At 45.7% G+C, this 71772-nt stretch overlaps 2 protein-coding genes across 2 annotated transcripts in view; one reads left to right on the forward strand and one right to left on the reverse strand.

Moving 5' to 3' along the window:
• Positions 1–4741: 4741 nt before the first annotated feature.
• On the reverse strand, positions 4742–46078 carry pdgfc (platelet derived growth factor c). The gene is made up of 6 exons (XM_076048154.1): positions 45228–46078; positions 19127–19319; positions 14247–14427; positions 6345–6549; positions 6042–6262; positions 4742–5904 (listed from the first exon to the last, which is right to left on the reverse strand). Exons 1-6 carry the CDS (start codon positions 45337–45339, stop codon positions 5791–5793), a joined length of 1026 nt encoding a protein of 341 aa, XP_075904269.1. The 5' UTR covers positions 45340–46078; the 3' UTR covers positions 4742–5790.
• Positions 46079–53329: 7251 nt separating this feature from the next.
• Positions 53330–71772, forward strand: part of glrbb (glycine receptor, beta b) — a 24448-nt gene continuing 6005 nt past the window's right edge. The window contains exons 1-8 of the mRNA XM_076048189.1: positions 53330–53736; positions 58381–58522; positions 61990–62096; positions 63352–63419; positions 66773–66999; positions 67341–67423; positions 68163–68303; positions 70658–70810. Of these exons, the coding sequence (XP_075904304.1) occupies positions 58401–58522; positions 61990–62096; positions 63352–63419; positions 66773–66999; positions 67341–67423; positions 68163–68303; positions 70658–70810 (901 nt within the window). The 5' untranslated portion in view covers positions 53330–53736; positions 58381–58400. The remainder of the gene's footprint in view (positions 53737–58380; positions 58523–61989; positions 62097–63351; positions 63420–66772; positions 67000–67340; positions 67424–68162; positions 68304–70657; positions 70811–71772) is intronic.

A 71772-nucleotide genomic window follows, 5' to 3' on the forward strand; every position in this document is an offset into this window, starting at 1 on the left:
GGTGGAAAAAAAAAAAAGAGGAAGCTTAATTTATAAGGCGCCATTCATGCGCAGCAGCTTAAGAGTGCAGAAAGAGAGACAAACATAATAAAAAAGATAAAATAAATGAAATAGTGAAAAAACAACACATACATACATACCAAGATATGTGGATTAATGTGGCAAAAGGAAAAAAACAAAAGTTAAATACCTAAATATGTTATGTTGTATATATTTTATATAAAGGGTGGCTATTCTAGATTGTCTAAAATATAAAATTTGCTTGAGTTATTTCACACTTTTTTGTTTGATACATTCCATATGTGTTCATTCATAGTTTTGATGCCTTGAGTGACAATCTACAATGTAAATAGTCATGAAAATAAAAGATATATACATATATACATACGTCTGGAAGCAAAAATAAATGACATCTGTCTTTGTGACTCAGCTGTCCCAGACGAACATTAAACTGTCAGCGCGACTTGTTTGTGGACAAACTCATGTTTTACTTGCTTCAAAGCCGCACTTTGACACAAACGCTGCTGTCACGTTGCTCCTTTTTGTATAAACGATGGCGGGCAGCTGAAAATACAACAGGAAAGATTCACAGAAACAAACAAATTCCTGCCTCTGACCAATTAAAGTCACAGGATAAACTGAAAATAATGATATTTTGCTCATCAACTTATTATCTTTTAAAAATGTATTTTACATATTTTCATTCCAGCACAGCCTCGGAAATAATAAACTATTTGCTGCTGTTGTTTGCAACAATAAATCAATTGCTGGATTTCATAAAACCTTTTGATAAAGGTAAAACTTCTCTTTTGTATTCCCTGACACTCCAAAGAAGAATTTGAGGATAATTTTAGCCTCGGTGACTCACTTGTTTGGCTTCTTTGTATCTTTTGACCTAAACAAGAAAAACAGGGGGGGTTAATTTTAAAAACCTTAGTTTTCCCCTTTTCAGAATACCATCACTACACCACAGAGTAAATAAAGAATTGGAGCTGGATCTGTCGCCACAATGTCTTCCTCCGGGCTCAGCAAAACACACAGCCAATTAGCCGGATGACACAGGAATCCGCGACTTTCGACCCCGCTCTCGATTGCGGATGAATTTCCTCCACAGCCGTCGGCGGGGGAGTCGGATGCTTGTGAGCAACGGCGTCAGCTGTGTGAGTAACTTGTCAGAACTCATCAGCTCAACGCCGCTGGTGTATTTTGCGTCGCTGCCACATGTTGGCTGCGCCGCTGCCGGAGGAGATACGGAGACACGGACGACACTGAGCAGTCCTGGAGCTGAAGGAGATAAAGGGAGGAGCTCGATCAGACAGGCATTGGAAGTGACGTCTGGTTGGCCGGACACAATAAGCAGCTGCAGAAGTGAAACCTTTCTGTAGCACTGATGAACCTTTCGGGTTCAGGGGGACACAGTCACTTAGAGTTGCATATTACGGGACTATTCTGGTCAGTGACAGCTGCTGCAGCGAGGTGCTGGCTACACCCTTCTCAAACTTCCAAATACAGAGTCAGCCAAAATAACGTCTACACACATCGGGAAAAGAGAAACGCATATAAATATTTAAATGTGGCATAAATATTTAATTAGTATAAGCGCTTCTATACATAGATACCCTCGTGTATGTAGCAGCAACAAGTGTTATAAGTGTAACAAACGTTACCTAAGCAGTACTTTGCCGTACACATTGATGTCTGGAAGCCAATGGCCACCACTTTTAGCGTCTCTTTTAATTGCAGAGGCCAAATGTGACAAAGGTTATGTTTTGTTATGGAGGACAATAGAAGCTGTTATTTTTGTTTGTTTGTTTGTTTGCATGATTTAATGCGGAAGAATGAAAATTAAATCTGTCCTGTTGATGAACTCTGCAAAAATGTTTACATATGAAAAAGCAAAAGCCCAATGTTGGAAATTTGGCTGGTGGCTTTAAACACAGGGCTATATGTACTTTTGTCTTAATTAAGTCAGTGAGGCTGCTCCACTAGAGGGCGCAGGAAGGGACCTGTTGGGCTTTTTTATTTTTTATTTTTTTAGGTGCTGTTCTACTTTTGTGGGTGTATTTGCACGGACAGAAGTAAAAAAGTGTTTGATTTATAGCAGGAGGTTTAATGTATAACCTGTTATTGAGCTCGGGGTAAAAGTACAAACCTTTCATCTTGGTGTGGTAACATGCAGCGGTTAAACATTGGATGGAAGAGGAGATGAGGGCTGAAACATCTGTCAAATGACTCAACCTACAGTATATTTAACGCAGGGTTTCTTCTGCTCCGCCGCCTGCTGATGATTTCCGGGCTCGTGATTAATACGACGCTAAAAGTCGCGGCTCTTTACGTTCCCGGGAACGACAGCCGGCTGCGGTAGCGCCGCCACTCCAGCACCTGGTAATTATCGAAACATAACATGCATAGGGGAAGTTTGGCCTCTCTGTCCGTTTGCCGTCAACCAATCAGGGTCGCTGGAGGTGGTTTGATCCGGTTTGGGACTGAGATAGTTTTCCCATCAGATGCGTGATCATGATTTGCAGTGGGTGTGTTTTAATTTATAGGCTCTTAAGCGCTCTGCTGTGCAGAGGCTGCAGTCAATCCTCCCGGTATCCCTTATGAGGATATAATACAGGAAATGACACCCAACCAGTAATGTCTCCCAAATCTGTTAGCTTCAATTCCTCATTTGGCCACTAGGCCGATTTACAAAGTCTGGACAGGAGAGGTCCCGTCAATCAAAGCCTGGCAGGGGATTGGTTGAACCTTCAGTCCATTAATTGAAAATAAACATCTCTTTAATTTTCTGCTCTTCTCTAAGTATAATGCAAATAACTTGCCTGTTTTAAATGAATGTAGCATTTTCTTCACATTTCGATAAAATCTTTATTTATCTGTCTTATGCAATTTTCCCCAATGTGGGATTAATAAAGGCTTCTTCTTCTTCTGATATATATTACACACACACACACACACAGTTATCACTTTTTTCCTTTGAATGCTGTGGTAATTAGGCACATTTCCCCAGTGTGAAATTAATAAAGTATTCTTATTATTATTTTTTTAAACTGCAAGTTCAGTGAGTTGGCAGTAGCAAAATGAATGAAAAAAAGTTTTCAAGGGAAAGTGTATCAGACATCATCTAAGTAAAAGCGTAGAAAAAAAAAACACTCTTCATATAAATGAATATATACAGAAACACAATGTGGCAATAGTCATTCTGTGATGTCACAAAGGGCACTAATTAAAAACAGCTGCCCAGCCAGGTGATGGCTCCGTCCGCGATCCTGAAGTTTTGGAACTGGGAAGGCCCAGCTTTTCCCAACGTTTCAACAGGAGATTGTAAACAGAGGGCTAAGTATGCTGTATTGTTTCATTTTGTTTTGTTTGACTAACCACGCAAAGTTGCCCCACTGAATGAAAAATAAGAATGTGAAAACGGGTAAAAGACAGGATCTTGAAACGATCCGTCACAAGTTCCTCCGCAAACTCCACAGAGAAGTGAGTTAAATAAGCAAGTTCATAATTTTGCAGGAGTGTTTGTTTTGACTTGACCTGATGTTTGGTCAGAGCTAATGCTGAATTCCAAAGACATTAAGGGATTTCCCATTTACTTTGTATGCATTTTGCAATTCCCTTTGCAATAACTGCGGTGAGTCGCGTCCATCAGCGTGTCGCAGCTTATCACAAGCTTGTTTTTTCAACAGCGTCTTTTGCAATTCATACCAACCTCTCCATGTTTGTGCCGGGGTTAGTTTGGTTTTCCAGATGACATAAATTGACATTTTTGGTCTCGGACACTTCAGCTCCACCATGATGCCGCTGCGGCTTGCCAGCTTGCCAGGCTTTGGTTTCGCAGCTAAGGAGGCAATTCGCAGAGGGACGTGTGGCCAAAGGGTGGAAAAGTCAAACAAAGTTGCACACAAACATCCACAAACACACTCGCATATACTGCGCACACAAACCGGACCGAGTGCCAACGCTGTTTTCCGACCGTATGCCAGAGCAGCAAGTCTTTTATTTTCTCTCTCCCTCTTCGTTCCATACCAAGTGGAGAAGGCAGTCTGTTTAATCTTATAAAGACCACACTGGGACACGGCGGGCTTATGCAGTAGCATCTGGAGTCACTGCTGATGCCTGCCAGTGCTCAATTTAGATGGGAATAATTTAGTGGAACAGCAGCGTGAGGTGGACAAATGAGAAAATCCTCCTGGGTGACCTGATGGCCGTGCGGAGGAATTAATTATCACAATTGAAAAAATAAAAAATGAACAGTGGATGTTTTTAGTGAGTGCGCAACAAAAAAAAGAGACACTCAAAACTTAATTCAAAATCAAGAATAGAAATAGAAGTTTTTTTCTTTAACTTTCCGTGTAAAAGTAGTTTTCAGAATGTTTTCCAACACAAGACGGTTTTCCCAGAAATGAGTCTTGTGCTCTGCGCCACTTCTTATAAAGTCGGTGCTAAGGCAAAAACGCACTTAGTTCTGACAAAAACAACCAGCTTTGTGATGCCACAAAGGGCATTAAGCTCTTAGTGGCTCCCAAAATAAGAGAAAAAGCACATCCCTTCCTTCACTTTTGTGTGCTTGAGTTCCATCTAAAAAAAAAATAAAACATTTTAAATGGGAATTTTTCAAACTGGACGTGGACTTTAAATCTCAGCAATATTGTGGCGCTGCAATGTCAAAGATAAAGACTGAGCAGAATATTCAACAATTAAAATCCCCCGTCTCGCCTCGAAGCGCTGGACTCACTTAGAAATCAAAGAGTTTATTTTGATGTACAGTACAAAGAAATACACGGGGCAATTACTGCAAAAGAGGAGATAAATAACTTGCATACAGAAAATAACATCACAACCAAAAAAAAAAAAAAAAAAACACTGACAGAATGGCCTTGCAGTTGTACTATAAGGTTGAAAATGTAACCCGCCAAAAAAAACAAGATCAGGATCTTTTGAACCTAAACGTTCCCTTTCCTGGAACAAATAAATATGTAACACCAACAATCTCACATGTGGCCGCAGTTGCTTGATGCTTTGGGCTCTCCTGACACTTTAGCGTCTTCTACGGAATCTTTGGTAGGAAATGAAGAAAAGTTAACGGACATAAATGCAAAAAAAAATGACATATTTACACGTACTACAGTCCTCATTGGGATCGGGGCACTTAGCGGTGTAGTAGCTAAGAGGAGGAGGAGGAGGAGGAAGGAGGAGTGGAAGCACCCTTATTTTGCCTTTGATGGCCTTAATGACGGGGTAGAAGGGAGAATTAGTCAGCTGGAGTCGGCTCACTTGGAAGCATAAAAAGCAGTGGAACAACGAAGGTCCCGTTTTCCACGACAGCATCAGATAATTCCGCTAGAACTTTGGAAAGGGAGAAGATGAGGCAGCGTTCTTTACTCTCAGGAGCAGAAGAATCAAGTCTTCAGAGCCTCATAATAGTCAAGATCTGCTCCAGTGTGTGTTTCTTTTCTCATTTTCTTTTATTTGTTTTTTATTTTGCCTCTCTACGATGCACTCTGAGCAGGCGCTTGGTATTCCACAGCAGTCACGTCCATTCAGAAGATTTATTAGATTCCAGTCTAGTAATCCAATTAGCCAAAGGACAGCAGGATGAAAGGAGAATCTTGTTAGCTTCCAGTGGAAGTGGATGAGATGCTGAACGCTGGAGCGGCGGGCGAGGTTCATTATCCCACGTCCCAGCTGTTGCAAGTGTGTGTGTGCATGTGTGTGTGTGTGTGTGTGCGTGGTCATGTGTGTGTGTGTGAGGTGAGGTGAGGTGAGGTGGGGTGGGGTGGAGCCTCAGTCCCGGTCGTCCTGACACACACAGGCACACTCCTCATGGTGGTCCAGGGCCACGTCAGTCAGCGACTTCTGCAGACCTCTGCCGCCGCTTCGGTATTTCAGCAGCAGCACCTGCAGCAGAGGAAGTGTTTCAGCTGAGAGTTTGCCTCAAAGGATGCAACAACTTCACCATCTTACTCATCATTTTGTGACAAAGCAAAGAATTGCTGTCGTAGGTGTTAGAAGAGTTATCAGAGGTGCTCCTTCACCTCGTGGTATTTCTTGGTGACCCTGGCGGGGACGCACTGACAGTTGTAGCAGCGGTGGGAGCAGCAGGCGCAGTTTCCGCCGCAGCGCTTCACCAGGAGGCAGCTGGGCCAGAAGATGGCGTCCGTCCTCGCCAGCTCCTCACGCAGCGACACGGAGAAGTTGCGCGGCGTGCAGCTGTACAGCCGGACGTCCTCCCTCAGCAGATTGAGGTCGACTCCCCCTTGAAGGACAGCAGAGGCGGGCGGGTAAGTTGGGAAACCATCCGAGGCTTCTTTCACTCCCGGGTATGTAAAATGTCGTACCTTTGGCTTTTTTATTCAGGATGAATGATTTTCCCAGGACGTGCCAGGTTGGCCTGTACAGCTCATCCATGTCCACTTGCCATCTGTCCGGCTCCAGGTACTTCATCACGTCCTCCACGGTCCCCAGCCCGCCAACGGCCTCCGACAGCTCCTCCATGCCCTGCTGCGACGGAGGCAGAACTGCAGCGAGTTCGGCTTCGGCAGGCTGCTGGATCACAAGGAAAAAAAACAAATCAAAAGCCAAACATTGCAGGGTTAAGAAAGCAAAAACAGATGAGCTGTTTAAAACGCTGCTCAGATTTGAGACCTGTTGAGATTTGAGCTGAAACTGAATGTTCTAAAGATAAAACGAAAGCATTTCTGCTCTGCGTCTCTCTTTGCCATTTTTCCTATTTTCCCTTTTCCCAAATTTTGTTTTTCTTCTTCCCTTCAAATTTCCAAGATGTGTGTGTTTTTGGTCGTTAATAAACATTCTTTGACAATAATTGTTCTTTTGTCAGTGTGGCCTCACCCCAAGTCCTTTTTTTAAGACCTTTTTATTTGCTATTAACAGCCGTGCGCACACGGCACCGCTTTCAAATCCTTTACAGATGTTGAAGTGGAGTTGCATCACACGCACAAGTGGAAACAGATTTCCTCCTGCGCTATCGCGCACATCCTCGCAGGACTTGGAAATAGGCGTCCGCGCTGATGTAATCGAGACGATTTTACACAGCAAATACCAGACATGTCTTAACGTCTGTAGCTGCGACGTGACATTCATGTTTAATCCTGAAATGCTTATTGGATTGCACTGAGATATAAACATGCATGGTTTTGGTGACCAGATGGGTGGAATTGTGAATATTTTGGGGCTTATCTCAGGCATCCATCCATCAAAGAGCCCACTGAAGGCGTTTTTGGAGGAAGGACATGGCAAACATGTTTTCCTGTCACTGTGAGGAGCCTTCACCTCCACCTCCAGCTGCAAGATGTAGCAAGTTTAGTTAAACTTGCCACATCTAGACGGCCTTTCGGGTTCCGATAAAACTCCAGCTGGAGTTGCTTCCTTCCTTCTGGGGCTTTTAATAGCAGCTCGCAGCTGTTGCTTCCGAGTTTCATCACCACTAAAAAGGCATTTCACAATTCATTTACATGCCCCTATATGCTGCACACATGACAAGCAAACTCAATTTGAATGTGCTTCAAGCGCACTCACGACAGAATTGCTAAATTTAAAATGAGGATGAAGAGCATAAAAAAAAGACAAGGATGAGACAGGGTGGCGGTGGCGATGCTGCCATTACTGACCAAAGCAATAATAATGCAAGAAAGACAGAGATGTTAAGTCAGATTGTTGCAAGGAGCCTTCAGCGGTTCCACAATGAGTGGAAGCACCGTGAGCTGAATGCTAGTGGATCCACAGTGAGAAGACCTTTGTCTGAAGATCTGAGGGGGAGCTGATCAGTGACGCAACGCAATTCCCAGGCTGACTTATAACACTTCCTGCCTCATGCGAGCTTCACCTCCTCTTCCCCCTTCGCATTTGCCCTGAGTCGTTACTACAGTATTTGTTTGCGTATCGGCTCGCTCCAGTGCTGCAGAGAGGCAGCCGCTTGATTGATACCTGGAGTGTCGGCCCTCCCGGGGGAGGAGAAGCTAATCTGTTCAACCTTTCAGTGCTTGCGACGCCACGTTTGTCCAACATGTCAGTCGGCTCGCTCTCTCTAATCTTGCGTGACTGACAGGTAAAAGGCAAAGTTGTGACATTTACTGGAGGTAAAAAAAAAAATTTAAAAAAAGTGTGAGTGCAGCTGGTGGGATGTTGGAAACATGGGTGGCTGCTGGCAGCTGCATCTTACATATTTTTTTGTTTGGTTTTTGGAAAGAGCAGAAATGTTTGAAAGGAAAACGTGGAAGTTTTTCCCCCTGTTGACTAACGGGAGGCTAACGTGCTGGAATCCAGAGAGAAATAGCTCCTGGAGGTAGAAAAGGTTCAGCTTTCAGCAGGACGTGGCCACTCTGGGGATCTGTGGCTTCGTATTCTCCAGCGTTCTCCTTTTTATAAGTTGCTTTCTGGAAGTCTACCCATATGGATGCTGACGTGAACTGCGCAAAGCGTTTTGAATGGCTGATTATTCTTCTGACATGCGAGTTCTATTGAAAACAGCTGATGGGGAGTGAGCAAATCCACACTGAACGCAAACGTCACACAGAGCGAAAATAAAAAACCTCCTGTTTTTTTTTCCCGTTCAAAGGGATCTTTTTCAAAAGTTTGGCGATGTCACAAATGCACCAATCAGACGCAGCGGTTGTGCCACATTAGCCGTGTGGGGTTTGCCTCCCACAGCAGCGACAGCAGTGGCTCGACGAGCCGAGCATGTCTCTGACAACCGCCAAATGAGACGCAAACCACAATGGTTTTGAGGGACCATCCTTAAAACAACGTGCGCTGCTGATCAGTTGGGAGGTGCTACCGACTGCTAATCAGCCTCACACTCTCCCACTGACATCCACCCAAAAATCCCATCCAACCTTTTTTTAAATATAGTTTTTGCAATCATCTCTGTGTTTTTCAGTTGGACATTTGTGTCAATGCTGCAGTTTAGCTCTAAACATTTCCAACTTTGCAATCTGTGTGTGTGTTTAGGTCTCCAAAGCCAACGGCCCATTGGTGGCGTTTTTTTTCCTCCTTCTTCTCCCTTTTAAATGGACGTGCCAGCGGTTTGACATTGTCGCACCGCAAGCTGCAACAACACAGCTGACACGCAGCTGCGCTGATGCCACGCGTTTGACTCATTCTAATGAGGCCGCCTTCCATGGCGCTGAGGAATTTCTCCTTTGGCACCGTTTGAAATAAATACACACAAAGAGGTTGGAAGGAAGAAAAAAAAAAACACAGTGGTAAAAAGCAGGTTTCGAAGTATCACGGCAAGAAAAATGAGAGTTAAATTGAGCCGTCCTTTCTCAGTCACGCTGGCTGCGGCTCTCGTTAGCGGTGCCTTGGCACCGGCCGGCGCCGTGCCCTGGAAGCCATTAACAGCTTGTGATTGCCCACGGTGCAGCACTCGCCCAATTAGCGGCGCTCTGCGAGCCTCAGCTTTTAGGAAGAAAAGGGAGGGCGGGCGATTCTTCAGGGACACGTTGAGAGGAGCGCGAGTGAAGCGAGAAGCTGACAATATTGCAGATTTGAAATTAAAAACGCTACAAAAAAAGTTTCAGAAGCATTACGCTGTCGTGACTTTTTTATTGTAGCTGTACGATTATGATGGCAGTAAAAGAGCTGTTCGAATGTAGACGACAAGGACACAGCATGAAGATATACAGCAGGAGGCGCCAAACCGGGTCAGCGCAGGTCTTGTTGCATGCTGACGCTAACAAAGCACACACACGCGCACACACACGCACACGCACACGCTGAAAAAAGGAAGGCCACTCTGCAGTTCTTAGCCTGCAATTATCTCATATTTTTATTTTATTCAAGCATCGGGACATCTTGTTCTCAGTTCATCCATCTCCTGTCTGAGCCTCTTCGCCGTTTATAAGAAATTTGAACTTTTGCGTCCAGGCTGTGATTACCTCATTCCCCAGCGCTCTTTGTTCTGCGCAGGACGACCGCACAGTTTTATTCTCGCGACTGAAATGACAGGTTGAGCGGGCTATGTTGAGATGAAAACTCCTAAATAGCATCTTGGGAGAGCTTGGCATAACAATACGGCCTCTGTTTTACATGCAGTAGCAAACCACTTCCTTGCACAAGACAAGGTCCGACCAAGCAACATGAGCCACATTGCGTGAATAAAGTAGTTTCTTTCCCGCCATCACTGTCTCACACACTGCAATTGAGGTCAATGGTAAAATAAAAATACAAAAAATGGCTTGAAAGCTTATTCTACCGTGCTAAGAGCGAGGCTGTGGTGGATCCGCCATTTAACCCTGCGAGGTGGCTGCGCCGCTGGGATTCAAGGGAGTCAAATACACATTAAGCAAAAAAAAAAAAAAGAAAAACAAATTCTGTAAGGTTGTAAATGAATGGTTGTGGCAGTGTGGATGTTGTGGTCAGTTCGATCAGAACTAGATGAACAAGAACAGCACAAAAACTTCTCTCCACTCTACCCTTCAACCAATTGGAAGCCTTTATTTGCTATCAACTCACTCAACTGGATGTGTGATTGGCCTAATTCTGGTTCGTCCGGACGTCTCTGGGCTGTTCACGGGTGGGCATGTGCAACAAATTCCACAGATTTGTGAAACACTCCATCAGTTTTGTCGGGTCAAGATTTATGAGCCTCCTCAAGCATGGATGCTGCACTGCAGTAAGTATTATTTTCTCTTTTTTGGTAATATGTCTTCATTAAATGAAGGGGTAGGAATGACACCAAGGGCTTTTTCGTTACACCTGACCTGCTTTGGACCTCTGTCCATCCATCCATTAGTTTTTCTGTCACCGCTTGTCCGGCGCTCAGGGTCACGGGGCTGCTGTAGCTTGTACCCAGCCAACTTAGTGAGACGGCAGGGTTACATCCTGGACATAAAACCATCCACACTCACATGTGTGCCTCCCGACAATTTGCCTATTGCAGGTGTGTTAGGACTGTGAGAGGTAGAACTTGTAAACCAGGCACAGCGAGGCCTTCAGTGTGAGTGGAAACCAGTGCTAACCACTGCATTCTGCCTTTGGATGTTGGGCAAACCGCACGGTCAGTGAAGGCAACATGAGGAAGCCTTGTGTTGTTCCTGGCAATAACATGTGTCTGTAGACCAGGAAACCCGACATTCAGAGGCCTTGTTCTGATCCGGCATTTCTCCGGATTTCTGCCACAGTGCCACCTGCTGCTCCCCTGTAAAACTGCAACTCCATCAGCGTCCCACTCAAGTACCACTTTAGGTCAAAACAAGTTGCATTTTTAAAGCTATATTACAAATTACAATTTGTTTATGGTTAGGACAGGGGTCAAGGTTAGGGTTAGAGTAGGGTTGAAGTAGGGTTAGGGTTAGGCATAGATTCAGGTTCAGTGTAAAGTATGGTTAGAGAAGGTTTAGGGTTAAAGTAGGGTTAGGGTTAGCATAGGACTAGGGTTAGAGTTCGCGGGGTGTCACTATCGAAAAAAAGCAAGGGGTCTACAAAATGCGGGACCAAATTGGGGCACTTAATATGTCGTCTCTGCACACATAAGCTTCTTGTTCCCAGCGAGGAAACCTGACCAACACTTTTCCGATGCAACATGCAGGTTTATCCAGTCAGAGCCAAATTGTTTTTGACGGCCCGTTTCCAGCGGATATGTGAAATATCTCCGTGTGAAACGTTTCCTTCTGGGGCATCTGGTCATGTGCCAAGCCACAGCTACTTCAAGTGAGATTTTACTACTTATTTATTGCCCTCTTCTCTCCTCCTCGCCGGTCTCCAAGCTGTGCAAAGTCGCTAAGCCATTCATTAAGATAAACAGCGGTGCCGGGGTGAGCTTTACGTGCCGGCAGGCGGAGGGGATCAACCCCCGGGATCAGGACCTCGTCGAGAAAATGATGTATGTTTTGTTTGCTCCTCCAGTTCAACCGTTCAACACCCCACACGCTCCATTCAACAGGCCCCTTCTCCTCAGTGTTTTAACAACCTCGTAGCCATCACCGCCCCCTCCCTCCCCCTGACCCTTTTACTTTTTCTCCAATCTCTTCCTGTGAATTACAGACCGGGTTTTATTTTCCTCCCCCATCCTCCTCCGTCCCTCTTTTCCTCCCAAATCCGTGGAAGTGGCGGGGGAGGAATTATTGCTTGTTTAAATATAAACTAAAGTGCCGGCCCCTGCGTGGCACGGGGTTCCAGTAGCTGCTGGTTGACCGCAGAGGAAACACAGCGCCGCTGTTCCTCCTCCTCCCGCTGCCGAAAGGTTCAAAGGGAAGCCAGACTGTGCACGCAGAGGCCGACGCCTCCTCTCCCTCCTCGTGATTTCCTCACCTTCCAGAGCGGGGGTGTGAGAGACAGGCCCGCTCTCTTGTCCGGCTGGCTGATAGCGGAACCTCACATCATCAATCACTGTCTCATTCCACTGGATGATAAATTTAAAAAATAATAATCCAAACCAAACCGTCAGCCGATTTCCCCCTTTCTCAACCCTCATGAATCCAAATCTGTGTCGCCTCCTCAGGAAAGAACCATGAATGCTCTGAACAGTTTTTTTGGGATCATTGTTGGATCACTAGATAAATTCATGTTAGGCTAAATCAGATTTTTCTTTAGTTGATTCATTCACGCATTGAGGGTAAAACCCTTTCCAAGTTTAAGTGCATATGAACTGTGCAATAAAAATAGAAAAAAAATCAGCATTGAATCCACTTTGGTATTTTTTGGATGTTGTTACTGCATGCTTTGACTATCGCATCCATATATGTGGCACTCTGTGCGTTTGTTTACTGAACGTCACTTCGTCGTCGTCTGATGGCGTCTGTGGTTATCAGGAGTCGAGGGCAAATATCTGGGCTGCCGTCGCCCTGGGGATACACTCTGAATTATGAATCACACACTTAAAAACTCAAAAAAACAGGGATAAGGGGAATGAAAAAAATGTTAACTTCAGTTCTTGCCTACTTGCGCTCGTCATGTCTCAGAGTGCTCCAGGGATTAGCAAGCAGTTGCAGTGTTTACTCGAAGCCAGTGAACGTGAACTGCGGCCTGACAGGTTCAAACATGGCACTTGTCTCTTTAGTGTGAGTTTGGCCTTTCGTCAGTGCAGAGAGCCGAGACTGAAGGATTTCATCTGTATGTGTGTGTGTGTGTGTGTGTGTGTGTGTGTGTGTGTGTGTGTGTGTGTGAGTTTGGAAGAACTGAAAAAGCTCAAAAAATGATTAAAGCATTAGCATGTAGGATTTCTTCGTAGAATTATGTCAGAATTAGGTGGTAATTGTTGCTCAAGGACTCATAATATGCCAATTTTCAGATCTTTGTTTTTCTTTCATCGCCCACTCCAAGGGGAGCAGCCTCACATGATTAATTATCCGGCAAAAACTCCCTAGTTCTGGAGGAAACAGCACATTTAGCCCCCTTTTCTAGCTTCCTGCTAAAACTGATGCTCTCTTGGATGAACTAATAGCCATGTAATAACGAAGGAAAAATGAGAAAACTTCTGAAAAGAAGCATGAAAGCTCCACTTCCCCTCCCTGATGTATTGGAATGCAGTAAAAAGAGCATCTGGAGCACAGAAATGCAGGACTAATAGACAGCGATATATAACAATCAGTCCAGACAGTGAGTAAAAGTGCCGGACAACACTGTGACCATCACCAAAAGCACATCTATCTCTTAATTTTGCACTTTTATTGGAGGGACTGGAATAAATCCTCCCAGAGGGTCAGGAAGACCTCTTTGTGTCACCTCTCATTTTCCCCACCTTTGTCTCAAACGACGCCGGTGGCATTGAAAAGCCTCATCTGTCGTCTGAGCGGATCTATAAATAAAGTGCAGGTTCACAGGGCAGATGGTTTTTAGACCGAGCGGTGACACAGAACGTGAGATCGTGAGGGCTTCTAAACAGAAGCAATCGCAGCCTGAGAAATGAGACGCCAGTGAGGTCTGATTGCACCGTTTATGTCTTTCATTTGCTCCGGAAACTGGAGCGGGTTGTGGAATCTCGGGTTTGGAAGCCCTACTTCTCTTTTATGTCTGTCAGTCTTTGTGTGCTGCCGTCTCTGTGTGCAGCAGCAACTGAAATATATGGAAATAGCAGGGGTTATATGCTGTGTAACACTGGAAGGTAATTATTTCACCAGAAATATAGATCTCCATGGATGACAATACTAGCGGTACGGTGACAAAGTTGTAATCGTGCCCTTTGGAGTCTGTCCTAAATCAACAGGATCTTCAACAAACACGTGAAAGCTTTGTGTGTTTCTGTGTGTGTGAGAGCTCGTCACCGTGGATGATGTACGTACCAACGGCAGGAGGGAGTAGCGGATGCAGAATCCCGGCTCTGAGGGGAAGTACTCATCAGAGACAAAGTGGATCCTGAGCTGGTTGCCTTTAGAAGTGTGAGCTGCCGGCGGAGACTGCGATCCGCACCAGCGGCCCAGGACGGTCTTCTCGGTCAGATCCTCCACCTCCACGTAGTCGTACCTGGCGAGACAGACAGCGGAAATGGGAATTGAACGCGGTTGGCATCGGGAAAACATCTCGGAGCCACGGCGGCATGCAGAGCCATGTTTTGTTTTTGCTCTACGGGATAAGGCACCACTTTAAGTCAATCATTATCTGCAACCGTCATCGTACTTAGTCCTTCAATCCCATCCCCTCGGTTGCTCTGCTGCACTACTAAAGGTGAGATTGCATCCATCAATAAAGCTGCCTAGGGAAATAAGTTTTTAACAAACAAACACAAAACAAACTACGGCAAATATCTTTGACTGCAGGATGTTGACACACGAGTTTCATTTTTATTTACCACCTGAATTACATGAAAACAGGTCATTGCCATTCTCATAGGCTGGTTGATGATGCAGCGTCAGCAGCAGCAGTAAATTCAAGCTGCAGTAAATTCAAGCGTTGCGGCCGCTGATGCAGCCTTTTGACACGGTAATTACTGAAAGTTTTTAATTACTTCTCAACAACACTGGACACTGAGTTGACTGTGACGGTTGCTCTATTAGATTTCTAAACAGTTTGAACTCATCACAGGGATACCATATTGGACCATATTTCATCTGGACACAAGTGGAGCAACTTCACAGGATGAATTATCCAATAAGCTCCACAGATCTGCAGGATTTATCCCTCAGTTTTCTCACAAAGAGTTGATTTCCAGCTCAAAATCAGAAATGTTGTCATTAATTGTTTCCACAGTTGTCATTAGAGCTCTTTTGTTTTGTGGACTGGTGAAAAAAACTCCTCTTTCACAAAAGCGTCAAATAAATTGTGTGCTGGAAGTAAATAAAGCTATTTGTGGTCATTAGTTTGTTTCCAACCATATGTTATGATAAACAATGACATTCTTCACAGCAGCTCCTTTCTTTGGCCGGCCTGAAAAACAACACACGTTGCTCCCAGACTCACATCGACCATGCAGCGTCAGTGGCTCAGATGTTCAATCTCTATTATTTCGACCTGAGCGTGCGGCTGCCCTGCATTCAATACAACCTTGTTCCCGTGACTCCTCACAGCAGCGGATTAATCACTCTGCCATTTGCGTCAACAGGAACGCTAACCTCTCGCTCCCACTCAGCGCTGCCAATTTGAATATTTGATCTGCTGGGGTTATTTTATTTTTTCCAAGGGCATTGTTTACAATTTGCACGGGCTTGACAGAATCAGTCCAGGCTGGTTTCAATAGAACGACACGGAGGGACGTGTGCACGGCTATAAATGGATTTTCTGTGATGTTAAACAAACAAAATTGGAGTTTGCGCTCAATGAAGTGACTGACTGCCGAATTTGCTTTGGAAAGTCATGCAAGAGCGTGAGGGGGAAGGGGAGGTTAAAGCAAAGCTGGCTTTTCCCTTCATGGATTCACTATGAAGAAATCGCATGAAGTATAAAACACTGACTCCGTTCGCAAGGACTGAAGTATCCTGCTTATGATTTTTGTCAGCGGTCCACTGATATCTATGTCAGTATCAGGCATCGCTACCGATAACAGGTTGGAGTGCTCAACTCGTACTTGTAACATACGTACTGCGACACCAGTTGTGCATGTATGTATATGACAGTTTTCTTTCATTTGTGTTTGCACTGCAGTGAAACTTCTGACAGTTGCCCATGTTCTAGAAGAACATACTGAGGATTGTTGTTCAAATAGGAGAACATCTGTGGAAAAAACAAAACAAAACGAGTATTGTTCAGTACCGAAATGTAGAAAATTGGCATTGATGCATCCCTAAGTTTTGTGGTTTTAGGAAAGCAGAACTAATACTACTAGAGTTAGCTAGAAACTGGAATTAATTGGTAGCCGTCTTGGATACGATCTCATTGTCGGTCCGTTGATTTGGCCGTCTTATTATCTTGCTGATGGATCACTTGGCCAAAGCTTTGCGCAGGTAGTCAGCAGCTCTCGGTATTTGGGTTAAGGTCAACAAATGCCACAGTTTTTCATCTCCTTTCACCAGGTAGAAAAACTGGGGTTTTGCAAAGGCCAGGACACAAAAGTTCATCTAAACATGGCCACTGATGTTCCCATGGAGGAACCAAGCTGGCATGAAATTGTTTTTCGGAGAAAGGACGACGCTTGACTTTGGATTCTCATTGCCTCGCCTTGCACGACGGCCAATCAGCGGAGAACCTTTTCTCCTCAGGCCCTGGGATGGCTTCACGGCTTTGACAGATGGCTCATCAATAATGCAGGAGGCCCCTGATCATTACACATCACCATGTGTTCAGAGTGTCGAACAGCGGTTTCTCGAATTTACAAATGCGCCGACCTACACGGCGAACTGTAAGTGCGGCCATGCAGTCAACAGGATGTTGTAGAGGGACCTGATTGGATTACCTTTCCAGCACACAGAAAGCCCTGTAAATATTCACAAAGCTTTTCCACTGCTTGTAAATATTTAATAGGTGCGCTATTTACCACTGCGATGATGGATTAGCGACATGAATGCTGCTTTTTTTCCGCATTTTTTGGGGAGCGAGTCCTTCCCCTTTGGACTAAATCAGAGAGCATAAATGCTTTCAGAGCAGAGAGCAGCTCTGTCTGCCTGTGAGCCGCCAAGCACGACTCTGCTGCCATGCCAACGAGCAGCACGACCAATCCCCCTCCAATATGCTTCTCCTCCAGTGGATTTGCAAAAGAATGCTTTTCATCGTGCCACAGACAAACAGAATAGCAGATGAGTATCTCTCGACTTCTGCTCTCAAGGCCTTTGCCTGTCCCGCCGCCGACGCTCGCCTCGAACCGTGACATCGCTGCCAATCGGCGGACGGCGGATTACATTCTTGATGATGTGCGATCACAATGCGGCGGTGACACAAGGGCGAGGGCAGCGTGTCGAAAGCAGACCTTTTCCTCTTTCTTTCCCGGAATGAAGCCGCCCTTGTGAAAACAAATGCAAAAAACACCTCCGCGTTTAGAGGCGAGGCGGTGTTTGAAAGAAGAGAGGAGGAGAAGAAGGGGGAGAGGAGAGAAGGAAGGCCAGATGGACAAACTTGTGCTTCTGCTTGGATTTGCAGAAATGTTGAGAGAGCCGAGGCAGTAGACGTGACCTCGGGGAAAAGGTTGTTGTTTATTGTCTCTCACCCGTCTCCCGCAGGACACTGACGGGTGGCGTCTCGCAGAGGCAGGACAGGCACAAGAGCTGTCAATCCGCAGCCTTGAAACTTTATTCCCTGGCAGGCTTCTGACGGGGACCCTCATCCTCATCAGCATGCAGCCAGAGCCGCTGTGGAAGCGTCCTGCGGGGCTTCGCATTTCTTGCTGCTTCATTTATTTATTTATCTATTTGCACGGTTGCCATGGCAGAGCGCATTGAGTTGTTAAAGAGAGACAAATCCCAAAAAGAAGACGAATGTGCTGCTGGATAGAGAGAAAATCCACCTTTGAAGCAGATTATGGACGAAAGTCTGCGTCAAAGTAAGAAATTATTTCTATACCTGAGATCAATGCCAAAATGGTAACGGCCACATTAGTTGAGCGACTGATGCTTGATGCTGAACAGCTGATGCCACCTTCCTTTATCTGAAACCTGGCCGATTAATGCAGGAAACTGCAGTTCACCATCTTATCCATTAGGGGGCTCTCCAGGAATGACTTGTAATGGGAACCCTCCCCCCGCCTTTGCAGCGCTCATGCTCCTCCATGCTAACCAGTCAGCTGTGATATATTGACAGCGGGACACTGAACATAATGCACAGATGGTAAATCGATCTTTGGGGGTCGGGATTCCCGCTTAAATTGAATGGCAACAGAGGCAAAAAAAAAGAAAAAAAAAGAAAGGACGGTAATTGAAATGGTGCTCCAGCACTAAAGCAGCCCGCGCCGCATGCAAATGCGGCGTGTGCACGTTTTGCGAGCGTGTGTGTTTACGAGATGCCCTGGCGGAGTGAGGCGGGTGTCTCCCGAACAATTACGCGAGCGGCTAAAAATATCGACCAGATCAAGTAAAATACGGCGTCATCATGGGGCCCTCGGCGAAACAAATCACTCCGCTGCCGGCCCTTCAATATTCACGAGCCGCCACCGCACGCCCAAGGCAATTTCACAAATGGCCACGCTCTCCTGCTTTAAATCTCTGAAAACGAGCCCGACGTAGGCAGGACACATCTTCCTTCCTGGTCCTTAGCGTCAGGAAGAGCCGAGGAAGGGGGACGCATCACGCAGGAAACAATCTCGCTGACAGCGCCGCGGACCCCGGAGGTGACCCTTCCGGAAGGTTTTGGCCTGCTGAAGGTTTCAGCATCGCATAAAATGAGCAAAACGCTGAGCTTTGGCACATCTGTTCAACCAGCAAGGAAGAACGAAGTGAAATCATTTCAAGTTGGAAGGGAGGGACATTTTTTAGACACGTTTTGCAGGTAATTCAAGGTGGTGTATTCCACAACGACTGGCCCAACTCAACAAATAACTCCAACAACAAAGTGAGATCCCGAATAAGCAGCACTAGGTGCTGGAGGTGCTGGCGGGGGAGGTTCAAACCTGTGACAATTAGCAGCAGCCTTTCAATTTTCCTGAATGAAGAAATAAAGAAAGAGTGGTCCCTGCAGTTATTGTGTGTAGTTATATGTCCAATGTTAATTTGCCAGTTTGATGAGAAAGCAATCTGCAAAGCGGTTTGACAGTCAAGTCCACACGTTTTCACACACGACAGTGACTCAGGCACGGCGCTCTTACTTGCAGATGCCGTCTTCGGGGTCCTCCAGACCGAACCTTTCGTCGAAGGTGAGCTGGATCCTCATGTTGCTGGGCGCCACCAGCCTCCAGACCATGGTGGTGCTCCTGGGATACGTGTGCGGGAAGTCTGGGCTCTGGAGCATTCCCTCCACAGTCACTGTTATGATCTTCTCTTGGTGGGAATCTTGCACTCCTGTAGTCAGACAAACACAAACCAGAAGTCCCATGAGGATATTTCACTTATTCTTAGATGGCAACACTCATTTTGACTTGCAAGGACCCGAACCACTTCGACGGTGCCGGCACTGAGGGAAGAGGCTCCTTGCAAAGTGCCACTGTTCCCTGTGAAATATTACTCCGACCTCAGGTCAGGAAATCAGGAACAGGAGATTGTCGAGCTCGGAACGTTTTATTTGCTTTTAGACCGTCTAAAAAAAACTTTGCCGAAGATCTGAATAATGCAACGCTGATGTCTAGGAAAGAAGAGCCCGAACCTGCGGCCGAGTCAAGCAGAGGGCTTCACTCTGGTAAACAAAAAGATTGCGGAGGTCTAAATATGGGACGTTAAATGCCTGCACTGAAAACGGTTGACGGTTGAGGAAGGGCTGAAAAAGCTGAGAGCGCGTACGTTAAATTTATCTCCCAGGAAGCTGAGCATGGTGAACAGTCAGAAACACGCGCACACATGCACACGCGCACACACACACACAAACATACGGGCGGCATCTCATTCTTTGAACCTATAGGATTTTCATTCTAATGTCTGGGGTTGGAACTGTGAGTCCATAAATCTTGAGGGTTTTAATCACGCTTGCCAAAGCCGCTTGCTCGCTCGCTCGCTCGCTCCCACAGCGCTCCATTAAAACCTCGAGAGAAAGAGAAGGATTTCTGTACCTGAACCGCCAGCCACCGCCGCCGCCAACGGCGCTCATTATCAGCCAGTTCCCAACTCTCCGGATTAAACGGCGGCGAGCAGGACGACAGGATGTACAGTGTAACCGGTTTAATGCATTAAAGGGGTTACACCTGTTTTTGTTTATTTTTCAGGCAGAGTAGAGCAGCCGTGCAGGGATAATAATTAAAAGGTATTGAAAGCAGCGCTTTGGTATACTTTGGTATACTATTTAGCCCTCTGTTTACAGCCTCTCCACTAAAGCCTACGCTTTATCGGTCCTCTCAAATGTTTGGAAAGGGAGAAAAGGTCAGAGGACGACTTAACTGCGACCTTGCACTCGGTGGAGGTATCAGTGAGGTATTGGCCTCGTTGTGATGTCACAAAGGGCTGATTTTAGGCATTCTGGAAAAGAAGCTCAGGTTCAAAATACATGATAATAAACTCAACACTATGGCTGCAGGACAAGCAAAAGCCAGACTCTGGCAACTGCGAACATTCATTCAGCAACGTGCAATATCCAAGTGTACGTGACTCATTAATTTCAGGGGAGATTACGGTGACATAAGTGCATCCTCAGCCACATTGCTTTGTTTTTTTTTTAATTTTTTGAGATGGAGCCGTCCAGCTCTTCCAGCTGTCAGAGAACCAGAAGCGGTTTACTACGCTCAGGAGAAGTTGCTGCTGCTGGAAGTCTGACAGCGCGTTAAACGGATGAGTAACCATTCCCCCCCCCTCGGTGGAGCGGCGTCCAACGAGCTTCGTCGCTTTTTTATTCCGCCATAAATGTCGTTTTTCTGAAAAAGGCAGCGTGACTCACTGGGGCGGCGGCGGGCCCACGTCCCGTCGCCCGCCGATGCAGCTCGCCCGCGACAAATACAAAAAAGGGTGCAGACGCGGCGTCGCACAACTGTTCCGAAGCACTCGTCACTTCTTCTTCTTTTTTTTAATGGAAGGTTCCAAAGAAAACTGGAGGAGGAAAGCAAGAACTGATTTGTGATGATCTGCGTTTCAACACTTTCTAATGAAAGTCGCTTACGGATGAATCAGAGTTGAGTTCCCACAGCGCCGTTTTTAACTCATTTCGCTCAATAAAAATGAATCACTGAAGCAGGGCGAAAAACACACCCGTCATTTCTCACTCGCACTTTCTTGCTGTTATTTAGCTTTTTTCTTTACATCGCTGCGCCTTTTGAGTTTTAATAAAATGTCAGGCACGCACACACACGAGAAAACAATCGTTTCAGTTTTTTTCTTTGTTCTCTGATTGATCCAACAGTCCCCCGGGTTTGGCTTTTATAGCAAGTTGTGAGCAGATTTAATGAAAAGGTGTCAAAAGCTGGGGGAATCTGAGCCGTGTGTTTTTTTTCGACCAAACAGACTCTCTGATAATTGTAAAGAGCAATAAAAACAACAACCTGCTTCTCTTGCAGAGATTTCTTTTGACTATTTTTTCGGGTTCCTGCCAATCCAAGGCGAGATAAAGCCGTTCGACTCTGATTAGAATCTACTTAAATTATACATCAGTGGTTGGTTCTTTTTTTAGCAAAAACCAAATACGGGGCGGTGGGGAAAGGGCTTTTCTGTCCGTTTGCTCGCGAAGCTAAAAGCTTTCACGCAATTACAAATTACACCCCTGTCACCGTGTGCTCCAAGAGACGTGCGCACCAGGTGCCTCGAGCGTAATGTTCAACAATGTTCCCCAATAAAGTCCCGTAATAGCCGGCGCGCGAGTCATGTTAATGAAGGCGAGCGAGGGAAACAGTAGAAATGCACCTGCGACGCCGTGAGTGCACGTCAGGGGAACCAGGTGCACGAGAGTCTGTGGGAGAAAACGTGTTTGATGGTGAGTGGAAGGCTTCTGTATTAAGGCTGTGATTGAGAGGAATATTGTAAAAAAAAAAAACGTAGATGTGTTTTTCTGTTGGGTTGCAGTGGTTTTGCACAGCTGCATTAGAGAGCCGATGAAGACGAGGGGGAAAAACAGAAATTCGCACAAGATCTTCCTGGATGGAATCAAACTTTGTTGAAATAAAGAGCGCAAACATCCTGCTTAAATCTTAAACACACACACACGCACGCACCCGCACACGCACACACACACACACACACACACACACAAAAAAGACAAGTGAGCAGTCGGTGGGGGAGCAGTGACTCCACATTCCTCTCTGGGCTTTGTGGGAGACGACCAGGAATCTGAGGGCTTCATTAACACGATTCTCACACAGACAGACACACACACATGCACGCATGCACACATACACACACACACACACACACACACACACACACACACACACACACACGGATGGCTGACCTATATTTAAATAAAACAGTCATTGCCGTGAAACCTTTCCATTGATGTTCACCCGCTGGGTGCAGTAAACACACACACGCACACACGCGTGCGCACTCTCTCACACACACACACATGCACACACACAGCATTGCTGGGCGTAACTTTGACTTGAAAATGACCTCACTTCTGGGGGTTAACCAATGTCATCTCATGATCAGAGGAGCGGCTCCCCTGGAGTGAATTACCTCAAACATGACTTTTCCTTGACCCACTTTTTTTTCCCCTCGCTCCCGCTCTCTCTCTCCCTCTCTCGCTCCCTCTCTCTTCCTCTCAGCAAGGAAAGCAGAGCCGACTATTAAGGGAGGAAGTGACTCTGAATAAATAGGAGCCTATACAGTGCAGCCATTGTGCTTTGTTCACACGTTAGTGGGTGAACTTGTTCTTGCTGTTACACATTAACCTCACCCCTCTCACCCCCTTCTCCCAGCCCACCATCCACCACCATCACCCCCTCACCCCCTCCCCCGGCGCTGATGCAGGCAAGGAGGAACATGTGGTTTCTGCTTCATTAGTGCCTCTGATAAATAATAAATATTTTAGGAAGTAAGCATATCAAAAAGAAAAAATAAATAGCTGGATATTTTACACAAAAAATGTTTTCTTAAGTCTGAACTTTGCAGCACGCACAAAAATGTCACGCGTCTGCCACTGATTCTACTTGTTTTTTGACACATTGAGGAAACCAAATGACTTGTGACTTGTTTGAGCGTCCACAACTTTCTCTGTTGCCACTCGCAGCCCGTTCAGGATCTGGATAAGCCTGTAATTACTGTTTACTTTCCCCTCTGCTTTGCTTTGCTGTGGCTACAGAAAGCACTCAGGAAGGCCCATCGTATGACCACGACGGCGCTCTGACGCTTCATAATTAATGATATGGTTCCGTCCCTGATAATTAAAGCAGTCTTTACAACTTCCACCACATTTAAAAGCAGTAAAAAGGGAGTAAAAAGAATAATCAATGAACATTTATTTACCGGCCCCTTGACAATAACCTAAAGTGCTTTACAGTAACACCATGGCGATAAAAATATATATACTGTTGTTGTAAAAGGCAGTAAAGAAATGTCACAGCACAGCTGGGTGTTGAAAGCCTGATTAGATGAGGTTTATTTAAAAAGTCCAGGCTCAACGACGATGTGTTTAAGCTTGGACGCAGCCACAGACGAGGCTCCGCAACGTCTTTGACCTCAGCACCTCCAAGCCCCTCTTTACTTCACTATAAGCCCACGCGTCAGAGGTAATTTAACTGGAGGCATTGCACGGACAACAACCCCTGCACACTCTCTACATATGGCTGCATGCATAGCCAGACGCATTAATGAACGCCACGAGGCCTCAGGCAGCGATTAACTAACGAGCGCCGACCCTCTGCTCAGTCTGCTGCGTGTTTCTCATGGCGAGCGAGAAACATGCCGATTTTCCTAAAATCAACATAAGCTTATTTACACATTGAGAAAAATAACAAAATCTTATGGTGCAATTCAACCTAATAGTGTTGTTTCCATTAATGCCTAAAGTCAAAGCTAAAACACTCCCTTGCTGGTGCTGATTTTCCAAGTATTACATGAACAAAATTGAAAGAAAATGTTGAGAAAATGACAACCCTTCACACATTTGAAGGATCCATCAAGCATATGGGTAGCGGGACATGAAAGTGGGTCAAACATGAAGTTGAATGGGCGTGTACGGGTATAGGCGGCCACTATATTTTAAAATCGTTAATATCTAAATTACAAGTTCGATGTTTACAAGTTCACAATGGCAAAACACAGCAGTTTGAGAGAGAAAAATATGCCTTTAAGCCTCTGGGGTTTATCTGCTGGCCACACCGCCACCATCCACTGGATGCAACCTTGGCTTTGGTACGGGGATAAACAGGCCACATCATTATGTATCCCTGGGAAAGCAATAAATATTGTGGTCTGAACTTAAAAAAAAGAGAAAAGGTCAGGCTGGTTAGGGTTTAAGAGGGGGAAGCCATTATTTACTGTTTCGATCACTGCTGACTATAATTAAACACGCAGAAAAATTCCCGTGGCACCGCGCGAGCAAATAAATTTAGTGCGGATTACTCATGCAGCCGTCGGCTTTTGCGTTGTTTCCAAACATGGCGGGCCGACGAGAGATTGCGCTCTTGCAGCGCCGGGCATCGCTGATAAACCCCCCCGTGTGACCACTCGTGGCCTCGCTGCGACACTCCCAGCAGTCTGTGGTCCCAGCGTGGAACCTCACCGCACCAAAAATGATCTTCTTTTTTTCTTTTTTCAAACAGGCCTTTTTTCATCAGCCCCGACACAATCGCACACACATCTGCTGCTCGTTAGGACGGCACTCTGGCAACTACAGGTGCAAGTAAATTCCTGACCCCGCACTGGATATTTATTACTGGTGGCTTTTCAGCCAGTTGGGTTCCGGAAAGAAGAAAGACAGAAAAAGTGAGGCTAAAATACGGCATGGGAATCTTTCATGCAACTTAACAAACACAACAACTTCAGACTAGGTCAGCCTAACGCTGTGATGCATTGCAGCTTGCTGGGGACGAGATGTGAAGGGGGCCGACGTCAAGTGAAAATCATCAGCACATCATCAGCACGTCTCTGCTGCTTTTTTGGGAGTTGGATGTTTTAACTCGGGGTGACGACCTCGTGAGCTGATCCTCACCGTCGTCGTATCTGCCCTGCGCAGCTTGACTGACGGCAAATTGCAAAGCTGCTTAATCTGCCTTATCTGAGTCCTTCCTGCGGCAGGAGCGTCCGAGATGATATCGATCGCCGCGTCGTTGATCCGTATCTCCAAAATGCTGCTAAAGATCCCCAAAAGCAGAGTTCCATAAATAGGTGTTTCGAGTAATTTGTGTTAAAATGATTAGTATAGGGTTACAGATTCATTCCCAGCGCCTAGCATGATGGTATTCTACGAAAAGGGTCAAGTAGAAAACAATGACAAGTATTAGAATTTTAAAAATTATGAAAATTCCAGCAGTGACAAAGTGACAAAGTCCACCAGTCCTGCATCTTGACAACTGATGTCTGTGTCTACAAGGATGCTTTTGCACAGATGACTGGGGTTGTTTGAGGATTTAGCAAAACCGCAAACATTCCTCTTAAAAGCAAAAACAAAAAAAAACAAACTAAGTGAATCCATAAAATCCGACGGAGGAGCCTCGGAGCCCATTTTCACTGCATGACTGCAACAGGTGCATTGTTATGACCCGTGGAAGCGCCATGAGTGAAGGGGCAGGGTCAAAGGTCGCAACAAATGTAACCGGTCCCGGCGCAGGAAAGGCCAAACCCACTGGGGTTTCTCTGCCTGGTAATACAATAACGTGAGACATTATTGATCCCCGTGATGGGAGCCCACGGCTGTTGTTGTTTTTTCTGCAGGAAGGCCAAGAGTGGTGACCTGGTTAGTAACAACCTGCTCAGCAACACTTTAACCATGCAAATCACTTCCAGAAGCCAAGGTCAGCCACCGCTGGCCCTCGCTGACGGGTGGTCTCTCCCTCTCTCTCTCTCTCTGTCTCTCTCGCTCTCTCAGTCTGTCAAAACAAGACCAACCTGCCCCAGTCACAGGGGGCGGGGCCATCTGTTGACACCTGCTGCAGGGGCAAAGCAAAACATCTGCATCATATCAGATGACCCAATCTGATACCCCTCATCTGTGTGTGTGTTTGGGAGGGAAGGGGGGTTCACTCTGAAAACACTTGAGAGAAAACCTGAAAAGTGTTTAAATTCTTGATTAAAAACCAAATAAATGATTCCTCTGTAGATGAAAATCTGTACAGAAACTTTTCAGATGAAAAAAATATTGACGTCAACAGCAAACCGGAGTCTTCCAGAGCCTTTGTGTGGTTTGAATCTCTCCGGCAGAGAGACTCAAACTCGGCGCCACTCAGCGCCCCCCCCCCCCGCCCTTGAGCTCAGGTTACAATAGCTCCCCACCCCTGAATGATTTCTGGCAGCCTCTAATTAGTGGCCACACTTGTGTTTGGCATCCGCGGAGAGGAAGATTAAGTGTCAGCCTTTTCACCACCGTCGTCGTCACTCTGTGGTGTCTCATGTCTGAGGACCCCACGTCCCTCAATCTCGACACATCAGCGCTGAAACCCAACAGTAAATGAACAAGTTTAACATTTGAATTAGAAGTGGGATGGTGGAATGTGCCACATTTTATCGAGAGCTCTTGTCTTGAAAGTGTTTGGAGGGGCAGAGAGATATTCTGTCAATCACATTATAGGGACCAATCAAATTACTGTGCAACATTAATGCTCCCCTATTGGATTTGTGTGACGCCTAATGGAACGCTTAAATGTGAAAATGCCATCTGCTATTGTTTGCAACTTGTTCTAGCTTCTAGTTCCAGTTCTTACAGTACGACTTGGAACGGCCGTGCCTCAGCACCTCCCACCTGTTCCCATAAAGGAGGCTGAAACTTGAAGACGGACTTAGAAAAAGGCTTCTCTCGGAGGTTGTTCAGACGGATCAGTATGATTTCAGAGGAAAAATTTGGAAAAAGTTCATGTGGCCCATTTCATTTCAAGTTCTATTTTTTTCTGTGAATGAAACATTTAAACCAAGACCTGAATCCTCTTTATTGCTGTTGTTTGCTACAAGTGCACCTCACTGACTGTCCTCATCAGTTAGTGTTACTTTACCGGGTGGAGAAAAACTCAGCCCCGGTCGCTCCTCTGGCTGGGAACCAGCTGCTGACTGATGGTTCTCGTCTTTTTTAAACACTGCGTCTCACAGCTGTGGAGGGAAGGCAGCTCCGGGGCTGCTTTGTAGTCACATCTGTGAGCCGGACAGCTGGATGTTTGCAGAGAGAAGAAGAAGAAGAAGAAGAAGAAGAAGAAGAAGAAGAAGAAGAAGAAGAAGAAGAAGAAGAAGAAGGAGAAGAAGGAGAAAAAAAAATCTACAGTTTGATCTGCAGCGGGCCAGATTGCAGCACAGTTTTGCCGCAGCAGATCCAGATTCCGTGATTAAGACTGATCAAAGACTGATCACTCCAGGTTTTTTTTTATTATTATTTATTTCCCCCCCCCTATGGCTGAACATAGTCCACTTTGTAGCCGCCTGCCATCTATAACGGAGCGGCTGCGGCGAACAGCTTGGAGGTGGTCAATAATTTCTCCCCGACTAATGATTTCCAAATTGATCTGGGACTGAATGCAGAAAAAAGCTGAGGCTGCAGCTTGGAAGACAGCCAAAGTTGGCGCGGCGGAAGGGTTCGCCCTCACACGTCCTCCTCCACTTCACGCCGGTGCTTTGATCTGGCCTTAAAACAGTGGTTCTCAAACTTTCTCTGTCACGCCCCACCTTGGAGGAAGAAAATATAAGCCTCAAATTTGACGTGGCTGTGTCTTGAGGGATCACGATGAACCTGCAAGTGGTCCCATGTCTCTAGGACAAAGTTGACTTTTGACCCCATAGACTTGTATGGAACTAGGGTTAACGATAAGGCTGGAATTAGGGTTCGGGTTAGGGTTACTGCTGGAATTAGGGTTAGGGTTTCGGGGGTTCCTCATGGGCTAGAAGCCCCAAATTTGACATGGCTGTGTCTTGAGGGATCCCGATGAACCTGCAAGTGGTCCCATGTCTCTAGGACAAAGTTGACTTTTGACCCCATAGACTTGCATGGCATTAGGCTTAAAACATGTACATCCGAGGAATGCGCACCTACCAATACTTAGTGTAAAACATTCACTGGACATTTAAAAGCTTAAACCTTAATAGCTAACAACAAAAAAAACAGAACCACTGAAAATATTGCTACTGAGTAAAGACGTGGATTTATCTCCTGTTCCTGGGGAAACGTGGGAGGCGATTGGACGAATGTCCGTCTGTCAAAGCAGAACAGTCACATGTTTTACCTGCAGTTCGACCAGATATCAGCAGCTCGAGGCTTCCGCATAGTTTCCCGTGTCGAGCTGCTGCTCATCACAGTGTTGCTGTACCAGCTGGTACAACTGAAGCTAAAACGTGTTCCCTGCATAGCAACATGTTTTCACATCCAGTTCTGATAAAACTGCCGCATCATTCACGCCGTCCCGCTCCACCCCTCACCGCAGCCACTTCCTGTAACTTCTTCCTCATCGTGGTCTGCATTCACATCCTCCTTTGGTCACAACTACAGGAAGCTGTTTTTGTATCGTTTTGTTTTTTGGAAATCCAAACAACAGATGATTGAGGTTGGGAGGTAGGCGAGATGGATGAGTAACCCCGGGAGTGCACTGGAGGAACGTGGGCTCCAGCTACTGAACTTCAGATGAATTTGGAAATTTAGTGCTTCTACTTTGACATAGATCCCCATTATTTCAACGTAAATAACTAGTAATTAATTTAAATCGCTGCTGCCTTGCTTCAAGGAGGTCACAGGTTTGATTCCGGCGATTCCCTTGCAGGATTGTGGATTTTGCATCCTGTCCTCCTTGTGTCTGCCTGGGTTCTCACAGTCCAAACACATGTACTGCGTGTGTGACAATAGAGAAATCTAAACTCTCTGTCAGTGTGAGTGCAACTGGTTCTTTGTCTCTCTGTGTGGCCTGTCGGCCGGACAGACTGGCCGAGGTGTAACCCCACCTTCGCTCTCACACAGCCGGGATGTACTCTAGCATCCCGGCCAACCCCCCAGGTGCAAGATATAAGCTGTGCTTGATGGATTGCAGAATTAAAATTGAAGCGGACCTGTTTTAAACTCTCAAACTGAATTTCTGGGAAATGAACAATAATAATCTGAGATAGTGGCTGTCGAAAATACAAAAGTCTTCTCCAAATAAAATCCCATCTTTGTCCATCTGGCTCCGCTTCAACTTGAAGATCGATTTCTTTGCCCCGCGATCTCTAATTACTGCCACCCCAACAAGCCTTCATAACCTTTAAGCCCAGCTGTCTGAGAGGGAGAGGGGGGGAAGAAAAGAGCGAGAAAAGAAAAGGGAGCTGCCCGGAGTGCACGGCCCAGGCTAATGAAAGTATATACTCCTTTTCAACCTCTATTTACCAAGGGAGGCTTTGCTGAGCACAACTGCTCTTTTCCCCTCCGACACGTCCTGCCCTCACTCGCACAGTCGCGGGCCTGTTGCCTCCCTCCTTGCTGCAGCCTCACGGTGACTTGCTTTGCTCTGAGGCTGAGCGACGTCAGCTGTTGAATTAGGTGTGCCTAATCTGGACCCCCCCCCCCACACACACACACACACACACTCCCTCCAAAAAACAAAAAACACAACCTCTCATGGGATTTTAAAGCACCTGGTCAAAAATCTGCATTTCTAATAATAATAATCCCCATTTGAATGCAAGAAAAAAAAAAGATACGGCAACCCATGGGCTTCTAGGGAACAATCTCTGTGCACACGGCCGGGAACAACAGCTGGCCACGGGCCCGGCTTTACCAAACCCCAGCAAGTTTGTACCTGGATCCCCACCGTTGACAAGGGTGGCAATTTAGGGATTAGAAACTGGGAAAATTGATGTTTCTCGGAGGAAACGTCTGTGGGCGAGGGCAGTGACTTAGTGTCTGGGGGTTAATTCCCTTTAAGAGCGGGATGGAGTTATTATATAATTTAGCACTTCTCACAAAGCAGACACTCTGCAGAGGTATTTGCACGTTTCCCTGCAGGATTTGGCTTCTGATGGCTCTGAGAGCGTCGTTTGAAGTGATTCACAGGGGGCCGGCGGGTAAACAGGCACAGAGCAGCGCTGACAACCGACAGCGAATAAGACCAAAAAAAAAAGCTTAGAATTACTGTTTTATATTTATGCGCAAAACACGAGACCATGAAGTTAGACTTGCAAACACTTGCAGATTCTGCAAATCTCCAGACATTTAAAATAAAAAAAGGTGTGAAGTCCTTTTTATAGAAAGGAGCTCTGAGTAAAAACTTTGTTTTTACCACAATGCATCATTTTATTTTTTGCCTGCAAGGTTAGACATTAAATTTGAATAAAACTGTTTGAATCTCAATTTAGTTGGAAGGCATTTAGCCAAACCCAAATTTAAAAAAAATATATGTTTATATGAAAAAACAAATCCCAAAGTCCCACCAGTAGGCAAATGTAAAACTATGAACTTGATTATTTTGTGTGCTTCACTGAAAACCTCCCGTGTTGTATCTAGTTTAGCACCCAGGAGCAGGATTGCATAATTTATTATACATTTATTATCTCTGAGTTTCATATTTAGCCCTCCGTTTACAGCCTGCTGCAAAAACTGATGCTGATCCTGATGAAAACAAGGCTGCATAAGGTGTCCGAGCCAACAACTGGCTCAAGGTCTAGCGACTAAGCTATGAAAGAGCAGCAGTCGCTCTTTACAACATCACAAAAAGGCTGTTTAATGTCTACGAACACGCACAAAGTGAACATGACAAATGAATGAATTTGGGTGAAATAGTTGTTGTCATTTCTGTGGAGCTCAGTGACAGGCTAGAGATGCATATTATTACCAGAAAACAATGATAATGCAGATTTTTTACATCATGTACCTTTAAATGCACCTTTGTTAGTATGCATTATGGAGTAAACAGGCAGCCGCCTAACAAATTGCAGCGGGAAAACACAGCAATTTAGATCCCTGGCTGCTGTGATAAATGGCAGATAAATAGAGCGAACAAGCACTTAGCACCCCGTTTGTGTTTCTCTTTTTTTAATAGTCTACACAGGTCATTAAGCCTCCAACTGTCCATCATCTGACAGAAAGCCTGGCAGCGCTGCGGCGGCTCCCTCTGACTGCGCACAGAAAAGTTTTTCAATCAACTCGGTCCGCTGAACCCTCCTAATGTAAACGCCGTTGTTTGATGCCGATGCTTCCTGGTCGGGAAAACACACAAACAAGAGCGCGAGGAGCCTGACAGCCATCGCTTCGTTTTACCACTTTTATTTATTTACCGTTTTGGGTAATAAAAAAAAAAAAAAAAAAAAAAAAAAAGTCCACCACATTCACGAAGGTATGATGGCTGCGTAATTATTCCTAGAAATAGAAGTAATACAAAAACTTTAACAAAATGGTACATTTTTTCTCTAATATCAGTTACAACCTGTGAAGCAAGACGGCGCCAAGTAATTGCAGCAACATGCTGCAGCTGGTGACGGAAAGATTTGCGTGAGTTATTTTTTCTTGGTAAATGACCACTATTCAAAAAAAAAAAAAAAAAGCTATACAAAAAAACTTGCTCTGACTGGCAGTTATTGATCAACCGAACTGCACGACTGCTTCCTTTGCGGTTTGCGATATGCAAGCTCGACCCGATTGCTGGCCGCGATTCTGCAGGTTCTGCGGTATTTGCGATACCACTCATGTTACTCGAAGGGAGCGTCAATAGTGACCATCGCCACAACACTGACTGAGGAGGCTGGTCGACCCGCCGAGTCCAGGGTGGCTAATAATAGCCTGGCTAGCCTGTCTGGCTGTGAGTTCAAGGTTCTTTGGGACAAACTTTTAAAGCGTGAGAACATTGTCCTAATATGTGGCTTTTACACAGAATTTATTTCATTTTAGCACGAGACACTTGAGAGAACATGTCTTTTTCAAGATAACGTCAAACTTTCTGTTGTGTAGGTTAGGAAGTCATATGTATTCACGGTCATATATGACTAATAATTAGTCATATAATTGGTTATAATGCAATAATGTGCATGTTCCAAACACTCCCCTCTATAATGTGCAACATTGTATCTGCTTTTCATCATTTATCAACAAAATTATCAATCTCCAGAACAAAGGATACTTAGTCCTCTCTTTACAGCCTCCTTCAAAAGCTATGCTTTTAGCTTCCTTGCTAAAACTACTGCTTTGTTGCACCCTCATGTTTACAAGGAGATGAAAACAAGATGGCTGTTCCAGGAAACATATCAATGGGGGTGCCAATGATGTCATTCGGTGCCAATGTCCTCTGTCGGACAAAAAAAGTGGTACATGTGCAGGAAGTAGACAATAGAATTTTCTCACATCTGGAAATTTCACTGACAGGCTACAAATACCTGTTATTGATAAAACATTGGTAAAGTAGATTTTACATAACACGGGACCTTTATGACATTATTTTGATCATTCTGATTCTCTCTTTCCATTTCCAAGAAATTTTACGTAACGGGAAACGCTGGCAGCATCAGGGAGGTGAGAGCCAGCCGTCCAGATCTTGCTTGCCAAATTTTTCAATTCTATGCCCGAGAAAATCCATCACCGCGAGCGGCCCATGTTGCAAGCTAGAGCCGGAGGTAGTGAACCCAATGACTTGTCTTCGAGTCCCGTCGAGAGCCTGTCAGCAGGTGTGAGGGCACTAAGCACTGAACAAACTTTGGCTGTCGAGGCAGAAAATGAAAGATAGATTCTGACAAACAGACTTGCACGGATCAGCACATCAGCCCCTGTCAAAAGCGTCCTATTAGCTGGCACGGTTTCCACTGTCCTCTTTACAAGCCCTCATTAGTGGCGGCTCAGTGGTTGAAAGAGGAGAAGCTGAGTGAGTGAGGAGGACGAGGAGGAAGAAGAAGTGGCTTTGCACCTTGTGCCAAATAATTGGTAGGTAACACGTCACACCTGCAGATGTTAGGCGTGTCCCAAATCACATGCCTCTCTGCTTAACCTGTACTATTTTGAGCGCATGAGTGCATGAAGTGCATTTTGATCTGAGAAGTCAGGAAATATGCAGAGTTTGCATATTTGACGAGCCCAAACTGGGCAATGCCAAAGACTTCACACCCTTGAAAAACAGCATATTAGTGACCTAGCGGAAGTGCTGTAGATCCGCCCCTACATGTTTCTTATTGGATCAGGTGTAGCGGTAGAGGCAGGAAAAAATAGCGGCCAATCAGAAACAAGTAGGGGCATGTCTTTGGCAAACTCAAGTTTGCTGTTATTTGCTTGCTAGCTAGGTGAAACTATAGGGCTAAGTCAATGTTGCTTCAACAAATCATATCTGTATCAATGGTATTTCGAAGTAGTTTATTGGGCGCTATATTAGGTAGATTTATGACTTGCTAGTATTCAAGCTGTCATACAAAACGCCACTACAAATGTTGCAACACCTCAGATGCATTTGTCACACCCCCACCCAACTTTTCAGACAGCCAGTGTTAATGAATATATATCTTTTAGACTTCCAAATGTTTAAATCAAGAGATGAGGTCTGAAAACAACTTTGCTTGGCCCGGTGAAGCAAGAGCATAAACTCCAGAAGACTAAACCCTGGAGCGTTCATTTATTTACTTATTTATTTTTTTCATGGCAGGACATATTTAAAGTCTAAACCAGGGCCCAGCTGGCAGGTTTGAGATTCTGGTAAATGCCAAAACTTTCCATTCAACCATTGCGGGAATAAAACAGCTTTGATGGACCATCAAAGGGGTCTAACGGTTCCAGCATTGTTAATGGTCAACAGGATACCTTTCCTGTAAAAGGGAGGTACAGGATGTGGCACTGACACCGTAACCTCGAGAGCGTCCAGAGACGGGTGGGAGGAAACAACAAAATAAGACAAGGACAATGGGATCAAAGCTCAGAATGAAAAATTAAAAAAAGTGAAATTAGGTCCCAAAATAGCATTTTGTCTCATTTTAAATGGCCCGAAGCACAGTTATTAATAGAGGGCACGGGCACAGGCGTTCCAAAGTCTGGACTGTGTTCAATGGGCAAACTGGACATCTGTGTTTTGCATTTTGACCCACTGGCACCGGTGACTGGCAGAGTCCTTCTCATCCTGCCGGGACAAGTCAAGCATCTCTTCTAACACGTCAAACTATGCATAACTCAGTGTCAGTCATTGTGACTTTCTTCCTTTGCACACTTTCAGCACATTTTGAATCCAAAGGCAGCTTTAGGAAGTTAGTTTTGTCATAAAAAAAAAAACACAGCAATCCTTTTAGGCACTTGTAAAGCGTTTTGTTGGCATCCTCTGGTTTGAAAATCAATCCGGGCCATTCCACTTCCCTTTACAACTTGCTTGCATTTGTACCACTTGACTGAGTTTCTCTTGCACTGGATGCCTCGAATAGCGATGAGCCAGGTGACGTTTTGGCTTTATGCCCTCTCGGCTCCACACCTCTTCTCAACACAACACAACAGAAGAAGCACCTGGCCAAATTGGGTATCAAAAGTCCTGACGATTCACAACATAGCGGGCATCCATTACGGTTAAGTCTCCAGATGGTTGCACTGGCGCTGTCTTACTGTTTCACCTTGGCTAGCATCTTTAACTTGAGTCAGCTACTTCGCATGTCCAAGCAAAAAGAGCCAAATGTGTGGGGGATGAGGAGAAGCGGTCTTAGCCCACTCTTACTGGAAGAGTGTTGGGCCACTGGCCGGTTGAATGAATAAATAGTGCTGTTCCAGTAAGATGCTCAGCGTTGCCAAGTCATCATTTGTGCGCCGCCACTCGCAAGTCGTGTTCTCGCATCGAGAGCAAGACCCCAACGATTAGGGCCATTACGCTCAGACCCAATCTTGGGGAAGAGAAAAAATAAAATAAAATCATTATTTCCAAATCACTGTCCTCCAGCACCCCTCAGTAACATTGGTCCCATTAAGTGGGTGTTGGAGCGGAGTAAAAACCCAGATCACCATCAGCGGGAGACGCCAGACTAATGGGGTATGAAGTGATCGCTTCAAGACACAACGTTTTCCAGGGGTGAGGGACGGTCTTGTTCCCAGCAAGAAGACACTCTACTCCCCTTTCGATTAAACAGAGCTCATGCGTAGATCCATTCAGCGCCCCGCCAGCTACAACCAAACACAGTTGAATAAAAAAAAAAATTCTGCCCGGTCACGGGACCTTATAGCGGGCGTGCATTTTGATTCTGTTGGGCCTAGAGAAATGGATACCGTCCCACAGGGAGCTCGGCATTAGACCCTGCCTGCACTGGAAACCAGAGCGTAGTTTAGGAGAAGTCGTAGATTCTCAAAATAGGACGTCTGATTGGGTTACTGTGTGTGCACACGTTGCCGGCTGCGGTGTCGCGTATCGCCTCTCGCCATGTGTTAGGTGACATAATCCAGCCGGCGAGCGGCGGCGCTGCAGTCATGATTACTGGGACAGGTGTGCGTTTTATTCCCCATCCCATTAATGCATTACGGTTGGGATATTATACATCTCTATTTTAACAGCTCCCGGTCATTTTCTCAGTGTCCTCCAGTGGCACGTAAAGGAGTCGCAGCAGCGGCAGCTTTGTTTCTTGTATTTTATTTGTTTTTGTTTTTTTAATGGGCATGCATGATATGTTGGAAGTTAGAATTGATTTAAGTATTTTAGGTCCTGGGAATGGAAAGCACGGCAAATGATTTCCCCCAAGGTTGGAAATAGCAGGAGGGAGATGGGATTTACTATTTGCTCGACCATAAAGAGGCCGTTCCAATTCATTTTGCTGAGAGTGGAAGCAGAAAACAAACAAGCCCAGTGTCACTAACCTAAAAATCAATCATCAAGCCAAATACTGAAAAAAGTAACACTGTAAAAGGATAGTCTACTCAAAATGTTACTTATATACTACTGGCCCCAGTGTTGATAGAGGCTCTGGTGACGTTGACTGACTGAACATCATCGCTGCCCAATTTTAAAGAGGGAAAGAATTCCACCCAGTGGAAAACTTCAGTGGCCAAAGATTCCAAAATAATAATAAGAAAAAAACTCTGAAAAAAGTTTAGCACGTGTGTACTGCTCATGCGATGATAAGTACCAAGAAAGCCAAGAAATATGGAGTACAATTTGTCTTGGACCACTTTTCAGTCCACGGTAGAAGACAGGGACACGGTCAGGTTGACTTCCCTGAATGCAGCGAGTTAGCTTACATGTCAGTACTACCTGCCAATAATTGTGAAAACCAGATGGATGGCTAATCATCTGCTGGCTGGCACCCCAAAAATTGTTGGCTGAAAACAACGTTAGCGTCATAATTTTAAATAAATTGAATGGTTGAGTCTCCAGGACTGAACCTCATCAAAAAAAACAACAAAGTTTTTTTGGGGGGGGGATATTCGAAAATGTCGCTAGTTAACAAGGTGAAATCTAAATCTTTGATTGACCCTCCTTCTTTCTGCTTTACCATTCAATTCACATGCAAGATGTGAACTTCATGTGCAGCAATTCATGAGGAAATTTCCTCACTCCCAAACTGACTCGCACGTTAAGATGTGCAATTTTCTTAACTGCTTTTTTTTTTTTTTCAGACTCAACACGGGCATTAAACATCTTCTATGGCCCAGATACGTTCTCTAAGTACAGTACACACAATTATTTTGGAAACAGCAAAATGCAATAATTACAGTTCGGCGCCCCGTCGTCCCCACAGCTGCGGAGAAGCGAGCGTATCTTCGCCGAGGTGGCCGGCGCGTGTTCAAAATTGCATGAGGGCTTCTCGCACATCAGCTGCTCTCGCCGCCGCGCTCTAAATATAGCATCATTTAAGATGCTTGATCACCGCAAAGTGTCACAGCTGCATCTTATGAATGTCGCCGCTCTCCTTCACACATGCAGAAGTGCAAAAAAAAGAAAAAAAAAATCAGGAGAGGGTGCACATCGAGGACGAACTGTGGGAGGTTTGCAGAACTTTGCTTTTCCTGTATACGCACACAAACTCAGTGCCTACGAGATTTCAATTTCTATAGACACGTTTCCTGCAAACTGATAAAGAACATTAATCTAATTTCAGGTTCATTTAACAGCTTATTTCAGGTTAATTAGATGTGACGTATTGAAAACGTGGCAGCTCATTAAGCCCCAAGTTGATTTGCATTTCATCCCGCAGTCGGTAGATCGAGCCCGACTTCCTCAGATTCAAAAAGGTTTCGGTATCTTGCTGATTTTCGACATTTTCATTCAACACGTATGTATCACTAGCTCTACCTCATGTAGATGCTCTTATTCCCTATTCTTTGGGATTCTTTAGTGCCAGATCTGGGTCAGACTGCCTGTCAGTCAACTGCAAGGCCTCAGCCTGAAGAGCCTCCGGGCCGAGGCCCTTAGCAGGAAACCTCGGAATAATTCTGCGATAGGAGGTGATGACATCTGTTAAGCTCTGCAGACGTGCCCTCCAGAAACCATATCCAAGGTCAACTCATCCCACTGCCAGGATCTTTTAGTCCGGAGGAGTTACAGTTGCAGTAAGACAACATTTAAACAGACTATCGAGAGATAGAAAAAAACAAAACCCCGTCTTGGCCAAACAGCGCAGTGTCACGACCTCAGTTTGAACCTTTGTGTGTGTGTGTAAATGTGCGTATATATGTAGATACACACACACGAAAAGAAAAGCTTGAACGGAAATCATAGTTGTTGTTGTATCTCAAGCATTTTTTTTTTTTTTTTTGGACATCGCTGCAAAATGGAACCTGGCACACTGCGTGGAATGTCTTCAAAAAATGGATTCATTTCTCATGTAGATCTGGGAAAAAGCCCAAACAAAATGTTTGGAAAGAGGGAGGCCATTTATGGGATAGTTGCCTTTGGTAGCCAGCGCATAGATTAAAAACTGTTACTGTATTTAAAGTGGGGTGGGTAGCAAATGGATGTTGTTTTTATTTTGGACAAACTGTCCCTTAAATTGTCCCACACTGATAAAAGTGCCCCTACCACAGAATCCACATCTAACCTCACTATCACTTCCTGTTTCTGTTCAATCCAATGAGCTGTCAACCCACTGGCTGCCGCTACCACTTGAGAACAAATCTGACTGGAGCTTTTCAAGATGGACTTTTAAGGGTTCAGACTTAAAATCTCAGAAGTGCAGCTGCTTCCAAACAGTAAAATGCCCATTTTGCCGAATGATTCAAAGAGGATTACTGGGACTTAAGACGTGTTTTGCTCCGCAGCCAGGTTAAATAACACGTCCCCTTTATGAGTCAAAACGGAACATTTTCTTTTGCTTTGAATAGAGTGTGCATAACCTTGACGCCATAAAGAGCTGCAGAGACACATGAGATACATCACAGATGGTTTATTGGCTCATAATAAATCCATGTCAGTGAGAACAGTAGAACGCTGGGTCTAGACAAATATCATCCGCGTTAGGACAAAAAAAAAAAAGGAAAAAAGGAATCAAAGGCAGCAGCAGGAAATGGCGTTGACTCACTGTGACGGACAGGTATTTGCCCCGGCAAGTGATTTTAACTGAAGGCAGACGCACTCCTCCCTTCCTGTTTAGACTGCAGGAGACACTTTCCTCTGCTCGTCACTCGCAGTCGCACCAGGACTATTTAGAGGGCTTTGTTTAGATGTCTGCATTCACACACGCGACTCTCGGATGCACGCATCACACTCATAATTGCTCATCCCTCCTGCCCCTCCCCCGAGACATTTGTTTCATCCCGTCTTGCCTGGGCTGCCGTGCAGTGCGCTGGGAGCGGTCAGACTGCGGCTGCTTGACCCTCGGCGCGGAAAACAGCTGATAATGCTCACACTCAGTCCGCCGTGCTAGGGGGACAAATTACTTTTTCAATTCGAGCAATTTCCCTCCCTGTCGATAAGACGGAGGACCAAACACGATATCAGTATTTGCTGCCGGGTGAGGAGATGCAAAGTCATTACCAATAAAGTGTTGCTTCTCAGACTAATTAATAATAACAATAACAGTAATGGTAATGATAATAATAAAACCGTGCCAATGTGTGTGACTTGATGGCAGTTCTTATCTGAAATTGTGAGCATCGACGTGGACGAGTTTCTCTTTCCCGGGCAGTCAAATGAGTTAAAGGAATGCTATCTGAGGCCATACTTTTTCTGGGCACGTCTTGCACCAGTGTGTAGCCAGTAAGCCCCCCACAGCCTTTAAGTTGCTCTATGTTGCTTTATTTCACCACTGGAGGTTGTAGTTTTTGTCCAGAACATGCACCAAAACAAACCGACTCCCTGCAGGTCTGCCTAAACCCAGGTCAAAGCATGTTGAGTGTGAAGCCTAAAACATGTTCCCCATTGAAAAAGAAAATATTTTACATGAGAAAAAAAAAAATTCTGACATGGTGCTGATCGTATTTGGACTGGATGAGCACAATTCAGACCAAGAATTCACATTTTTTCACCGGTGCAGCTGCCAGGTAAGGATACAAAGCAGATAAAGAGACAAAGAAAAATGTGGTCGGAGACATGAATCTTAAGCTTTCGAGATGTGTAATCTGTTTGCAAACAGATGCACTACATAACACACTACTGGGGCTTTAAAAAAGGGAAAAAATGACCACATTTTCAAAGCACTGTGCTTATCCATACTTTGGAGAGCTGTTTTTTTAGCTCAAAATGGTCACTTTCAGCCACTTCACTCACAGTGATTCAGCTTTGCACAGACTGACTGACGTAAAAAGCAGACTGTTGCAGACTTGTAACGCTGACACACACCAGTCGGGAACACTGGAGGGTAAATAACTTTCCAAATGCCTCAGCTCTCAGAGGTGACTCAGTTTTGCAGTTGGGTTTCAAAGTGGAGCGACACTGTTACCGGCCTCCACGCGGCCACCTGCGCTGGTAATGAGTGCAGCTTTGAAAAGCTGGAAGGATCACAATTACTTGCATTTAAACCTGGTTGTTTTAGTTATTTATTTGTTTGATAATTAAAGGGTATTAAGTTTAAGGTGTTAAGTTGCCAAATACACTCAAGAATTATTGTTTGTTTGCACAACAGAGTGCAGCTCCAAAGAGATGAATTTGTTAATTCAAAAGTCCTGTATTAGTGCAAAATCCATATTAGCAATGTTTATCTAATAATAGGCTGGGCATCTATCCTGTTCTTCCATTCCCCATAAAGTAAAAAGTCCCTTCTTAAGTCATTTTACTTGCTCTATTTGGCAAAACATTGGGGGTGTCACTATGGGAACCTGACTGATACCAGATTGGTGACAACGTCCCCAGCCAGTGTTGGCTCCACCCTCTGGGACCACCTTGTTCTTGTTCCCCTTGTAGCCAACTTGCGAAAGGTCCAACAAAGCATCAGTCTTAGCAGGAGAATGTAAACAGAGGGCTAAATATGCTGTTTTCTGGAGAGAAAAAAAAACATTATTACAGGACAAACAAACAACGGCCGCAAGTTTTGCAGCGGCTCAGGTTCAAGTAGGTATAAGAGGGGGAAACACAGAGACAATGTTGTTCAGTGTCCCCTTCTCCCCACTTGTGAGAGGTTGTCGAGAGGAAATCCCCCTCCCGGCGGAGAACAGAGACGAGCCTGTGTTCACTGGTCAACGGCTTCTTCTGCCGCTATCGTGGAAAAATTACATAACTGCAGATATTGTTTCATTCCTCTCGAAGAGTAAATGTTTACACGGCTGCTGCTCTCTTTAAGGGGCAATGGCTCGCAGCGTATGGCAGATTCTCTTCACGTCGGCGTGCATTTTCAACGCGCGGCAGAAGCTGGAACACTGGCTCCGACTGTGACTCTCTCCTCTCAACCTCCGAGTCCATCCGGCATTCCCACCGTTCGCATAACGGTTCCAATTCAGCCGGAGCGCACCGGCGAGAGTGGCGCTGCCCGCTACAGTGATTAACTGCGCCGTGCCACATCCACTCAGCCGAGCATATCCATCAAAGCGCGGCCCCTTCCCGCTGGAAACAAGCTTTCCCAGGGCAGCGGGCGCAGGAAACATCTGACCTTTATTAAAGAAATGAACGGTGATTCCGAGCCCGGCCTTGCTCTGCTTGACTGGTTTAGGAAACATATCATCATTTCGGGTTTTACCAAAGAAACCGAAAAAAAGAAGGAGAAGAAAGCAAATCGCTATAGTAACCACTTAAAATAACAAAGTGAATATGCGAATGCCAGCTGGCCACCCCTCGCATCTGCTACTATGTAGGAGACATGCGAGTACAGTAAAGGAAACCATGTTTCTGGTTTTGCAGGAACAAATTTCTCCAAGGCCCAGAATGTAACATTTCAAAGGGATCTGTTGGCATCAAATGGAATTTTTTTTTTAAAAAATGCACTCAAGTCTGTTTTTTGTTGTTTTATGCAGTCGAAAATAGTAAGAATATATCAGCACTGATCTGCTGAACGCTTTACGATTATAACTCTGACATTACCATAAGAAAGTTTAAGATGAAAGAAACTGTGATTGACATTAAAGTTGTTTGTGCTTTCTAACCATTAGCTTCTACTACCATTCTTCCCGTGTTTCAAGTTTTCCTGAAACGTTGTACTGTTGCACTCTTGTACAGTGTAACCTCCCACAAAGAGCACCGGTGACACCTCACTGACACCTCTCCTATCCAGGTGCCAGTTCTCACCCTCAAGGACAAGGGCCTTGTTCTTTTCATTCCACTTCCAAACATGTTGGGGGTCAAGCAAAGAAAGTAATTTTTTACCAGTTATCTTCATGTACGGGCTAAATGTGTCTCAAAAGTGTTCTTTCAATCAATCAACCTTGGGCATCTCCTGGGTGATACATACACACAGATTTTAGATGAAACTGACATTGTGATGCCGTGTGGCAGCGTTGGCTGTGGGCGGTGCTGCAAAGGTCACCTGAGGCTGGGGCGTGAGGTCATAAGTCCCCTCCGACACTTGCGAGCCGTGTGCCCACTGAAACGTTACACTTGAAAACAGACATGTTTCCTAATAAGGCCACCCACTCTCTCTCTTTCCTGTTTTTAAGTTCGCCCCACGTTGAACTGCTCACTTGACCGCATCGTAATCTAATGAATGCACAATGCGCCTCTTCTCCCCCTGCCTCCAGCGCTACGTGTCCGTATATGTGGGAACCTTCCCATGGTCCACATCAGGCTGTGACCTTTACACCCCCGCCCCGTTACCTCCTTCCCCGCCTCTAATCTCCTAATCTTTAGCGGAACAGCAGCCTCTGTGATCGTTGGCAGGTCTCGTGCGCCGCATACCTTCCTCCCAGCGGCAGATATGCAGGAATATCTGCTGGTAATCCACGTCTCCTGCTAATATTTGCAGCCAGATTTTTCTGGTATGACCTGCACCATTGCTTATAGGTGGTCCCGATTGGAGCATAACACTTGGCCTTCTACGGGTAAAGTGGAGGTTCTCGAAAGAGATGCGGCCAGTGATTAAGGCTCTGCTCTTTGCCTGATTGTGCACTGTGAACTCTGGGGTTTTCTACCTGCAAATGAAAGCCTACTGAGTGGGAAAATAGTGTTTCAAACATAGTAATATGACCTAAAACTGTCCTGGTAAAATCACACGGCCTCACGGAAGGTATGAAGGAGGCATTTCCCTGGTGGAATTTGCAGACGATAAAACGATGTTTGCAGAGTGACGCTGAAGTCACCTGCATTCCTGCAGAGCAAGTCAGTCAGCCGCCCCGTCTGACTGGAGTCACAGCTAACATGACATCATGTCCGCAATTGTAAGTCCGTGCTGATGATGTATGACAGTGTATTTGTTTGCAATATCATATCTTACCACTAGAGGCCACTCAATCTTAAACACAGAGCTTTTAATGTTGTTTTCGTCATGCTACATTGTCACAAACTGTGCACTAAATATTCCAGTTTGAGCAAATGCTGCATAATGAGGCTTCTGTTGCCGCCGTGCATTGCGGTATTGTTGAGCCACAGCAAGAAGAGGTTCAGGGGTTCGAATCAGACTCTGGTTCTCTGTACGTCTGTCAGGGTTCTCCTCCAGCTTCTCCTTCAGCAGTCTGACACATGAATGTCAGGTTCATAGGCGACTGACTGTTTGTCTCACTGTGCTGATAAACTGGCAACTTGTGCAGTGCGACCACCAATAAGCAAACCTGCATGAGTGCATGATCAGGGCTGATAGATGGATGGATGGATGGATGGATGGATGGATGGATGGATGGATGGATGGATGGATGGATGGATAGAACCAGCCTCCAATATACTAAAATGCAATTAAAATTCTTAGGTTCAAATGCAACAGGGGGACATTCTCAGGCCGGATGGTTCTGCACACACACTGACACACACACACACACACACACACACACACATGCACACACACACACAAACCAGCTGCAAAACCAATAAAAGTCAAGTTGTGGTGCAACTGCGAGCACTTTTATCTAAATAATCCTGGCGCTCATCTGGCGAGCACATGAAAAGGACGGGAGGAGACGCTCATGGGAGTTTTTTTTATCTTTGTTTTTTTTCTTTTGTTCTTTTACCACTAACATTCTATCGCTTCATCAGGGATCTTACAGCGAATAATTGATTATGAAAGATGGTTAGTGCGCGCAGCACCGGACCTCGCTGGGATTTGAGCCCACCACCTTGCATTCCTGTATCTTATGGAGTCATCAGCGGCCGCCTGCCAAGTTTAATACGACCGGGGGAACCCGAGTCTGGAGGCAGCGAGCGCTAACCACGGCAGACAGGTCTGGCGCTCTGCCCTCTCGCAGCAGATTGATCGCACATTGTCTGACTGAGCGTCGGCAATGGAGGCGCTCGGGACTGAAGTGGGCTCTGGCACTCCTGTTCAAAAATTTCTTTTTTAAAAACGCACACGGGGAATAGCAGCGAGTCGGCCAGCTTCACCCTCAGCCAAGGTGCGACTGCTGTTTTTTTCTTTTAGGAGTTCCTTGACAGTTTAACATCTCTTTGCTCTGTGCCTCGTCCCTCACCCGCCCTCCTCCACCCACTTGTTTTCCTTTCTTGGCCTGACTGATTAAAAACCTCCAGATCCCCGTAGGAGGCTCTGATTTCCCATCCATGACCGTAGCTGTCGTGAAGTCAGAGCTCCGTGTCCTCAAACAAGGGCCGCTCAAATGAGCTGCGTGGCTGCAGACAACTGAGCAATGAATGGGCCGGACCAGGCCAACATCTGCTTTTCTTTTTTCTTTTTTTTCTTTTCTTTTTTTTTTTTTGTCTTGGAGGGTCTTTCCCCTGTCTGTACGTCAAAGCAAATACAAATGTTTGACACTTTATTGCTGGTCTTGGTTTATTTATAGCCATCGAATGGCTTCGCTGAGTCTTTGTGATGTCCAAAAGGAGCCAAGAACACATGGATGCGTGCAGGTCTTTTGTGTGCACAGAAAATTTCAGTCTTTTCGAGCTCTTTCATCTGCGCCAAAACATCATAAAGAACCAAAGAATAGCTGCAAAAGCCTCCTTTTCTGTGCCTGCGGTTCAGAGTACAACACGCACAACAAAGTGCAAGTGACTATAAAACACAATGATCGCAGGCTGCACTGGTTTCTGCCCACTTATGTGCATGAATATCAAACCGTGCTGGCTATGATATATATATATATATATATTTAAAAAAAAGTTACTTCATTGTCGTGCATGTGTTTTTACAGTACAATCATCGGCTGCATCCCAGGACGAAGAAGAAAGGGCCGTTTCAGCTCCAGCCTGAGAGCGTGCGCTCCCCGGGGCACAAACACTCCAACACTCAGCAACGGTGAACTCGATTCCCTCGTCTCCAAACTCATGGCAGGAGATCAGAGGAGGATCGTGATTTACTTTATCCTAACCTATTCCGACTGCAGCCGGCTGCCGATGACAGCTGGGTGGGTTTTCTCAACTTGATTGTGTGGGCTCTTGTGTAGTTTCGGGGGGCAACGCGCTCCCCCCCGTAAGCCACCGCCGCACCATGAATGGGGGCTTTTTACGGTTCTCAGGCAGAACTTCTCCCGTGGGACCTGGTATTTCGCAGGGGCCACCCTCCCGACCCCCGTCTCTCCTTAAACATACGCAGCTATGTTTTGAAGGTAAAAGGTAATGTTGCACTTCCTATCCCAGCTAATGCCCTTTGATGTGAATGAAACGCCCCCATTCATTGCAGTTTAAACTCAGGCGAGCTGTGTCTTTATTCCTTCTTTTTAAGGATGCACTCAAGACGCTCCAAATCCAGAAAAGTGAGAAAATGCCACTTTTACGGCTGAGTTGAATGCACTTAAAAGAGTGATTGAAAATGAATACAAAAATTAAAAAATTAAAAAAAAAAACTTACCGTTCTGCTCCTTTACACCTGGCGAGCTGAATTTGCTGACGTGACTTGACTGGGCTTCCAAGCCATAGTGCTGGAGAAACGACGCAAGCAGGAGTAATAATGGTCGGATCATTTGGATGAGTGGTGGTCGGCGATCTCAGGGCGCTGCTGACGGGATGGTGGGGGTGCTCGCGTATCAGCACGCACACGCGTCGTTGACGGGACAGCGCGGCTCTGGTCGTGGGCGCATTTGGAGCGGTTCAGCGCGGAGTACCATCCACATACTCTTGATGCCCCCACCGCCTCAAGAAGGAAAGATGTAGGACTCCCTCGCAGGACTCGGGGCAAATCCTCCGTCGGATCGTTCTTTCTTTTTTTTTCTTTTTTTTTTGCGCAAGGCGAGCGCGCACCTGTCGGTTCTTTGGGAACTTCGCTACGCAGCTTGGGCAAAGTTTCGCTCTGGCGCAGTTAGAATCCAGGGAGTTCTGCTGGCGTCATGCGGGGATTTCATCCACGGCGGGAGATGTTAGACGAGTGCGCGCATTCTGCTTTTTGCTTTTCCTCTTCTTTCTTCCTTGGCTAAAGAGGAGCGCGTCCGGCGGTGCGTTGCTCTCGCCTCCGTCTGAATAAAGTCTCCCCCACCAGCTGAGCTTTTTTTACGCATTCCAGCTGGAGCCCCGCACCGCGTTCGGCAGCAGCAGCAGCAGCAGCAGCGGCAGCGGCAAGACCAAGTCTCGAGTCATAACTCGGCGGAGACTGAGATAAAGTATCGCTGCGCGGTGTGGGCTGGCTCTGTGCGGGCTGCCAACAGACGGCACAACAGGTGCTATACATAAAGTACAACTTCCCCACCGAGGGAACTCCCCGGCATGTTAACCATTCCGCCGCTGTCCCAGCGTCCAGCGGCGCGTCACAGATGAATGAAAGCAATCAGTCGCGTGCACGTGTTTGATGGTTTGCCGCACTTTCACACTTTTTTTCCCCCCGCACTTTCCCCCACTGGTTTGTGGGGCCAGACGAAGTCACTCCTAATTACATGATGATTCACTGAAAATAAGAAAATCCAGTCATTGTAGTTTATTGCAACAATAATCTATTACATAATCTATTACTACACTCCAGTAACGTTAAAGTTATAAAGGGAGAGGTGATTCGCTTTGCAATGTGCTAACTTCGCACTTCCGCCCTCTAGCCAATATCCTTTTGCATTTGTTTGCGTTTTTTTGTCCTGCTTAACTTTCCCCCGTGTTGCCATGTCACCATGGGGCTCACGGCCAATTACATCACTGTGAATTGCAGCAACAGTTTACAGTGATTAATTACTCAATGAAAAGTCTTGAATAATCGCAAACAAACTTGCCCCAGTCTTTCCAGCTGTTTCTGTCTCATTAACCATGTTTGTCAGATATGCTCGAGGTTTCCATGATACACCAAAATATCAATAATTACAGATTTATTTCGATCTGTAGGTATCTGATGTACTCAAAAACAGATGGGTTGATCAATATAAAGGTCCCAAATTTCAGAATTGGCCAAATTTTGCTTGAAAATGCTTTATAAACTTACATTATGACTATATTTGGACTTTTGAACTCCCTATAAGTGACAGAAGTCAGTCCGAGACAGTAGTTATTTTCCTCCAGCCCCATTTATCACAACGACCTGTTGTAAAACACAGTTCTTGAAATTGGGCCTTTGTGATGTCACAAGAGGAACCGCTACGCCCCCTCGTTAGCGGCAATACATGTAGCCAGGTGTTGGCTGCAACCCCCCTTTTTTTTTCTTCATCCAGACATTTCTAAGGTCCTTAAAGCATCAGTTTTATGAGGAAGCCGAAAGAGTTTTTTTGCATGGAGGCTGTAAACACAGGGCTAAATATGGTGTTTTCTTTTCCATTATGCTCTGCATCCACAGGAGATCCCCAAGGAAGACCTCAAAACGTGTAGAATACGCAGCCGTTAATGATGTCTCCCGAGGATATGCACATTGTGCGGCAGAGGGGGGGGGGGGTTTGTTATTTTAAAGGAAGTAAGATGTCTGTAGGCTTTATTCCTTCCTTCCCAATATGGACGTTAAAGATTAATGAGTTCCCGCACGGGACTTTTCAACACACGCTTGTGCACGCGGCCTTGCGTGTCTCCGCGGCAGGAAATGTTTAAGGGCTTCTCTATTTGTCATATCAAAGCGCGCACACCGATTGGAACAATGCTCACTCCTGTTCCCAATTTCCTCCCTCTCCTTCTCTTCCCCTCTCCCACTCTCCCACTCTCCCTCTCTCCGAGGCAACGCCGCCGTCCACTCCATTGTCGGCGGAATCCGCCAGTATATATCCCTTAACTGAATGTCAAGTCTGCGGCAGCACAGACGCCGGAATCAAAGGGGAGCCGGAGACATATTGAACCCATTGAGCCAGACAGATGATGCAATGGCGCAGCAATTTACCCCCCCTCACTCAACCCCCACCCTCCACACCATCTACCCCCCACCCGGTCGAGGGTAGTTCCAACAGAGCGGCGGCTCGAGAGGGAGCGCAGGTCTCTGCAGCATCAAGGTACGAAGGGAGGCTCTTTAATCAGAGGCTTCGATTGGGAAAACAAGGCACGGGGTATTGATTGAGTAATTTTGTGTATGTGTGTGCGTGCGTGTGTGTGTCGGGGCATAAAGAGTTCTTCATGCGCTTGCTGGAAGGGCCAAAGCCCTTTGTGTAAAGGAGAGTATCACATTCCAGCCCTGCAAGGGCCTGCAGCAGATGTCAGCACTTCAGAATTGTGGAATCCCTCTCTCCTTCGCACACACACACACACACACACACACACACACACACACACGCACGCACACACTCATTCACCCCTTGAGGTTTTGTCTGCAAATGCTGGGTATTTTGTCTCGTCCACGTTTGATTGCCGCTTCCACGGTGGTCTCGTGAAAACGTGGAGGCTTTGATACGGAGAAATATAACAAACAGAGGAAATTAGAAACAAGGCAGACCTTTCGGGTCACGGCCGGCACACACAGGCATGCCAGGCGGCCCGAGCTGGAGGGCCGCACGTCCTGGTGAGCGCACCGCCGAGGGAAATGTATACAATTCGGGAGGGGGGGGGGGGGCCTCACAGTCGGCGGCTCCCGGTCCTAAATCCCATTAGGCTTGCCTGCCTTCTCGGGGGCCCGCAAGCTGTCAAACAAAACAAAATGCCTTTTCTTCCTGATCGGCCCGCGTTTGCGCGACACATCGGTCACGGCGGCTTCGCGAATGTCGAGTTTCTGTTCCAGGTGAAATGAAGTGAAACAGCAGGCAGGGGAAATATTAGCCAAATCCAGATTGTAGCTCGTTATTCCACATTGAAAGAGGGATGGTATGTGGTGGTGGTGGTGGTGGTGTGTGTGTGTGTGTGGAAGGGGCGCTGCTATGAGATGACTTCATTTATATGGTAAAACCTCCTGCAGGAGCAGCGGGTGCTTTTTGCTGTGTGGTCCCACGAGGAGGAATCTGCGGTTTTCACTGGAAATGGGAAGCGAGCCAGCGGAGGAATTAGGGAGAGCAAGCAATGACTGGCGCGTCAGAGGGATTTCCATCAGGCTCACTCACACAAGTTCCGTCGCAGTCGTCCTCTCACCTGATGAGTTCTTATCGGGGAGGTCGCAGGCGGCGGAGGCGTATCGACGTCTTGCTCTGTCTTTCACTGCAGGAACGGACTCTGAGATCCTGAAGCCAGATAAGGAAGTCTCTCAGTGGACTTGAGAGGAGTGTGGCATCCTGCTGATTAATTGCCCTTGGCTGCACTTGGCTTTGAAACCAGAGCCCCCTGGTGGTGCCCCACAGGGCTACAGTCAGGGTAGTTTTTGTTTTTTTGTGCCCCTTGAAAAGCTCATTTTATAAATGATCTCAATTATGACCACATTCTCCACACAGCAATAATAGGACAGTGGATTTGGTGAGGACTGACTGGATATTTACATGTTTTAGACTGTGGTGGGAACAGGGGCACCCAGAGGAAACACACACACTACCTCCAGGGGTAACATGCACAGGAAGACCCTCCCCATCTGGGAAACTGAGCCACCGGGACCGAGGGCCTTCCTGCAGTGAGCTGGCATTGCTCGCCGCTAGGCAGCTGCGCTGCCAAGGTGCGATCTTGTCATCAGCTTGCAATTAAAATCACTTTCAGAGGAAAAAAAAGGGGGAACACACTGTTTTCCTCCCAGTTGTCCTCGTGATCGCACAAGTGCACGGCGAGAGCACAAAGGTTTCTACCAACACCGTGTCAGGACTTCCCAGAAATAAGAAAAGCTCATCGATCACTTCTCGCACTCTCACAGTTCTGGAGATCACGAAGGGCGCAGATCTTTCAGTGACGCCAATCCCATGTTCGTGACCACCCCTCCCCTTCCAAAACATTTGGAAGGTCCAACAAAGAGTCCAACAGGAAGCTAAAAGCCAGTGTTTTTTTTTTTTTTTCTTCAGAAGGTTGTAAAGAAAATATTTACAGAAAAACACAACAAAGTGTTGAGAAGAAACTGGAGCACCATCACACGAGGCCCGAATAGCAAAGAGAAGTCAAATATTAAGATTAGCGTACTTAACGTGCACTTGGATAAATTATTCTTGTCATTATTTAGTTGAGGGTTTTCTTTGCTTGAAGCCAAAAGCTACAATAACTTTTGCAAAAATACTAACAGAAGTCATGAACTGCAAGCGTCTTTGAGGCCTGTGACTAATTTCACAACTTTGTGTAACTTCTCCTCTTTTTTAACTCTCTGGATTTTTTATTGATGGGGTAGTGGAATCTAAAACTGACTAACAGGGAAACCTCAATGGGCCACATTATAAGGGAAGTGAATAGCACCGCTTTGCAGCAGTGTGTCATGACTCAGAGACTCCAGACAGTCATTATTAATGTGAACCTGCCGCTTGACAACTGATGTTGGATGTCAAGGTCTTTGAGCGCATTGAGATGATATCTGTCGTTCTCCAGTTAGGGCGCGCGCACGTGGAAATGGGACTCATTCCTTATCGGGAGATAAATTCCAGCATCATCGGACAGCAGCAGTGCAGTAGCTGCTCAGACACAATACAATTCACTTGCACAACTGAGGGAATTGAGATTGTGTAAACTACAGGTCTTTGTCTCTGTTCTTGTTGTGTTTACAACAATACTTGCTGCAGGGGCCGGCCATTATACCGCCGCAAATGTCATTATTGCGGATTCACACGCAAAAAAAAAAAACATTCAAGACTTCTTTTGTATTTCCAAACAGTTTGAGTTGCAGGTAACCTGATTCCACTTTAGAATCCACTTCTGTTGCTGCGCTGCGCAACTCCATTGTTGGATTTTATGTGTTGTTAGGAAATAAAAACAGCAGGATGTATCTGCGTAAAAGTGCAAGCTGGAATGAGGACAAGACCCCCAAGCCCCCCCCCCCCCCCGTCTGAGCTTCAGAGTCTCGTCTGTGTTGGATCAATCCTCATACTGAATGAAGCAAAAAAAGAAAAATAATAATAATAAAAAAAAAAATAATATCTTCAGGAATTTATCTCATCAAATGAATAGAGGGGGCATTGTCTCCTAACATCGAACAAATGTTGGGCATCTTGTTCTGGAAAGAACCTCTTGTGTTCCTCCTGAATAAAGAGCAGAGCGATTCAGGAGGAGTTCTCCTGCAGAGCGGCGCTTTGGCCCACTGCCCGCTCAATAATCTCACTGGGGGAAAAAAGAATTGCTCTCCATTAGGGCTGTCTGTTTCATAAGGGGCAGATTGAGTTAAACCACCAGGCTCTGTCGGGACAATATTGCACGTACACTGTAGGTGTACACTGTAATACTGAACATACGAGGGCTGCTACTGTTTTGCGTGCGCTTTTTTTTTTTTTTTTAATCTCTATGATAACTAGAGGCCACATGTGAGACTGAACATCTTTCTGATGATGTTTTCAATCGAAGCCCATCATCGCTAACGTGTAATATTTGGGTACTTCTATGTTTATACAGGTGGAATGCAACTTAAAATATATATTAAATGTTGAACTGAAAAAATGCGTGTGTTCCAGGTAATAATGTGTGACTCCTGCCAGTCAATGAACTCTAAAGGCCGAAGCAGCCCTTTACAGATGTCACAAAAAGCAACTGGAAAAGGCTCATTTAGTTTTTTAAAAAAGAGGAATTTGCAAATGTCCATCTGCCAAAAAAATAACTCTTGTGATTCGACTTCATCCTTAAACTCACAACAAAAACCTGAACTGTGAAAGTCCTCTGACGAGCAGCGGAGCGCGGATACGACGCAGCTCTAATCTGCCCTGACGTTGTTTTGGACGGCGGCACGCGGCCGTCCGTCACTGCCATGGCTCGAGTCCACGCAACCTTTTTGCTGCAGACAAAACAAAAGAGTCCTTGTACCTCTCCATCGCAAGCGGGGAACTGCACCCTGTGACATAAATCATTAATCTCCATGCATGTGGTGTCGATTAATTTGTGTATGCAAATGGAACGCCCCGTCATTCAAAATCAGTCTACGGGGGATCCGCGCAGGGAGGCCGCCCAAGTTGTTTGACAGAAAGTGATGAATGAGATATGGATCGGAATTGTGGGGGGAAAGCAGCTCAGTTTGGTTCAGTTTTTCTTTTGTTTTTAAATATTTTTTTGAAATTTTAACTCTAACTACAAAAGAGCTGACTTCCTGTTCTGTGCAACTACACTCACAGAGTGAATGAAGAATGACACAAACAGCTTTGGGAAATAATAATACAAAAAAACAACAAAAAAACAAAAAAACAATTGATGCAAAAGTTGGAACCGCAACCGAATCCGGGCAAATCAGCCGGTTTATAGAAACAAACTGTGTTTTGGATCTGTTTGTGATAGCTTGCAAAACATTATCATCAGCAAGATAAACTGTATATTTCTAAAGGCGGAATCAAACATCATAACAATGTTTTTTGTTTACGGGGTGCATTCCACATCCCCTCCTCCAGAGGCGATCAGATAAATCTTTTAAATCCGTTAAATCAAACTGACTGGAATCTGCTGGTGGTGTCTTGGACAACAGATTTTCTTTTTGTGGATGTTGGAGACATTACACGGTGAGTGACAGACCAGGATGGTGTCGGTTCCCGTTTCTGCCCTGCAAAAAAATCCATCACTGGGTGGCGAAAAGAAGTCTCCAGCCAACAGACAGACCACAGACACAAAGGAGCCGTTCAGGTTCCATCTGCGGAAAATGTACTGGTGGTCTCACCTCCAACCAGAGGGGGACACGTTCCAGTTCGGGAGTTGTGGTTCTGTGTGGCTGTGGAGTGCGACCTGACATCAGCTATTGGACGGGAGGTGAAGTCTTAGCACAATAAGGCGGGTGAAAGGGATATTTCTTGTTGTTTTCGCTTTGCTTTTAGGCATCCAAAATCCATCCATCCATTGTCACAGTGCGAAGGCAGGGTGACACCCTGGACAAGTCGCCAGTTCATTGCAGGGCCACATAGAGACAAACAAAGACAAACGACCATTCACACTCACACACACCTACGGACAATTTAGACTTTCCAATTCACCTCACATGCATGTTTTTGGACCAGAAGCCAGAGAACCTGGACAGAACTCACGCATACACAGTATATATATATATATATATATATATATATATATATATATATATATATATATATATATATATATATATTGATTCATTTATACAAATTAAACGTGCTGAAATGTGGCCGGAATGGCAGCTTGATGACTTAAAGGTCAATATTTAGTGTTCAAATGTAAATTAGACGCCTATAAATGCAAGTGAACTGCCCCCTCACACACACACACACACACACACACACACACACACACACACACACACACACACACACACACACACACACACATAATGAATCAAGCATTTAGTCCAAATGCCATCCACACATTTTCTGCCTTTATGGTCCGGATCACTCGTCCTTCCCTGTCGGTGTTCATCCGCCGATAAGTGCCGCGCGGCCGCGATAAATAGCGGGAAAGCTGAGCTCCCATCACGTGAAGCGTGGATCCGCCGTCACGTCACGTCGCGGCGGCGGCGGCGGCGGCTGGCAGCTCGAGGCTGGCAGGCGCGGGGGCGGGGAGCGGGGAGCGGCTGTCCTTGGTGCTGACGCTGATGCTGCGCTCCTCCGACTGCGTGCAGCCGCTACTGCGCATGTTGCATGTCAGGTACACGCGAGCCTCCATCTTGGGCATCCCGAGCCGAGGCGAAAAGGGCAGTTAGCAGCAGCAGCAGCCGCCGCCGCGCGCAGAATAAAAAAAAAAAAACAAAAGAAAAGAAAACACAAGAAGAAGGACGGCAGCGGGGATTCGAGAAACTCCTCTGGCAATTTGCCGAGATGTAACTTTTTTATTTTCCTCCCCCCGCCACTCACGAACTCGTTGAACGCGTCTGCTTCGAGAGCGGAGGATAGAATGGAACAGGGAGACGGCGACGGCTCCGGGAGGCTCCGTTGACGACCGCTTGCACCGTCGGCTAACGCAGCTTTTCTTCGGTGGGAACTGACAGGCGCCAAACGGTGAGTGGAGACGGTAGCATTGTGTGCGTGTGTGAGTGAGTGTTTTTTACTGATGTGTACATATAATTTGAATGCGCTCCTGTGTGCGAGGAGAATCACGCATAATATGTGCTGGCATCCTCTTCCTGCATCCCCCTCCCCTCTTTACTCGTCATGGTGGTCGCTGCTGCTGATGCTGTTGCTGTTGCTGATGCTGTGTTGTCGTCTCTCCAGTCCCTGATTCCCAACCCCCCCCCTCTGCATGTTGTTGCTCAGTCTCACATTTGCTTCCTCCTCTCACCCCCACTCCTTCTTGTTGCACAGTCTCGCAACCCCCCTCCCAAATATACTGGCAGATGTGCAGCTACAGGTTGTGTGCCCGGTCTTTCCTTTTTTTGTTGTTGTTGTTGGTGTTTGTCCTGCGTGTCTTGTTTACCAGCGATTTAAGGCCTTTTATCCTCAAATCAGATGAATGTAAAAAGAGAATCCAGCTACATCGCTAAGTGTTTTTTTTTCTTCTTCTTTTTTAAATGCATTTGCTTAATACAGAACAGATACTGAACAATGGACAATCTGAGTTTTGTTTCCTTTCACATAATATAAAAAGTACAGTCAGGAGTTGTTTACTGAAACATTGCACCGCTATAACAGGGATTATAACCCGCTAAGTGGGATATTTATAGACGAGATGATAAAAAATGCATACAGTGAGGGGGTGATGAAGGCAGGGCAGGATTGCTCACTGACCTTGGACCCGTGGGGAGGTGGGAGGGGGCTGGGAGACCATGTGACTCCCGCTTGAGTCACCGCCAGCCGCCGTGTGACCAAGGCCCAGCGATTTTTTCTTTTCTCTTTTTTCCCCCCAATACCACAGGCAGTAAAACACACGAGCAAGGGCAACGTTCTCCGGCCGTGGCACCGCGTTGACTCGGCAAGTGCCAAGGTCAGTTTATGGACTCGCTCTCTGGCTGGTGTGGACACTTTCCCCTGGCGCTCTCTGCGAATTTGTTTAATATCTAAAGTACGGCGTAGTCGGGATGAGGCGCTGCCTAATGAGCTACAAGATCGATGTGATTGAGCGAGGCGTCCGGGCTCGGCCTCGCCACCGGCGCTCATTAGCAGGCAGAGCGGGAAAACAGCTTTGACGAAGGTCCAGTTTTTGGTTGTAGCGTTTTTGGGCGGACAACAAGAGGTTCACTTAATTCTACTGTACTTTGAAACAACAACAAATAGGTGTGTAAAGTGTTTTAATGTGCCATTGTTTAAAGATTTGTTTTTAAAATTGCCTTCAAAGCATTTCCCCTCTGGTGTTTCTTAAATCACAGAGACTCATTTTGTCAACTTCACTTCATCCAACTGGAACTTGTTTTAAAGGTCTCACAGTCCCACAGTCATTTCCAGGTCTTCAGGATTCATTTACAATTCCAAGGAGGTGGTTCTTCATCATTCATGAGAGATCTCTAGAAAACAGCACATTTAGCCTTGTGTTTACGGCCTCCTGGTAAAAAAACAAACAAAAAAAACAAACAGTTTTAGCTAAAACTGTTTGTTTGTTAGAGATTCCAGAATGGACTGAAAAACAAGCTCATTTCTCAGAGAGGAGCCTGGCTAAGGAGTGTTGTCACTGACCTGGAGGAGCTGACAGCGCCCTTTATGACATCAAAAAGTACCAAAGTCTAGAGCATTTTTTTTTAACATATCTTATTTCTGTTGGGACAGGATTGAATAACAGAAAAAATATTCATCAAGACAATTTCAGACGACCTGTCAAGTGAAAATTTTGAGTTTATAGTCTCATCCTGCATGAGATTTCATTACATACTTTTCAGATAAGACAAACAAATTGATAATTCACCACTCGTGCAGGGTGCAGCGTCTCTATCTAGTTCAAAAAAGAAAAGAAAAAAAAACCCTGCAGAAATATTTCAGAAACATTTATCCCAGGCAACATGTGGCAAAGCAAGGAGACTTTCTCACTCTTGCATTACAACTTTTTAAAAGCCCCTCTGCGGCCTGCACACTAGTTCTGGACCCGTCCTTGCGCTCTTTCATCCCCCGTGACAGGGGCGGACGCTCGCAGACGGCAGATTCCATGCGAGGACGTGCTAGAAGATGGAACACATGTGAGGAATCGCCGCTCACACGGCAGATCTCTCTCCCAGAAATGCACTCCGGTGCCAAGTCAAACATTCCCCCGTCCCGCTCCCCGCCTGACATGTGCGGGTCGGCACCGACGTATGTCGGACATGTGCTCGTCCAGGATGGGAACGCCAAGGATGGGAACACCAAACAAACACCGGCTTTTTTCTTCTTCTTCTACTACTACTACCTCTACTCCTTCTTTTCCCCCCTCCAGACTGACAAAAACAATGTTGACTTAGCTTTGGGCCAGACAACGGGGCCGCACCGACGCACGAGAAAAAAACAAAAAAATGATAAAAAGGAGTGAAACGGTGGGAGTTATTTCCAGTGGAGGAGACGATGATCAATGTGCGGGTGAGAGGCGGGGTGGGAGTTACTGGGCCAAGGCAGTGAGAAAGAGTGTGTCTGTCTAGACAATAAAGTGCTTCAGTTAATATACAGTCTTGGCTGGCAGGGTGAGGGAGCTGGTGTGTGTGTGTGTGTGTGTGTGTGTGAGAGTGCGAGGGGACTTTTGCCTCCGTCGTTAGTCTCAATGTCCCCATGCAATGAAAGAGCGCAGGTCCCCACAATGGGGGATGAATCACACAGGTACCGGGGCCACCGCCTGATGAATGGCCCCTATTAAGGCATGCAAACGAACAACACGAGCACTTGAACATGCAGCGGGGGTTTTTTGCGCGCCCCTGGACGCGCTCACGCCAGCCGGCGAGAGATCACCGTTCAGCCCTCAGAGCGAGTTCGAGTCCAGGGCCGAACCTTCTGCTCTGTGGAGGGTCGTCGTCGAAGCTCGGAGTGGCTCATCGCTGCTGTCAACCATGTCCAACCAACCACGTGGGGAATATCGTAGTATTTATTTGTCATTTCCTGTGGGGTATAAGTTCAATATGAGGAGCAGAGGTTCGAGGTCATCGTCAGCAGTACCGGTTTCTTACTGCAGAGGGCCTCTCAAGGAATGGGAGATTGTTTGACCGCACGTATTGCTGTCTGCTGATCGGTGCCGAGTGACAGTATTCAGTCGATGCTTGGACATGTTTGCTTCAGAACTAATGATTATTTTCCTACCACCATGTCTGACCATTAACTCAACATTTCTTTTTATAATAATATATAGCCAATCTGAGGTTCTGCATTTTTGAATATGAGCCAAACCATCTGAAAGGGGGATACGTTGTGAACTAGACCTCCCTGTTTGGACTGAATTGGAATCTTTTGACGAATAAATCATTGGGAAGGTTTCAATTTAACTTGCTTTCAGTCCTGCATCAATTCATTTTTTTATTTATTTTTTTCTCATTCAGGCCATCCGACCTTGGTTCTTTTATTTGCATTCATTCATTCCACCTGCAGCTGTACCTTTTAGCCTTCAGATGTTCTGTTCGCTAAAAAGGGACAACAAAAAAAAGCTGGGCACCATGGTGTATGACGCTGTTCAGCAGAGCGTCCAGATGATCTTATAAACTTCGCCGTCTTGCTTTGAAACGTCCAATTTCCCCCGGATGTCAATGGAGCGTTTGGCCTCCTGGCCGCACCAGGTGAACCCGAGGCTCACTTGGTTGCTGCTGCTGCTGCTGCTACTGTTGTTGCCGTCGTTGTCATGACGCCGGCCCACAATGCAAGTCGTGAGGGAAGCCCTGTGATGGCGTTTAGTTTGGCCGGCTCTGCCATGATGCACTGCGAACACGAATGGACTCAGGGGGAAATACGCTAATGGATTCGGAACAAATCTGTCTGTTTCGCAATGGATCAAAACGGTCCAGATGTGGAAACGCTGTTGAACACTTAATCATCTTCAGAATACCTAGACGTTGGAACAGTATTTTAAAACGATCCTTCTCAGGTTTTTGACCGCTCAGGGAGCTTTCAAAATCATTTTATTACCTGACATATATTTTTCCAAGGAAAAGTCCCACTGCGTGAAAAAATACACCAAAAAGCCAAAGAATAGATTTAATTACACACAAACCTTAAATAACATGACATCACCGTTATTCAACTGCTCATGCATCAAATTGGACTTTGTTTATTCTAATCCTTTCGCTCCTCTCATCAGCTGGTGACTTCATTTTTTAAAAAAACAACTTTTTAAACCCCACAGCAACAAAGTGCATTGGAAACATCATCTGCATGCACAATGCTGCCATTAGTGATTTTCCCATCCATGTCTAGTAGATTGCATTTAACTGAAGGACCATCATTATTCAAGTATGTTGCGCCACTGACTGGCTTTCTGCTTCAACTCGCGCAACTTGATTAGACCGTTTAGATTGACTCATTTCACCTTACAGTAACGGAGCTGTCACGAGTGGGATGTTAGCGATGTTAGCAAGGCGCTATCAAGCCGAGAGGCGGTCAGGGTGGAAAACACAAATGACTTTTGTAGCTTTTTGTTCTCATACGCGCAAACAAAATGTTGCAATTTTTCAGGTGTGACGAGACAACGGTTCAGTTTTAGGGTTGTTGTATTTGAACACACGGCCTCCCGCTCGTAGTTTCAGCAGTTTGTCTCGTTTTCGTCCCCTGCAGGCCCCGACTATCGCTGCAGAATGGGCATGAAGAAAGTCGCCGTCCTCCTCCTGTTGCTCTCGCTGTGCTTCGAGGGAGCATCGGCCAAGGAGAAAGGAACCAAAAAGGGGAAGAAAAAAGGGAAGCAGGTTTACTGTCCCTCGTAAGTATGGAAGATCAAACACAGCGACACCTAGACTTGACAGCTGACAGCTGCACTTTAAGAGCAGTAATTTTGACAGGATGAAATTTCATGGTGGCCGTTTGCCAAAAGCAACATCCAGCCAGTGAACGCATAAGACTTAAACCTCAAGCTTAAAATTTACAAGTGCAACTCGGCTGATTTTATTGAGCTGAAAGTCTGCGACCCCATCTTGACTTACAACACGCAGTTACTGTTGACTAGTTCAGTGGTTAATCCAATGACTAAAAAGAAAGAGAGGAAGTCCAGGTTGAAGCACTTCGTCTAATCTTCATTTCTTTTGTGGAAATTAAAAAAAAAAACTGTCCCAAACATACCACATTTGTTCTAAATGTGGTATGTCCAGAGCAGAAGTCATCGACTTTTGATTGCAGCTATGATAGGATTGCTTTTAATTTAAAGACATTGTTTTCTACCTGTTAAGTTCAGCTGTGCATGATTAATTATATGAAAAAAAGCTGTATAGGCTCCAGGACAAAGCATAATTAGCCCTGTATTTAAAACAATACTCGATATTTTAACTGTACTGCCTGTTAGGTTCAATACACAATTGCAAACAATGGGATTTCGGTATGTTTCAGCCAACATAAAGCATATAACAGGTTGACCCGAGCGTCTCCCTTTGGGCAAACCAAGTAGAATATAGCAGGCATAGAAAAATAAAACCCTTAAAAAATATTTTCCAACTGCAGTCCTAAAACTCACTAATCCCTTTCCCCGTTTTGTTGCCACTCACCACTCGGTGCTTTCGTGACGTCTGTGTCAGGGCGCATGCAGGTTACGTAAGAAATGCATTTACCTAACATGTCAACATTAGATCCCTCAGCCCATTTTCTAATATCAACGAGCGAAATACTACATCCATATAATCTGATTTATTTTCAGTCTGTCAAAAACAAATATTAAATCATTTGTTCAAAAAAAAGTATAAAATGTTTTTTTATTTTTATGAGATAGTCGTAAACCTTAAATCTGCATTACATTTGTGTGGTTTTTATGTTTGTTTAATTTGATCTTATAGTGGACATCCCTGGTGTTTACAGCCTGCCACGTAAATGTTGCATACATTTTCCACATACTTTTGATGCTGCTGCGTGTTACGATTTTCAATGATCAGACAACGTCACCAATTTCCTGGAAATTATGTTTCAGATCTTCCTGCAAAAAAGAAAGAAACAAAAGAAGCTTTGCGTGTTGTCACATACTGGTGGGAAATAGCATCGCCCTTAGTGACATCACAAAGGGTTGATTTACCTTGAGTGTTTTAGCCCATGCGTGCGCACACACACACACACACGCACAGTGAAGGAAGGACTTTTCTGACTTCTGACTTCTGGGCTTCCAAGACAAGACCAGAGACGCTGATTATTGTCTGTCACGGAGTGGAAAGTTCAAACCATCCACTTCCTTAAATGGTAGAAAGCAGCCGGGAGACAAAGCCAGCCGGAGGTGAGGAGGGGTGGGGCTGTGGGGGGGTCTGATGTAGCCTCTGTGTTGGCGAGTGTAAGCTGTGCGGCATATTCCGTGTTTTTAGTGCGTCTGATGCCTTTGCGGCTCAAGAGAACCCAAGTGGTTCCACTTTAGCTGCTCACCGCTCGAGGTTGTCAGACGGGTCCCGTTAAAAGAAGCCCGGAGGGGGTGTGTGTGTGGTGGGGAGAGGGGTTTAGCGGATGGGGGAATTATGCGTTTCACTTTGATCAGAGCAACCGCAGAATGTACACACACGGCGCGGCATTCCTGCCGAGCACTTTAACTCATCCCCGCCGCTTGATAAGGTTTACATAATGATATGTAAAGTGCTTCGAGAGGGAGGGGGGGGCAAAAATTCCCTGGCAGGAAAATTCATTGCCACCCACAAGGAGGCTTTCTCCCTCTTTCTCCTTGCTCTCGTGCCAGATTCCATACTCCCCTTTCGCTCCCTTTGTCCATTGTTTCTCTCTCTCTCGCTCTCTTTTATCATGTCAACCTCAGGAAATGACTGGCGTTTGGCCAAACTTCTTAAGAAGTTAGAGTGGTGATTTTTGTCTGACACACACATATGTATATACTGTATATATATATATATATATATATATTTATATATATATATATATACATATGTTGAACCCTCTTTAAAGTCAGCTTGTATGGAAGGGAAAAAAAAAAATACTGGTCATTCATTCAGTTTAACCTTTTATTTATTTATTTTATGCAATTGAAAAGTGCTTTCCCACCACAGGAACTTTACCAGGGACCTTTTGAGGAATTAGGTGCATTTCTACTGCAGCAACCAGCCTCTAAGTTTAGTCCCGTGGCAGTTTCTCATGGCCAAAAGTCCCTGCTGGCTTCGAGGTTGTGCTCCTGAATGGACCCAGGAATCTGCGGCACCAAAGGGTTCTCATTGGTCGGGTGATTGCAGTGTTTATTTGATTGGCCCACTTCATCCCAGAGGTTCATTGGTAGCAGAATTCCTGAGGTTTTTTCACGTCTGTCATTTGAGTGGGGACGCAACAGTTGGACACACAATGTGATTACAAACCTTGCTTTGCTTTTACGTTAAGCCTCTTGCGTAATTTAATACCATTTGATGATGCAGATGATAAAAAGATACAACCTTAATTTAATTGTAGGAAATACAGTACTGGGATAAAAAAAAGTTTATGGACACTGAATGCATTTGAGACAAGCTGTGTTGCACGAAGAACCAAGCTTGAGTCTCTAAAGCATTACAAGAGTGCAAGAGGAGTTTTCTTCTTTTGTCGTTAACAATAAACTACGTTTTCCATTTGTTTATGTACTTCTGATGCAGCTAAACATCTTGAAACACACACAAAGATTATCTGGCAAATAATTAGAAAGTATTTAAAACCCCTTTGAGAACCCTTTTCCAAAAAAAACAACATTGTTTCATAAAATTAAAAAATAAATCAACTAGGAATAAGCGGCTGTGTCACTCTGGGTGTCATCAACAGAGCATAAAACGGCAGCAGCTGGATTATTTTCCGTTATAATCGTGTCATTGTAGTGTTGGCTGAAGGTTGACTGGTGTTGATCAAAAAGTCCATCCAGTCCGAGACCGAGACCCGAGACCGAGTAAAAATGCCTCAAAGTCCAAGACGAGACCCTTAAAAAGTGGTCTCCAGACCGCTTTTGAGACCAAGACCGATCTCCAGCACTACAACACTAGCTGCTTGCTCAAGGCTCATCCCACTGCAGTCTGGTGAGAAATTTGATGCAACGCAAGTTGATTTGCAAGATTGTGATTATGAAGGCTTTGAGTAATTGTCAAGTTCCTTAAACTAATTAGAACATCAACCGAGCCCTGCCCGTTCAAACAGGCAGTGTAAGCGTAAACAGTCGAGGTGCCCGGGACAGAAGTGGCCCTACTCATCTGCCAGGAATTTGACCTCCTTGTACAGCTGTGCCAACTCTGTCCTTCCTGTTTGCAGGCAGCTGTCGTCTGAGGATCTGGCCCGCGTCCCTGCCAATTCCACCAGCAACATCTTGAACAGGTTACTGATCACCTACGATCCCCGAATAAGACCCAACTTCAAAGGTTAGCGCCGACTCCTCCCCATCGGTCTCTGTCCGTCTTTAATTTACAGTTTCGCCGCGGCGCTGTCATGCTAGCCGAAGGAATGAGCGCATTCCACAAACACGAGGCGGGAGAGCCGTGCCGGGAAAACCCGCTTTTCAGGAGCGAGCCGCTGCCAAGCAGCTGGGCTGACACATGAATTGATGAAATTAATTTCCTGCTTTCGATTCACAGTGACATATGTCAAAAACATGCTCCGTTACACCTTGATGTCCATATGGGGAAACAAAAAAACATCCTGGTGATGCCAGAACAGAGAGTAGACCAGAACTAAACTGGTTGCTCTGCCATCACATGTCTCTGTTTTGGCGTTTAGCAATGACTATATGAAAATAAAAAATAAAAAAAAGCACAGACGCAAATATCGACCCCTCAGCGTGACGGATGGACGTCTCTGTGGTCTTCAGGTAGATCCTCGGTTTCCATCATGACTTTGCTGGCAGTGGGAACTGTTTCTGGGATTCGCCGAGTGTTTGATGTGCAAAGCCTGCAACTAGTCAACGGCCAAACATCTGCTCCTGATTTCAGGGTGGGCTGAAAGCTCCCCGTCCATTAACATCCATGTCATAAACTCCCAAATTACATACTAAAGCGGGCCTTGCGCATGAATTGGCCAAGGCCTATAAAACGCAGATCTGCTTTTATGGACTATAGAGGGAATTTTCAAGCCTGCAACCTGGAGTTGTTTTCTGTTTTTTTTGTGTGCATGTGAAGTGGTTTAATTGCACTAATGCTTGAAAGATAATGAGCTGCCCACAGATTTTGCATGTTGTTATTATTGTTATTTGTGTGTCTGTGTGTGCGCGATTGCTCCACGGAATACGAGCTTCTGTGCCTGCCTCCAAAAGAAAATAACAAAAGTGTAAGTTGTGCATCGCTTCAGGTTCTGTGTGTGTGTGTGTGTGTGTGTGTGTGTGTGTGTATGTCTGTGTGTGTGTGTGTGTGCATGCAGCGTTGGCCTCGCAGCAAGTGCAAGCAACCGTGATGAAATCCATTTGCGATCATTCCGATCAAAAGCACAATCTGATACTCAGCAGAGTATCAGTCAGCAGAATTTAAGGCTGAAATAGTTTCATCTTGCATGACACTCAGTGTATCGGCCTGTAAAAATCACAATGGGGCCTCAGTTCTGTTGCCAAGCGGCTGTAAAACTGAATAGATTCAATAACACAGCCTCACATTCTCTCTCTCTTTCTCTCTCTCTCCCCGAATGCAGGAATTCCTGTGGAGGACAGAGTGAACATTTTCATCAACAGTTTTGGCTCCATCCAAGAGACGACCATGGTGAGCGTTCACTTCAATCCCCCGCTTTAGCTCCACCCTTCCTAAGAAGACAGCAGAAATCGATAGCTGCGTCAATCAGGAGCAGTGAGGCGGAGCCAGAGGTTTTTTTTTTCAGGGCGCCGCATCAGCGTTTATTCCCTGCTTTCTGGACGGTTTAAGGCCATTTAGCGGCAAATCGCGACGGAGACTTTGCATTTTTCACGCCTCATTTCTTCGAGGGCTTAATTGCTGATGAGACGGGCGCCATTCGGGTGTCTGGGCGGAGGGGTATTAAAGTCAGAATAATGGACCAATCCTCGAGGTTTCCTGACAGTGTTGTTTTAGGAGGGAGGAGATGACAAACATGAAGCTAAGAGATCCATTGTGTGATTTTCAGGGCTGCTGAGTTTTGTGAGTTAATCCCGGATTAATCTAAAGAGGTGATAAAACGAGGTGTTAAGCGGTGGAGACCCAACGTCATTGAGCACCAGTCATTCAGCCAATTTTGATAGTGATCACCCAAAGGAAAATTATATATATATATAAAAAAAATCTGTCATCCCTCTGTCATGTCATTTTACGACGTGAATATCCTGGCGCTGTCACACCGGCCTATCACAGCGCAGCGTCTGGACAGTGTCCGTGTCCACGTCGATAACTGTTTTCCTACTTAATCTCAGGAGGTGATGCAGTGTTACTTTCATAACAAAGCGCCGGATCCTATATCATGGAACCAGAGCTGCGTGAAAATCTTTGCCTGCCTGAGGGGAAAAAAATATGTCTTTGTTTTTTTTTTTTTTTGGCTGAGGATCAGTAAAGATGGTTCACCTTTAAAAATGTCCCTGTGGAGAGTTGGACAGCGTGGCCAATTACAGGGCAGAGTCTCCTGGTTTGCTTGAATAGTGTAGGGAAGAAAAACAGAGAACAAGAGGGAAAAATGACTGAGAAAGAGTGAGAATGAGAGACAGACTTTACTATGGCCGCAGGGCAGAACAGAATTGAGAAATATCTGGTTGGTTTTCTTTAAAAAAAAGAAATCCCAGAGTACGACAGAGAGGGATAAGAAACTCCTGGATGGCAGCTCCTGTCTTCGCTCTTCTTCCCCCCGAAGGCCCCGCGAAAGCGAGGAGGTTTCCGTCTGAATCCAGGAGGCGACGGAAGAGACAGCCGGCCGCGTCCCGGCCTCGCTTAATCTCTCGGCGGGATGTTTTTATCTCCAGAAAGCCTCTCTCATCATTTACACCTTCCGCGGCTGCGACGCGCCGGCGCACATCAGGGAGGGAAGGTGACTAATTTGATGTCATGGCGCGAATGTGTCGCCTTTGCTTTGTTTATTTATTTATTTTGTGAGCGATGGCCAGCTGGAGGAGGAAGATGTGTCTCCTCACCTTGTTCTCTGGAGGAGGCCGGCCGTTGCCGTTGGCGCCGCAGCTTGGAAAAAACAAGATTAGGTTGTTTTACAGATATGACCACTCCTGCATTCCAAAGTGAGACTTGAAGAAACGTGTTCAGTTAAAAGCAGGCGTGTCCATCTGGGGGGAGCTGATAGCATATGTTCAGAATGAGCAGGCAAATGTCTGTCCCAGTCCAAATTTAGACCAATGGCATTTGGTATTGACAGTTAGCCAACCAGCAGCACCTTGAGGCTTCCTATTGGTCAGATCACCATCCCATCGCTACCTGTGCTGTGGAGAGAAAAATAAAAGAGACGCTAGGCCGTTTGAAATGCAGTTCCTTTGGACCTCTGCCCTCGGATCATTTTGATACAAAGGAAGCGCAATAATGGAAGCAAATAGGTGCTTAACATACAATGGTATCAAAGCTGGCTTAGGTGTTGAGCTTACAAGCAATGAATAGTTGCACTTTTCTGATAGTCCGACCGGCCCTCAAAGCCTGAAATTGAGGCTCAGATGGGGTGACAGCATTGTGTTAAAAATAGAAGGAAGGGTCAGGAGGTTGTGCGGGAGATAAAGCCCCTTAAGGCATAGACGCTGCAACAGTGGAGTTAAGCAAAGGGTGAAACCCACATCAGCGCTACCAGAGCTTAAACATCATGATTTGTAAAGTTGGAATTACCAGTGCGACAGGTTCTAGTTTTCATTTTTTTTTTTTCTTTTATTGAAAAAAAGTTTTAGGTGTGTTAGCATCGTCTGCCGTTGTTATTTTTCTGGTTTTTCAAATTTAAAAGTGTTTTTTTTGAATGGGAAAACATCTGGGCACACGTCAATCAACTTTGTGAACCAAGTCCTCCCATGAGGAGCCTGAAGCCAACCCCTGCATGACAGCTGGAGTTCTTCTGTCAACATCCATCTTGCCAAACTGCAACACACTGCAATTTCACTCAGTCTCAGCATTCCAAAACAACTTGACTTTAATTTTAATCTCACCGAAAACCAGGAGGGAACGGCTGTGGACGGCTTTCAAAAGCCTCAACACCGGAAGCACCTGCGAGCCTCGCTGCCGGCGCTGAGACTAGCGTGGATTCGGCAATAGTGAGCTAGTTTGAGCACAGCTACATCGCAGGTGGTCGTCGAATCATCTTCACTGGATCGAACAGATACACAACGCAAGTCGAAAGGAAGACAACAAAGATGAGACAGAAAGTGAAAGTTGATTCTCACCTCAGCACCACACGGGATCCTTCAAACGCTTTATTTGACGTGTCATCCGTCATCACGCTTGGCATTTTAACGCTTCTTGCCCATCACCTGGTCCCAAACAGCTTTAACACAAAACAAAAGAGGGACTTTCCCACCAGCGACCATGAAGGAATGTTCACTAATAAGCCCCATAATGAGCACTGGCTGTATCAGATGTTGTTGTATTGATAACATTTGGCCGTTATCGCCGCAGCTGAGGAGAGTCACTCATCACTCCTGAGTGGCCCGTTGACATCCGCGTGCAATTGCAACTGGAAAACCAACTTTAGACACGTGCGGGTTTGCTTCGTTTTTTTGGTTTGGTTTTGTTTTTCTCGGAGAGAAACTTGTGCAACAGGGGGCGCTTATCGACATTGTGACTGTGCATATCGATGGAGGACATCTGAGTTGAAAGCGTATCTTTGACTACTGCTGTGCTGATGCCTCAGCAAGATCATTATTTAATGGTAATTCATGCATCATTTGCCCCTCACTAAAGGAAAAATGAGACAGGAGGTGAATGAAAAAGAAGGTGTGACCTGCTAATTGGCTTAGAGTGCACCATTGGAAGTCCTCTCAACGAATAATTTGGCATAATCCTTCACAGTTATTGCTGCTGATTAAAAATTTCTAATACTTAAAACTACAAAACATTTGGGCTGGACCTTGCTTCTGCCACTCTGGTCGCACTTTACTCAGATATCACGAGCTCACCCGCGGACGTGTCCCTTCCAGGATTACAGAGTCAACATCTTCCTGAGGCAGCGCTGGAACGACCCGCGGCTGAAGCTGCCGCAGGACTTCAAGTCCGACTCCCTCACCGTCGACCCCAAGATGTTCAAGTGTCTGTGGAAGCCCGACCTGTTCTTTGCCAACGAGAAGAGCGCCAACTTCCATGACGTGACCCAAGAGAACATCCTCCTCTTCATTTTCCGGAACGGGGACGTCCTCATCAGCATGAGGTAATGATTTTCTTTGCAATCGTCGTCTTTGCCTCAGTGGATTTTGGAAATGGTGAGCACTTCTGGAGAGCGTCCAACAGTAACACTTGAGCCTCCTGCCAAGTTCCTCATCAACGTTTTGAATGTTTTATTATTGTATTTAGTCAAAAGTCTAATTGAATGTCCCAGAGTTGTTGTTGTTAGGGAATGTTTTTCGAAGGTTACAAAAAAAAAAATGTGACATCATTTTGAGGAGGCTCAGAGGAGCCGTTTCTGCGCCTCAGTAAATCAAAACCTTGTCGCACAATCGAACAACATCTTAGTGTGATTCTCGATGTAACACTGTGTGTGTTCGCTTGCAGGTTGTCCGTCACGCTGTCTTGCCCGCTGGACCTGACGCTCTTCCCCATGGACACGCAGAGGTGTAAGATGCAACTGGAGAGCTGTGAGTGTTACAAGTAATACGTGCGTTGGGATTTCTGTTTAAAAATGTTAGAAAATCGGAGTCACTGGAAGTCCTTTTCTCCAGCAGCTTCCCTGACTTTCTCTCAAGCAGATGGCGAAGCCGTTTGCTGTTTTGCAACGCTAATATTTACTTGAAGTGTAAATAAAACACTTCCTCTCAAGGGGCGAGACGCGCTACAAGTCACAAGTTGAAGTGTATTTTTCCTCAATTCGCCTGCGTTTATCTTTATCTATTTTATTGTGGTTCATTACGGGAAAAGGCAGCCCACTCCAATAACAAATTCTAGAAAGATTAATATGACAGCGTAGTCCTTGCACAGACTAACAGGAGAAACTTTCGTGTAACTTCACTCCAAAACTGTTCTCTCTCTCTTTGTTATTGGATTTTTTTTTTTTTTTATTGCAAAATGATCAACACCACATTAAAGAAAAAGCAATACGATCTGATTTTGCCGATGCCTGCGTGCGTCGGCAATAATTGAGCTCTTTGCTCGTATTTGGAAGTTTGGAGAACTCGGGTCAGTGGAATAAATCATAATATTTTTGGGCTAATTAAGCCAGAGTGTTGTCAGTGCATCTACTGCGCAAGCAGCATGTATCTGATTTCAAATAAGTTTCTGTTGCTGTTGGTGGTACCGCTGCAAATCCCTGACGGACGCACTAATGCAGCTATAAAATGGTTTCTCACTGCTGTGCACCTCCGTCCTCCTCGTCTCCAGTCGGCTACACCACGGACGACCTGCAGTTCATGTGGCAGACGGGAGATCCGGTGCAAATGGACGCCATCGCTCTGCCGCAGTTTGACATCAGACAGGAGGACATCGACTACGGGAACTGCACCAAATTCTACGCAGGCACAGGTGGGTCTCTTCTCAAAGAGTCGGGATTTGGCAGTCAGTTGTCAGGCCTGCGGTTTGAATCTAGTTTTCAACTCATGAACGCAACTTCTTTTTCTTGTCATTGCGTCAAAGGGAAATGTTTGAGCCCCATTGAGAATTATTATCACCTTAAAGTCCTAAATGTTTCACAGGGTCTTTCATCTTCAGGTCTGCTCTCATCCTTTTATCAATTATTCTCCCGAATATCAGAACACATTCTGAGTTTTCTAACGGAATTCCTGATTTGGAGCCCGGGACTTACCCGCGAAGAGCTAACTCATGCCCTGACTGAATGATTCATCGTTTTGTTGTGATCCAGATCTAAAATGTACCACTTAGGAAGCAGCTAATTGGATCGTTCAGGCTCCGGGGCCACACAGGCCTTGTGCCTGTTTTAATAAATAAACGGAGCTAAACGGGGCCCTTTAGGTGATGCAGTCAAATGAAAGATGCAATCTAAGCAGATTGGCGCTGCGGCGAAGCACGTTCAGAATTTAATTCTTGTCTGGCCGAAGGAAATATTGAAGGGACGGACCGAAGGATGATCATATTTCAATCAGCTTTGCTTTTATTGTTTCAAGGAAATGAAATTTCAACAGCTAACAATATTAGTGGGGTACATTATTTGCGCTTGAGAGGACTTGCTGTCTGTATCAGCTGTGATCAATCAATAAATATTTAAGACTTTGTATAATTTTCTAATCAGGCTCAAACAGCAACTTGGTCATTGACTGATAATTACATGTGAGGGCGCCTACAGGTGTAACTGACGCTGCACCGGTCGAGGTTCTAAATGGTGCAGGTGTGCCTGCATTCTCTGCCACAGCTGAGGAGGAAGGATAAAAGCTTCTTTTCACAGCTTTTATAAGACACTGCCGCAGAAACAGCTGCCACTGAGATACAATCTGATGGCTCTGTTTCTTGAAGTGTGGCAGTTTTCATGTCATGCTTTCTTTCACAGAGCCATCAGGCTCAAAAGCGCAGTCTTTACTACCTCTGATTTGAATGGATCGGTGACTTTAACTGTGTCCAGTCAAACCTGACTTGTACAGCACTGCATCATAGCAGAGTGCATGTCAGGTCTAGGAAAGCCAACCATTCCCATCGTGAGTGAGCAGTCTGGCATCTGTGGCCTGTTGTTTCAGTTTCATCGCAAAACACCTCAGGAACTGAAACACCAAAATTCTGACTCTAAATAGAAAACCACACCTGGTGGGAGCTGCTGTGAGAAACTCAACATGTCACCCTGACCCTTTCCCAGGATTGTGCAAGGGCAGCGTACTCTGTTCGGTAAAATGGAAGAAACCCTATAAAATAAATAAAAACTCCCCCTGGTTCGTTGCCATGCTCGCATTCAGACTAAGAACGATATTTCCCGGTAAAATGGAAAATCTTCATCAGCCAGCCGAGACGCTGCGACCTCGGTGCTCCCGCGCACACGGGAGGCGCGCCGCTGGGCCGTGAGTCAGCCTTTTGACGGGTCGCCATGGCAACCTGGTCCCACACAAAGATCGCCTGTGTGCGCACGAGTGCTTGGAGCCTGCGCTGCGCCACAGTCGGCCATTATGTGGCGTATAAAGCTCGCTCAGAGATCCCCAGCCTAGTTAAACATTACACGGGTCCATCCAATCTATTGTCCCACGGCGCCCACAGGCGCAGCCCCCAGGGAGCCTGGGAGTGTCCGTGGGAGGCAGATTGCTCAAATTGATGCTGGGATGGATGGAGACAGTGATGGAATCATTCATTGGATAAGAGTGAGACTCCCGCGATCTTAAAGGTTGTCCCCGTCTTCAGCTCTTTATTTTACAGTGGAGCAACCATGCACGAGTAATTGTCCAAGAATCTCTAAATCAGCATACTTAGCCCTCTGTTTACAGCGCTGAGGTTTATTTTTGTTTGTTTTCCTTTGGGGGAGGGTTCTGCTCCCTGCTAACGCTAATACCTCACGCATTTTTGGAAAGTCACATGAGGCAAGGCAGTACAAGAGGGTGGAGTCAGCGCCTGGCTGGGGGTGGCATCACTGGTGTCATAGCACTTTGTGTCATCACAAACAACAAATTTCATACAATTTCTAAAAAGCGAAAGAAGTAAATGTTGTGTTGTTGTTGATTAAAGTAATCTGTGTCGGGCATATTGAGAATGAGGAAAATTAGGAGAATCATCCCTCTTTTGCTGAATCTAACAACAAGCCTTCAGTGTTTTCAGTCAACAAACGCATCTCACCAGGCATCTTCAGAAAGTCGATCCAATCCAAATTGTCAATAATGAAAAGTTCTTCCTGCTCTGCAGACTTTGTCGCACGTGACTGACTGACTGTCGTCTCGTTCCTGGTGCAGGCTACTACACATGTGTGGAGGTCATCTTCACCCTGAGGCGACAGGTCGGCTTCTACATGATGGGTGTTTACGCCCCGACGCTGCTCATCGTCGTCCTCTCCTGGCTGTCCTTCTGGATCAACCCCGACGCCAGCGCCGCCAGGGTCCCTCTGGGTGAGGATCATTTCATCAATGCCGCCTGCCGACCTCCCGACGATTCGCTGCAAACGAGCTCTGTGACTGAGCAGAGGGGTGGTATTAGTTTGTTAGGCGTAAATATCCTGTGGATCAAACGCAAACCTTATCTCTATTTTAGGGATGATTGACATTACGGCCCCAATCATCTTCATCTCGATGCCATCAATCACTTTGACACCGTGAAGGACTTTTCTCTTTTGAGCATTGCGACCGTGTCCGATGTTGTTCGACCTGTGATAAATCTTCACGTATAGCTTTAATTGACAGATGGGACCTCGTGGCCCGGTGCTAGCGAGCTAACAGAGGACATACAAGCGCAAAAAAAGAGGCAAACAGTTTTAAAGCAGCCAAATGCAAAAAATCGGACTCACCAGACGTTACTAAAAACTCATTTTGCAACGTGCCTCATGACATCTAGAGTCAAAATGTGACATCACAGCGCCCCCTGTGTGTTTTGTTCTCATGCTCCATGGATCATATTAATGCAGGCTCATCCCCTCTTCCCCCCAGCCTTGATAACCCCTCCCACTTTTGACGTGTCGTCAATAAATGAGAAAACAGTGGCAGAGGACGCCGCTCAATGCTAACGATAATGGCTGTGATTAGTAGGTAAACAACGCAGAGCAGATCAATTATCAAGAGGGATAGCAGCTTGCTGGCAATAGTCTGCATTTACAAAGTGGTTTGTGTTGGCTGAGAAGGGGGGTAGCGTGAGGTAAAAGGACAGCATGTGGCCCCTGCGCTGGTTTGTTTTGGTCTACATGCAAAGCACAACCACGTAGGTAGGTTGCTTTTCATTTTAGCTGTGTAAATTTCTGGATTAGGTGAAAAGTATCAATCATCTCCTGACTATCACTGTCTGAATATGAAATTTCTTTTTGTTCATTTTGGCCACTTTCATTTTTGGCTTGGGCTTGATTTGTCTTAGCAGGCTTCCC

This window comes from Nelusetta ayraudi, unplaced genomic scaffold (assembly GCF_046127955.1).
Source record: "Nelusetta ayraudi isolate G7.1 ecotype Tasmania unplaced genomic scaffold, CSIRO-AGI_Nayr_v1 ptg000097l, whole genome shotgun sequence".
NCBI classification, from domain to species: Eukaryota; Metazoa; Chordata; class Actinopteri; order Tetraodontiformes; family Monacanthidae; genus Nelusetta; species Nelusetta ayraudi.

Excerpts from the sequence above, each read along its gene's own strand:
- pdgfc (XM_076048154.1), bottom strand. The coding sequence starts at position 45,339 with ATGATCCGACCATTATTACTCCTGCTTGCGTCGTTTCTCCAGCACTAT. Across the intron at positions 19,320-45,227 it reads AGGTGTAAAGGAGCAGAACG|GAGTGCAAGATTCCCACCAA; the intron begins GTAAGTTTTTTT and ends GTCTGACTACAG. Across the intron at positions 6,263-6,344 it reads CCTGAATAAAAAAGCCAAAG|GGGGAGTCGACCTCAATCTG; the intron begins GTACGACATTTT and ends CTGTCCTTCAAG.